The sequence below is a fragment of the Mesocricetus auratus genome, unplaced genomic scaffold, assembly GCF_017639785.1.
Source record: "Mesocricetus auratus isolate SY011 unplaced genomic scaffold, BCM_Maur_2.0 Super-Scaffold_100031, whole genome shotgun sequence".
NCBI lineage: Eukaryota > Metazoa > Chordata > Mammalia > Rodentia > Cricetidae > Mesocricetus > Mesocricetus auratus.
The window spans coordinates 11,519,284-11,591,372 of record NW_024429212.1 but is presented as its reverse complement, the minus strand read 5'-3'; the positions used below and the strand labels follow the sequence as shown (position 1 = coordinate 11,591,372).

Here is a 72,089-nt window from a genome sequence, read left to right as displayed (position 1 = left end):
AAACCAAAACCCAAAGATGAGAACAGAATGTGGAAGCGGGATTCACATGCATAAAACGTTAACAAGGGTAGAAAATGTAAATACTTGGAATGCATTTTACCAAAGGATGAGAAATGTCTAAGAACAAATTAAACACCCTTTAAAACTCCCTAGAGAATGAAAATAAAGCCATAAATATAAAATAATGTATTGACAAGTTTTGGTAGAGGCTGAAAAAACATTTGCAAGTCATGTACCTGATCAAAGATTTATGTATTAAATGAGTCAAAAATATGAGAGGCATCTCCCTAAAGGAGATTAAGCAGATGAAAAAGTTCTCTGCAGAGTTCGTCTTCAAGAAATTGTCAGCTACAATCATAATAGATCTTACACTTGTTTAAGTAACAAGAATCCCAAGGCATCAGCAATAATGCATGTTTATGAGGAGGAATAGGCTGTCTTTGACAAATTTAAGCATGGTTTCCCATGCACTCTCGCAATTGGGTTCTGAGATAGTTCTTTTTAAATTTTTTTAAAATACAAATTATTCCACATACAATTTTCAGGTAAATGTTTATAATTGCTTTATTTCAAATTTCCCAGTATAGCCAAGAGGCTTTTTAATAGATTAATACATGGAAAATAATTGTAAAACTGGCACAATGTTTTATCTGTGAGAAAAGTATGCTACCCATCATGAAATTCATACAGATGATATTGCCTTTGCTGAGTCAAATAGGCCAACATAAAAAATTCACAATCCACCTAGCAGTGGTAGCACATACCTTTAATGCCAGTTCTGGGGAGGCAGAGACAGATGAATCGCTGTGAGTTTGAGGCCAGCCTGATCTATTGAACAACTTCCAAGACAGCCTCCAAAGCTACAGAGAAACCTTGTCTCAAAAAAACAAAAACAAAAAAAAAATAAAAAATAAACTTGTAATCCATGTATACAATATTCAAGAAATGACAAAATTATAGGAATAGCACAATAATTTATTCTACTTGGAGGACATTGCATATTAAGTATAGCACAGAACATTTCCCAGGCAATAAATCTATTCTATGTATTACTATGATGATACATATACAACAATACAAATTTATAAAAAAACAATAACTCAGAGCACAAATATTGGAACAGTATATGCAAATTTGTACCCAAATGAAATGGTTTAAGAGGTCAAAGGCTCACATGAGGAAGCTGAGTTGGGGAAACAGTTATTAGAGATGTACAAAAGAGGTCTGTCTAGCCTGCTTTTAGTTTCCTAATGAAATCTGACCATGGCGTCAGAGAAAACCCCCTGACATGATTAAGATATGCGTGCAATTGTATCAAAATCAAGGGAACTCTTAGGGTTCTGAGAAGTATAATAAATGTTTAAACTATTAAAGTTAATTTATAAACATTAAATTCTAATATGATATCTCAGACATACGACATGTTTGTAACGATTTTGGACCAAGTTTTAGAAAATTTATTATACAATAAACTGTCATATGGAAAATTGTAACTGCTATATTCCGTGAGGAAGTACCTGGGGCACCAGCATAGGATAAAATGCAACATTTACTCTTCAGCTACAATGTCAATCTAACTTAGTTTCCTGAACATAACTTGTCTCACCAGCATAGTTTCATTGGAAGGTTATCATATACTTTTTTTAATACGGAGTTATATATTAAAAGACTATTGGATTTTTTATGTTCAACTATATGCTCTATTATTATTGTTTTCTTAACTTTCTTATTATATTCTAAAATGAAGGAATACAATCAAGGAAAGATTTAAATACTAGTATGTGCAGCAATCACACTGAAAACTATCTGAGACATTAAAGGTATTTACCATCTCTATGTCTTTTGCAAATAATTTTACAGTGTATCTCTAATATGAAGAGAGTCCTCTGGCATGGCTTGGGGCTTTCTTCACAAGCATTTTCTTTGCATGGATTTGGAGCTGGGCTTTCACATGTGTCTTAGATGTGATAAAGAAGTAGTTTTAACCCCAGATTCAGACGCTTGAGTTATTTACAGGAGTCCTTGCTGATTTTGTCTGCTCTGCTCTACAGTGCAGATTGTTTAATTGTCACACTGTCACTGAAATATAAAATAACTTTAAGTCATTTAGCTTTTCTTATCTCCAGATTCAGATATTGTAAATCTCCAATACATCACTAACAGCACCATTTCCTGTATTTATATTTTTTAAAAGAGCTGAGGACCTATAAAAATGTCTCAGATTCCAGGGTAAGATTTTCCTCTCAAGAAATTTTATCTTTTTATAAAGTGTGCTTTGTGCTTTGTCAAAAGCTTGAATTTTGATGTGTGTAAAGACGTCTATGTTTACAGATAACAATGAATGGCAGATCAGCTTCAGTTTCTCTCTCATTGACCCAAGGAAACAAGATCTAAAATGGAGAGCTGCAAAATGAAGTTGAGCCCTTATAAACCTTATCTTCTATTTACAAAGAAAACAAACAAATGAAAGTTTTAAAAACTTCTAAATCCAGGAAAAAAATGCTTTTCCCTCTTAATATCTAAGCTTTCTTTTCTTCTTTTCCTATATTAAGCTCATTAATCCACTTACACAAACACTTGAATGGTTATCCTTGGCTATAATTTTTCCATTCAATATTCAGGTCAAATTACAAAAAGTGAAATAGTTGGGGGAGAAACAGTCTATGTATTGGATTTGCAAGTAATCTGAACTTATTCAAACAATGTTCTTTTATAAGTTTCTTTCACCCCTAACCTATTTCCAGACTCTTGGTCTGGTTGTTCACTTGCCTGCTTTATTAACCTTTGGCTGGAACTGTTAAAAAAAAGTTAGCATGCGTTATTCACACAATAGGGCCCTACAGGACCCAAAACAATTTCGTGACCTCAAAGAAAATATAATCATTCAATATTCTAAAAATCAAAATTTCACTGTGTTATTTTTATTCATTTTGTCTTTAACATTTACTCAAAATATGAAGTAAGAACTGTTCAGTTTTTCATATATAATTTGACAATCATTTGGATTCATTATTTTAGTAATTTCAAGCCAAAATAACTTACTTGTATCAAAACACAAGACACAATGCTGAGTGTTAAAACATAATGCCTCTTAAACCAATTGCATCTTGAAAGTCTACAACTAATTACATTGCAGAAGAGAAATTTCCTGCTCATAGTAATTGCCCTTTAAGATTAGTGTGGCTTTTAAGAGAAAAGCAGATTAACACACTTAAGAAATATTTTCAGGAGCTAGGTCATCAAAGGCATTAAAGTATCACATATCAGGTTTCTTAAGAAACAAGAAGCAACATCTTATAAATCAAAAATCTAATTATAGAAAGAAAATTACAAAATGTACTATAGTTATAATAGTGATTTATTTGGTATTTTTACTTTGATTCTCATAAAAAAATTCTTTTGTAGTTTAGATTAAGCCTCGCAAGATTAATGACTCACTTAGGCAAGCACTTGAAACTTCTTTTAAACTGATTCTGTCTTTTAAGCTGGAGATCTGGCTTTAGACTTTACCCATAAATTGACTACAACGAATGATAGCTATATAAACATTTAATAAAGTCAGACTGAAGGACATGTCTCTCTTCTCTGAGTTTCTTTTTGCACTCTGTCTGCAAATTGCCTTGATCACCCCCCTATAGGTTTGCTGATCTGGACCCCCCCAATGTGAGTGTCAGCAAGAAGGCCTGGGCAACCTATGGGGCCCTGAGATGTGGATCAGTGTCTATCCCTGGAATACAAACAGTCATCGTGTGCCTATAGCATAAAGAGGGATGCTCTCTCAGCCTGGACTCTTAGGGGAGTGCCTGGACCCTACCAGAGTGAAATGACAGACTCTAGATATCCCCGATGTGGAAGGATTTGGCAATAGGGTGGGAGGGTGGGGGGGAAGGGGAGTGCAGGAGGAGGGGAGGGAGAGGGAACTGGGATTGACATGTAAAACAAGCTATTTATAATTAAAATAAAAAAATGATAAAAAACAAAGTACTCAACATCCTTAGCCATAAGGGAAATGCAAATCAAAACAACTCTGAGATTCAATCTTACTCCTGTCAGAATGGCTAAAATCATAAACATCAATGACATTTATTGCTGCAGAGGACAGAGAGAAAGGGGAACTCTCCTCCATTGCTGGTGGGATTGCAAACTCGTACACCCACTTTGGAAAACAGTATGGCGGTTCCTCAGAAAAATGGGAATTAATCAGCAAGATTAATTACAACAAGATCCAGCAATCCCCCCTCTTAAGCATATACCCAAAAGGTGCACATTGATACACAAGATTAAAAGTTATAAAACTTAACAAACTGTAAAAAGACTTATAAAAACAGCAGGAAACCTACAATTTGGGTCCACCATATTCTTTCTGATTGTAATATGGAGGAGAATGTAATAGTTTCTCATTTTCAAAGTAGATTAATGAAGTCAAAATGAGCAGGGATGACTTGAGCAGTAATCTTCTCATGAATGACAGAGGTCTAAATATCTCAGCCTCATAGATATTATACTAAATTGCATGAAGGTGTTCAGAGATAGAGGTAATTCAACATAATGATTGCTGGAGTGGTGTAGATAAGGGATCATCTGTCATAACCACCTCTAGTTAGTTCTGATAATAAGAAATATCTTAAGAATACCAGAGACAAATTGATGACCTCGTTCTTAGGGGTGATGTCTAAGATCTACTTCAAATGTCTGAGTTTAGGCTTAGAGGAACCATGCCGCTATTGTGTTATCTGAAAGCTGTAAGAGTTAACCAGAAATGTGAATACAATAATAATAAAAACTGTAGGAAAATATCATTGCAGAAATAAATACTTTTAACACATATGAGTCTGGCAAACTCTATTAAATTTTTCATTTAAACTTTCATATTACCTTCCAGTGTTGTTTTAGTGTCAAGGTGTTTGGGATACCTGTTGAAACTCGGCAGATCTAAGGTTTGTGCAGAATAGTGTAAAATGAGTATTTATAATCTCATATTTGTTGTCACTGAGATGTAGACAGATGGAGGGATCCCATAAGATGCTTCTAAGCCCTTTAACCATCTTCTTGGGAAATGCACTAGTTTTGTGAAAACTAGGGGGAAAATCTCACTGGAGGAAATATGTCAGTCTCCATGGAAACAACACGACTGAGTGTGTGAGATTTAATACTGAATCATACTTCACAGTGGCATAGGGGGGATGAAGGTAATAGCAGCTTTTAATACAAAAATATTAATCCATGGTAGCTTCTTAAGAATACCTAGGACCTTGAGAAGTATTGATAACAGACTTCCACTCATGGAGTGAACTTTAAATTCAATCAGATGTTGGTTACTCTCACAAAATTTTTACCATTCTTGTGCAAGGACATCTTATAGGCATGTAATCATTTTTAAACTGGAGTGTCTGCAGGAGGATTGGTGTTTAACTTTTTCCTTTGGTAGCATGCAGAGCCCCTGCCAGTACCAGGAACACTAGTCCGTAGGGGTAAAAGCTCTAAAATAGACACCTGCTTGACTTCACTGTGTTCAATGAGTAGTGTCAGTGTTGTCTTCAGGAATAGGCTCTTGGAATCGATTTATGGAGAGCTACCAATAACCTTGACTATAGCCTGGATGGTTTGGGGGTTCCCTTTTGACAACAACTTGATTAAATGTAACCCATTCCTGGCAGTGGACGCTTCATTTGATGATGAGAGATGTCCATTTGAGACTCTGTCTCCCCTGGTATTTACCATTTCATTTAGATGGCCTTCATGTATGTATATATTTTAGGATCCATCTAGTCTATTTAGGTTCTCATATGACCCCTCAAATGATACTTGGCTTTAGCTGTGCCTCTCTGTTTTCCCTCTACATTTCCCCTCTTCTCTGCCTCTCCATGTTTGTTCCTACCTTTCTATTCTTCACCCTTGTCCATTCATAATTATCTATTATATTCCTCCTTCCTACAGAGAACCACCATTCCTCCATTGTTCCTTTCTCTGTATCTAATCTCTGTGGTTATCTGGGTCATATTTGGCCTGCCAAAGATTTAGCAGCTAACATCCACATGTGAATAAATAAAAACTGTGTTCGTCTGTCTAGGTCTAGGTTACCTCACTCAGAAAATTTTTTCCAGTTCCATCCACTAATGTGAGAATTACATTATTTCATTTTCTTAAACATCTAAGTAATATTCCATTATGTATATGTACCACATCTTTTTCATTCATTCATGCAACACTGCTCAGCCAGCCAAAAAACCAGAGACAAGATAGGGCAGAGATCCAGGGGAAAACAAAACATTGCTGTTGTGTTAAATGAATGCATTCATAAAATGACTCCTAAAGACATTCTGTTATACTCATAAGATGAGTGCCTTGCTCAACTGTCATTAGAGAAGCTTTGGCCTGTAACTGATGCGAACAAATATAAATGCCTATATACAGCTGGAAAACATATGGAGAGACTTTGGAATACTCAGTCACAAATAAGATGCCTGACTCAAACTTACCATCAGGATTCAGGAAACACTGCAGAAGAGGTGGCAGAAAGATTGTGACAGCCAGGGTGGATGGAGGACACCAAGGAAACAGGGCCTTCTGAGGAGCAGAAGCCTTTTCAAGATGAACTCGAAACACTGTGACCTCATGGAAAGGGTCCAGCGTGGATCTGAGGCAGATGGAGTACTAGTGCTGAGAGAGGAAGTAGACATGGTCCTAACCCAGAGCTGTTTCCAGTTGATAACTACTCACAAATGACACATTACTCTTCTCCCTTGGAGTCTTGCTGAGTGCACAAACCACTCCTCAGGGCAGGATCAATAGCAAGTACTAGATGGCCAACACAAAGAGAACTAACTCAATGGCATCTCTGGAGATTCTTTGTCTCACAGTTTTGCACATTTTTTTCAATAGGACATTCATTGGATTTTCATTTGTATTTTTTAATTTTTTTCGCTTCTTCAAATGCCCTTTGCACATATATTATGGCTTCCAGTTTTGTGTCCTTATGGGATTTTTGTGTGTGAATGTGTGTGTGTGTGTGTGTGTGTGTGTGTGTGTGTGTCTATGTCTGTCTATGCTTCTTATGTTTTTTCTTTGACTTTTTTGGTGTTATTCTACTTAGATTCATTGGGTTTTGTTTTTAGCTTCTTTTATTTCCTTTACTATTATTTTTAGATACCCTTTTGCTTTCTAAAGAGAAACATAAATGTATTATGGTAGAAGCAAAGGTGTGGAGGTTTTGGGGGGAGTGATTATATCGTATCAAAATCCATTTTCAATAAAATAGCAAAAAATTATAAAAATCAAAAAACAATATCTGGCATCCTGATAGTTCAGATATTATGACAAAATTCTATTTAATGTGACCACAATACTTCGGTACAACAAAGAGCAGAATCATTCTAACTAAGAAGCAGCCTACAGAATGTGAAAATTATTTATTAGTTATACATCTGACACAGGGTTAATATCACAAATATGTAAAGAACCCAAAAGTAACTGAACATCAAGAAAACAGATTCCCAGTTTAGAATGCTGTATAAAATAGAGATTTCTCAAATGCTGAAACAGAAATGGTTGTGAAACACTTGAGAGTGTCCAAAGTCCTTAACCATCAGAGATATGAAAATTAAAACTTCCTGGAGATAATACCTTACTTTAGTCAGAATGGTCCAGATTAATAACACAAATGACATCACATTTTGGTGACGATCACAGAAAAAGACAACCCTTGTTGATTGCTGGTTGGAACACAAATGGGTACAGGCAACGCTGCAATCAGTATTGTAGATATTCGAAAATTGAAACTTGTTCTGCATAAATCTAGCTAAGCCACTCAGGTATATACCCTAAGGACTCTACATATTTGTATAGGGATACTTGCTTGCCCGTGTACATGATGCTATATTCAAAATACTTAGAAATTAGAAACAGCAGAATTGTCTATAAGTTGATTAATTGATAATGAAAACATGGAACATTTACATGAGGGGATATTATTCAGGTGTTGAAAAATACGAGTCCATGAAATCTGTATGGTCATGAATGGAATTAGAAACAACCATCTTTAGTTGGGGTAACTGAGGCACAGAAAGATAAACCCTGCATATTTTTATGCGATTATGTTGTTTTCTACATTTGAGATATCTGAGCTTTATTTCAGCGATCTACAGAGGTTAACTGGCCAGTAAGGGATCAGGAGAGAAGAGGGGATATTTTTCAAGGAAGGGGAAATAGAATATATTGTTATCTGGGGGAAAATAGGAAATTAAAGTGTGAGGATGAAAAAAGAAACAGGATGTGATGGCAGAAGGGGGGGATAAGGGTAAGGACATGCCCTATGGAAACCTATTAAAGAAACTAACCCAAATAAATGCCATTGGACATGGAGAAATAGACCTGGAACTCAACTAGAAAGATGCTTTGCCCCTTATGTCTAACTTTCATAGCATTCCCAGTTACTATACATACTAGAGGAGAAGAAAAAATTAAATAATTCAACCAATAATATATTTTATAGGTTATTACATGCTTAACTTATACTTAATATCAAAACAAAGACAACCATTATCTACCGGATGAAGCCATACAAAGTTGAAAATAAACAAAACCATAAATAACATTACAAAATAAAAATAAAATGCCAATTATTAGAATAACAAAATTGGGCAGAAGAATGTGATATACATTACTCACATTAACAAGAAGAGAATGTTTCTCAGTGATGCACATCCCTTCCTCCAGGATAATATTGTTCTTCTTAATGTTACAGAAAATATTAATCGTATAACAACCATGGGACCATGTCACCCTAAGGTTCGTGTCAAATGTGCTACACATGATTAAACTTCATCTGCATTTGTGCTACTGCATAGAGGTGATGTGTAACAATGTCCAGCTTCTGTAGTGGACACATCATCACAAACTGCCGTTTACTTGGGCTCCATTTAACCTGCACAGGACCAGCTGTGTAAATGCCATTTCCATCCATCCATACGACACTCTTCATGCAAATTCAACGTTTGTCGATAGAGGATCACAGCACTCCAGTTCATGGTGAGCAGTGAAGATGAATAGTCTCGTGGTTGCAAATGTCACAGGATAGGGTACTCAGTTTGGGGCCTGTTTTTGACATGAATATGACTGTAATGGTGCTGTAATGCCTTCCCGGATTTTTCAAAGACTCCACAGAAACTGCCTTAGCTCACAATGACATTTTAGTTAAGGAAAGTGTCTAGAATTATTGTAGTCATAGGTGGTATAATCATTTCTTCTAATAATCGCCGCAGAAAGATTGAGTCAATATCTCAATATAACCTACTGAATATGAATTTCTTTATGTTACATAGTGAAGATACCCAGATATATCTCTGTGTATTCTTGAATTCCACTCATACCATTCTATTTCCTAAGTTGTCAGGCCCTTGAGTTTTAATGCGACTTATATTCTCCTTTTACATGTTCTCACCAAGATTCTGCATCCTAATGATATCTTTCAATTATCTCGATGTCATCAGTGAATGAGAGCATGGTGTTTGCTTTTGAGGTAATTGAGGTCACTAACAGATAAGTATTGTAAAAGACAGGGGAGCTGATATTCTTTACAGCTAAGGAACCTTAGTTCCACTACTATCCAATCTTATTTCATGAATGATCTGGTTATCTTTATTGAAGAAGACAGAGGAAAACTCTTGGCAGAAATGAATTCCTTGAAGGTTTAAATCTGCTCTGACTGCATAGGAGTTAAGGATGGACAACACATGTTCCATTAGAATCTGGAGAAATGTAGCCATGTACTTCCTCTATTGGACATTCGGGTGATGCTGCAATCCTTCTGCCACATAGTAGGTAGTCATTTACAAATTCCATGTGTGAGAATTACTCAATCGAGTACAAAAGAAAAAGTGAAAAACAAATCACAAGAATAGTCCAAAGTAAGTTTTGATGATAGAATTATTAGAAATGGATGTATAACGTATAGCACACTTGTCCACAAGTAATTTAAAATCTGTATGATTTGTGCTGAAGAATTTATGTAGAATGAATGTCAACAAGTGGCAATCTCTCTTTTACAACTCTTGGCTCTATACAGAAAGAATTCCTGTCTGCCACCTAGAAGTAAAACTCTCTCATAATTAATAATAATACCTGCTGACAGTGACAATCTCAGGATGTTTCAATGTGTTCACAATATTTTTGAGCATGGACAAATTTCTATAGGAAGGCCAAAATCCATCATTAGAAAAAGAAATTTCTGTAGTAAACTGTTGACCATGCCCCTTCAAATGTTCACACACAAAATGTCTTCACTGGAAAATTATCATCTTCAAAATGAAGATTTTTTAAATATCAAGCAACCCTTAAATAAAAAACAGTTCCACAATGATGACCCACTACCAAGTACAGGCTTAAACTCAAGAATGCCAACACTATTTTTTGTAAGCCAGGGATCAACTTTCCAAATGTGACTGCATTAGTAGAAATACTCTGCCTCTTTTCTTACCCTGATGTATCAGGACCTGTGGACTAGCAGAAGTGTTAATATCCTCAGATAGAAAGCTCCCAGAAAGAAGGCACAGGCTTCTTCAGGATGTTTTGGTCATTTGAATTTCTAGAGGAAAAGCAAAATCCTTTATCTATAAAGGAAACTTCCATACCAAACTATTAACTCTAACTTATCAAAGAGCATCACAAAATTTATTTCTGCTTTTCAAAAGATTGCTCAGAACTACAGAATATTAACCCAGCAGGAACTGAATTTCCTTAGTCAATTTCATTTCCCTCATGACACCAACAGGGACAAGTATGAGTTGAACTGTACCTCTACCACAACATGTAAGAACTGAGACGAGGGTGCAGCTGTCTTCCTGCTGGGATTTTACTACAAAGAGATGACCTCCAATACACTTGAACTCCTAAGATTAGATTGAGGAGCTCCTGTTACTCCATCCAGATGGCTAACCTTGCTCTTCCCTGTCAATGTAGCTATTTTGGGTTCTACAAAGGTGCAGGAGGTCTCAGCTCTATTGGTTTCATTTCTGAGGTCAGGGCACTCAATAATTTATTGTTTGACAACTGTGTGCAGATTCTGGCCTCTCTCCCCTAAGGGACTTCCCCCTGCTCTCACATCCTTATGACCAAAAGGAGATAGCCACCTTAGTCTCATTTTACACTGTGCAAGGGCAGTGTTGAAAAAATGTGTGATCTGCTCAGCTTCATTAGAAATAAACAAGAAGTTTATGTAATAGAAAGAAAAAGGGAAACTTAGTTGGACACCCTATGCACCAAACTCAAGTATTCTCTGGGAATACCTGATTAAGACAGGAAAATGTAAGCCTAGCTTCAGGGTATTGAATATCCCTGGAAAATGCATCTTCATATATGTTTATTTTAGAGGGCAATTAAGTCCAACAACTGCTGTTGTTCACATGTTGTGTTGAAGAGAAAGACTTCCAGATATGTTACTTGATAGATCATCTTCAAAAAATTCTTTCCCATAATTTAACATAATGTTCTTTGTAAATATGATTTCGAAACTAACCCATTTGTTTAGGTTGATTTCTCCAGTCATGTTCAGTAGGCAACTGTATGTAGCTCATTTTAGGTGAAGGAAAGCAAGAAAATCTTACAGAAACAACATCTTGAGCTAGCAATTAGTAAGAAAACAGCAGGGATAATATTGGAAGTAGTAGCAAGGAACAGCTGCATTAAGCACGGCTGTGTATTGAAATTACATAACTAAGAGGCCACATATAGTCTGTTTACATTTCCAAGGGCTAAAAAATAATTCACAATGCTTCTACTCTGCTATTTCATGCAGCAACAAATTACACTCAGGGTTGTTTCCCACATCATAATCATTTTGATAACTTATTGCTGGCATTTCTTTCTCTTACTGTTAAATCTCTTGTGCATGTAGATGTCATATACATGAAAAACGATGGAAGGTAAAACATAGGAAACATAAAAATTGTTAGCTTTCAAGGTTTTAAAGAAGAAAAAGATTAATTGAATGTTGATCTTATCACAAAGTAAATGTTAACTATCTTTGCTTTAAAAAATGTATACACTGGGAAATGAAATAAATTACAAGGACAAATGCACTTTATTAAAATGTTTTTTTAAACAAATGACCTCTACAAATCCTGACTTTCTCATTTATCTCAAAAACCATCTCGAGGAGAATCCATTTCTCTACCAATATTGCGCAGTTTTTCTAAAAATATCATACTAGGATGGACAGTCTCCCTTCTGAAACTTATAATCAAGAATATGTAAGGAGACTTCCGTCATGGAATAGAAAAATATTAATTTCAGCAGAAATAAATTCATGAGGTTGATTCAAGTAATATGTCTTAACTCTTAAACCACAGTCAATTCCTTAAACAGTGTCAGCAAGCATTGGGAAAATGTCTTTATTTGAAAATATGTATTCTAGTACATTATATTATTGAAGGTAAAGCTCTATTATTCATTCACCCTACAGAATTAGAGCAAAAAGCACCATTAATTTTTATGATTCATTTGTCATGTTTTAGTGTGAGTTTATAAGCAAGTTGTTTTAACTCTGTTTCTTTTCTCTGTTTAATGTGTTATGATTAGTGAGCTCTTCCCTAGCCAGGAGTGGTGTCTTTAGGAGTAAACAACAATGTTTATCCAACAAACAAATGAAGCTTACAATGAGGGAAAAAAATTTCAAGAAAATGTCTGGATTATCTGAAATGCTATCTATATGTAAAGAGTCAAATAAATCATTGACAGAAAGCCAGATTCTGTCTGGGGACTCATCAGATAGTACAATGACATTATATGAAAATAATAATCACCAAGTTAGGGCTGTAAGTGTAGCACAAGCAATACCACCAAACAGGAAAAATGGATGCAAATGACAGATAGGAGCATATATTTCCTAAAATTCAATGACCTTTGTTTAATGGTATCATTTGAATTTTGTGTTCAGTACAAACCATTGCAATGTTTTAAAAAGGAGAAGTTACCTGGACTTAAGTGCTTAGGGGCATACATGCTTCTTCCCACTGTATATCACCTTCAATTAAGGACACATGCAAACAAAAGAAACATGCCAGTTTGATTGTTTGCTTGATGGCGTCAAATTATCAGTTATTCAGAGACAGCGTTACATAAAAAAGAAAAAACCATATGCTATTATTAAAAATATATAATGTACATGAGCCCTTAGTCATCCTGGGCTGAGAAGAGAATTTCCTTATATCACCAATTTGAAACATAAAAGCAATTATAATTACAATAGCACTAATAATTGAATCCTTGCACTTACTCTGCTACACAAATTTGATTTAAAAGTAAATTCTATTTGCTCATCTAACAGGAAAATGCTGGTAAGATAATTCTTATTAACCAGACAAAAGATACTTTTCCTAATTTGTAGGTGTGACATCCAGTAACAGGAAGATGTCATTTCCATATGTTCTTTTTTGTCTTCTATAGGCTACTAAAGCACTGTAACCTTTTATTTAGGCTAGCTTCATCAAATATGCATGCTTTTAGCAATCTGATTCCAAATGTGGACCACAGGCATTGCACTAACAGTTTTGTTCCCTCTAATGGGCCTGTAACAGTGATGCTTTCCAAGGAGAGGGCAGGGAAGATGCAAAGGCTGCTTAAAATAGCAGCGCACCAGACTCTGTGAAGCAATAGCCCAACAATTTATATGTGGGAAAGCTACTAGCAGTCTGGAGTGTGACACTAAGATTATGCAAGCAAGAGAAATATTGAAATTCATCTTCATTTCGAACAACAAAAAGGCACCAAGGCAAAGTGCAACAGAGCCAACAACTTGGTCACCGTGATGTCCTTGTCAGTGCAGCCGACTTTGATGATAGATTTTTCATATGTGTGTGTGTGTGTGTGTGTGTAAAACAGCATAGACTCTGAACATGCTTGTCTTGTATTTGATGAACCTTGTTGACAAGAGTGATTGTATGTCACCTACTGTTTTGGGAAAAGTAGGTCAGGATAACAACTGCAGTTTCAAGGGGGTGGGACACCTACATTTTTCCTTGTCTTTGTGCAAGAATCATTGAACTATTCAGATGCTCTCTGAGCTGTCAGCCACTGCCATCCTATCAAGAATGACCTTGACATCTTTCCCACATCATCCCTAGTGGCAATGTTTATATGCACATTGGGACCTATACAGCTAGAAAACAAAATTATGACATAATAAGACACATTTGCCTCTTATTATGGGGTCATACTAAACCACTGTTTATAAAGTCACATAGCAGGGTCAATAGAGATCAGTCAGACACACATATTGTGTACTGTGATCACTATGTTTAAGTATCAACTTAACATAACTTAGAAACGCCTGGAAATGGACCTTAAATGAAGGACTTCCATTAGGTTGTCCTGTCTATGAGGGATTGTTGCCTGTGTTTTGCTTTGGTTTGATTTTGAGTATTATTTTTATATTGTTTTTGCTTCTTTCTTTGTTTGGTTTGGTTTCCCATGGGTTTCTTTTAACTTTTATATAATACCTATATTGTATTGATTGCATCAGTTGAAGTGGGAGGGTTGTCCAGCACAATTTCTCAACATCAGCCCGACCTATGTAAGTGTGAAGAAAAAGTAGGCACGTGTGCATTTGTTCAGTCTCTCTGCTTTTGGGTATGGATGTGATGTGGCTAGCTATTTGAGTTTCCACCCTGACTTCTCCTTAGTGACTGACTGTAAACGGTATGGTGAACCCAATACACCAATTCTCTACTAGATTGTTCCGTTGTCAGGAAGTTTTTGGCACACTACAGAAGTGAAACGTAGACATGTATAAAGTACATGTTTGCTTGACATTCCAAAGAGCTTCATACCCCCGATAGATTGGAGAACGGGTATATTTGGAAACAGCATTGTTTTCAAGTTCTTTCTCAACTCTGTCCTCTGCATTGGAGACTCACACTGTAGAAATTACAAGTGCTTCAGCCATTTCCTTTTTGATTCCTAAATCATAAAATATAAAAGTGAGAACAAGATCCTGAAACAAGTTCTTCTGCCTGAAAGACATAGCAATTAAAAGGACACAAAATATTCAGGAATGTAGATTCTCATGTAACTAATAAAAACCGCAAAATTGATTTTTAATGTATTTTTGTTAAACTGCATAATAACTTTGGTAAGATGGTTTGCATGAATCCTCTTATCAATTAGAATTATCCAAAAGAAGGCTGGTAGCATGCATTATCCTCCCTTTCTAGGCCCTGTGTGTGTGTGTGTGTGTGTGTGTGTGTGTGTGTGTGTGTGTGTGTTTTATATTTAGCTCAGATGGGGATAAGGATAAACAAATAAGACAAACTCTTTGCAAATGTATATTTCTAATTCTCAATATTTACAAGTACCTTTAAGCATCTGTTACAGTACCAGGATGTATAAAAGCCATTCTATGGCATTACATTTACCTATATATGTAAATATTCATTCATACACACACACACACACACATATATATATATATTTGTGAGTAGATAGATAGATAGATAGCAAAAGAAATGTAAATTTTTCTTAAAACCTACATCTAACTAGGCAGAAAATATGTGCTTCTTCAGTAGGAAAACCATGCTAATTAAAAGTGCTAATAACATAAAATGCTAAGAAGATATGTATCATATACCTATGTGATTCACTTATTACAGTATCTTAGAAAAATGGAGAGTTATACTGTCTTTGATTACTTTGAAGACTTCTTTTTTGTTGTTTTTGTCACTTGTAAAGAGCATTCTTGCTGCCAGCCTGGTCCCAGAGCCGCATCAATCCCAAATAACACACAGATACTTTATTAGTGACAATGCTGCTGGTCAATGTCCAGGGCTTCTCATTGGCTAGTTCTGTCTTAAGTATTAACCCGTAACTCCTAATATATATATATGGTCATATCTTACAGAGGTTGCAGCCTCATGTGTCCTTTCTTCCTGGGATCACAAGGAGACTCTCTACTCTTGCCTATATTTTCCAGAGTCCTTCTCAACTCCTAGTCCCACCTATCTTGGTTCCCTATTGGCCAACAGTGCTTTATTTATCAACCAATCAGACAAACATATACACAGAAGGACATCCCCCGTCAGTCACTGCTTATGCATTTAAACTTGCTGGTCAGTCAAGGGGCGACAAACTTAGATAATATAAGATAAACTTCAGATAACTCATTAATCAAAGTACAATGATATAAGAAAACTAACTACTTATACAGAATGAGATTAAGTTATTAGTAACAAAGATTTTTTGTTTGGAAATATGATTAAATAACCTTGCAGTAACACAGAAGGTCTAGCTGGAAAATTACTTCACATTCTAATTATTACAGATGCTATTTTTAATGTGTGTTTTTTATTGAAAGAAAAATAAAAAATGGGTGAAATGATTTGCATAAATTATGGACTTAGTTAATTACAGCATCAAGAGATCAGATCTTTTTTTCTCATCAAATAAAATAAGGTGTCCACTGTTTATTATTTTTATTTCTTTTTCAACATCTTTGTTAAAGGAATTAATAATAGTCTTACTCATAAAACCATATTAGGAAAAGTTACTAATAAGTCCACCATTCAGTGTGCTCTTTTTATTTTTTCCTATAATGAAATAAACCTGCAAATCCCTAGGGAGTTCAACACCACACTGATTTAGAACATGATGTGACAATTACTGTATTTTAACAATTGACGTTTGGATCTTCAAATAATGACAGCCTGCATTCACAAATTCAGACAATGAGATACAATACTATTTTGTAGGAAAAAGTAGGTCAGAAGGCATAGGAAAGAAACATGTGGATCCAATAAGACATCTCTTGGATTTCTACTGCCTGAGCATTTCTTCACTTAAAAAGCTGAAAGTCATTTTCAAACAGGAAGATTCTGCTGTGTGTTCCACTGGGATCATTTATGAACCTTGAATAACACCATTTTGGCAACAGTCCCCACACTGCCATACTGTTTGTGTTTTTGAACAGATGAAATTGCATTTGCTCCTGCTTGTAATTTAAATTCATAAGCCTACCCTATGGTAAAACTGACAACTCATTAAAAAAAAAAGACAAAAATATCCTGTTAATCGGGGGATTGGGTTAATGCCTGAAAAGGTTTATGCTTTGATTGAGAATGTTCTTGTTCTTTTTATTCTTCTTGAAGAACATGCAACTTGCTAGGAGAATTAAACAATGAAGTGAAGAACAAGGAACACAGAAACAATTAAGCTTCCTCAATAGGATTACGCTGATAAGCATTTCTCTCAGAGATGGGCTCCTCCGAACAAGGCTGAGCCAATGAACAAAACTAACAAAGCCAACTTTGAATTGGGGATTTAATTTAGATAGCTCTCATCATATGTTCACTTCTTGCCATTCAGCTACAAAGACAGGCATTGATGTGTCTATCCAATGTCTTCCATAATTCTCTATGAATAGTTTCCTCATTTCACCAGGGGCTCCTCATCCTCATCCAGTACCTCACATGTAGAAACTGTTAACCATCTAAAATCTATAGCTCTTATGCTAAGTTTTGCTACCTCTTTGTGTTTTCATATGCTGGAATAGCTACTAGGTACGGTGATGTTTCTGAATCTGTTCAAATCAAAATTATCCCCTCCATTGCATTCTGAGAACTATTCCTACACACAAAAGTTTCTTGGGATGTTCTGGCCTCTAAACTGTTTTGTGTTTCTTTTGCAGCCACACACACACACACACACACACACACACACACAAACAAACAAACAAACAAACACACACACACACCCCTCTGATCTGTATCTAATTTCTCTGACATCCCACCTATGTTCATCTCTGGCTGGTGGTTTTTGATCCACTACCCGTCTTGCCAGGAAGAAATGGTAAATGAACTTATTGTGAAACTTCCATGTTTTTCCTTGAGTCATTATTCTGACCTTGGAGGCGTGTCTATCATGAAGTACCCTTCCTTTTGATTTAAGCCTTTCTAAGACCCAAAAACATCTCAGAGAAGGGCAAGTTCTATGAACACCATCCATGCAAAACCTCCATCCCTTCAGTTTTGCTCAGACTTGAACCTCTTTGCTCAAAAGAGAATGCAGAATAAAGCCACTCCATAAATGCTGATTTTTAAAATATAGTCAATTAAGTACCAATGCATTTAGAGACACCAAACAGTATATGTTAATTCGGGAATTAACTAAATAGGCAGAGCTGTCCGTTGACATCTGTGTTAACGTATGTACTCCAAATAGTCACTTTTTATGCAAGAGAAAGTGACTCCTATTTTCTTTGGATCATTTTATAGTTTCATGTGGTTGTTCAATAATTTTTCAAACATTATACCATCAATAAAACTTAGGAGAATAAGTTTTTTTAATACTGTCCAGCAAGCTTCAGGAGCCATGAATTTCAAGAGTGAATGGATATTACAAAGTTTGTTTCTACCCTGCAGTCTCATTGGTAGAAATGGAACAATGGAGGACAAGTGTCCTTCCATCTACTCACGCGGAGTCTGCACTGTGTGTTTTAAAGTGACTGAGTGGAAAGGTACGGTTGCAGTTCTGTCTCCTTCAGTGGTCCCATTCATAAAAATGGTGAGCAAAGTGAACACACCATGGAAGTAGGGAGCACCAGCTGGTCCCCTAGTTTTGAATATAGATTGGCATCTTTTCCTGAAGAGTAATTCTGCTGCACATGCAGGGATATTACTCAGGTTTTTATTTGTTTGTAAACTAATAAACTAAATGGTTAATTAACCCCTAATAAGAAACACCAGTGAGAAACAAGTTTCATGTCTCTAGAATCAGGAGAGAAAAAATATCAAAAGTCACAGCAAAGCTGGAGAACAAAAGGAGAAGATGCAGTTGTGGAGAGTAGGCATCCAGTCTAAATGGAGGGTTTGGAGAACCTTGAGTGTCGCTTAGCAGAAATGGAAATCTTTGAACCTTTTGAACAGGGAAAGCTGTTGTGATTATTTCATTAGACAGAACCTCTGTGGAAAGCTAGTCTTATACTGACTTGACAGATAACAGTGGTGTTAAGGATGTCTTACATGACTAATGACAGAGACAGGTGCCAACAGAACCCAAGTTGGCTGGAAATGAGAGTCCGTGTTCAGGAAGTAAAGGGCACTGAAGAGGGAGAGGACAGATGGAAGGAAGCATCATCTCCAAGACGAATTCATTGAGTGCTCTTGGACATCAGGATTCCCGTAGCCAAAGGCAGTAGATGAAAGAACTGGCAGATTATTGTGAGAGGACGAAAGTACAGCGCCAAAGCACAACAAGGTATTTAAATTATTGCAAAAGGAGAATGCAAAGCAGCATGCCAATGGAAGATGTTTACTGTAGTTTATAGATGATTCTTCCCTTGTAAATTTATCAACTTCTTCTTGTGAATTACTGTGTTTTATTCTCATCATTTCTTGAGATATAAAGAAGAAATATGAAAGCTTATAAAGAATGGGTAACTTGTTCATTGTTATACAGTGAACACATGATGATGTTGGTTAGGGATCTTTTTTCTTTTTTCATCCCAAAATCGCAAACAGCAGGGCATTCTTAGGGGCTGATAAACAGTCAAAAGCACTTTTAACTTCCTGGAATCAAATATGCTACTCACAATTCCAAAACTAAATAGAACGAGTTATCAATCTATTGAAGTGCAGCAAGAGGCTTAGATAAGCTTAAGACATAAATTCTAGCAAAGCAAAGGTATAAATTCTTTACCAAAGTAAAGGTGAATTATCCCATATTTTTTAAAAAATAAAAATGAAGAAGCAAGATGAACTGCTATCCATATGAGGCTGTAGAGGTATTCTAGACCTTGGGGACCACCTAATATCATAAGCGCATTGTGGCAGGGCAGGCTTAATTGTAGTCTTTAAGTCTATTCCCAATTTAAATAAAATTTTCTGACTCCAAATGTAGCAGACAAATGAACACTAAAGCATGGAAAGGGCTCTTGACCATTAATTATTATATGAAATGGATATTATGTTTCTCTCAGGCTGCAAAATCTTGTACCTACCTTTTGCCTTGTTTTTAAAATTTGACAACTCATAAAACCATTAGGGACAGTCCTATGATGATACATCTCAACTAGGTTGTACACAGAAACACAAGGATGTATTAGCTCAATCCTGCTGTTGAAATAGTTTGTGCTTAGGGCCATGAACACCCCTTTCTAAGAAGAAGGTGGTTTCTGGGAATCTCTTTAGACCTTAATTTCATCATGGAAGCTGGAAGTTCATTTAAAAGAACAAAAACATGGCAAGATTTCCATTTGGTAATAATTATTAACTGTTGTTCTGGGTCAAGAAAGAAACAAACAAAAAAAAAAGAAATTAAAGCCTTCCTAGAATTCAGTGAGAATGAAGACACAGCAAACCCAAGAATTAACAGCACAACTAAAAGCTCTAGAACAAAAAGAAGCAAGCTCACCCAGGAGGAGTAGATGCCAGGAAATAATCAACTTGAGGGCTGAAATCAATAAAGTAGAAACAAAGAAAACAATACAAATAATCAATGAAACAAAGAGTTAGTTCTTGGAGAAAATCAACAAGATAGGATTTTCAAAGACTAGAAATTCTATTATTTTATGTGCTCTGTCTGTTACAGCTTAATTTTTTTCTTGTTAACAAATATCCTTACCAAAATTGATTTTTGGAAACAAAACTTTTATTTGGCTTAAAATTCTAGCTTGTAATTCACCAATGAGGGAAGTAAAAACAGGTGAACAAATGACCTGCCAAGGCAGCCCTTCTTGTTATTTCTTGACCAAAACACCTGCTTCACAGACAGATAAGGTTGCCACGAGCTACAGAAAATGCTGCTTTCTGGTTCACAGGCAGGATTTAGCTTTCCTATATAGTCTAGGACCACCTCCCTAGGGTTTGATTCCTCCCACAGTGGGCTGGGTCCTCCTACACCAATTAGCAAATGAGGGTTTCCCAGATATATGCCCACTGGCCATGGTAATCCAGATAATCCCTCATTTGAGAATCTCTCCTGGTTATTGTAGTCAAGTAGAAGCTAAAGCTCATCAGGCCATTATCTCAGTAAACTCTGCTGGTTCCTGGTGATCACGATTTATGAGTCTAGTAAGGAACTTTGTGCATTGATGGGAATTTTACATTTTCTCAGCTTTCTGATATGGTACCCACAGGTATTATATTTCTCCTATGTAGTGTAATATGAATAAAGACATCCTGCAATGATTTCTAATTTAAAAATCAAATGCATTTCAATAGTGTCATTTTATAAGACTTCTCTTAATAGAATCTCACCTAATCACTATAAATAGAAAGCTCAAAATCCCATTCTGTGCTTTGATTTTTTTACAATCCCTTCTGGATGAATGTGCATATTGTTTTTTTAACTATCTTAACAATTTGATGCTTATACATTTTATATTCAGCAAGCACTTTAATACAATTTACATTTAAAAATATATCTTTGTCCTAATTGTGAAATAGTATACTGAAGTCCCCACCATCAACAACCAATGTAATCCAAGTGTTGTCCATGCAGATTATATTTACTAAAACTTATGCAAATAATACAAAATCCAAACCAATTCCCACACTTAACAGGCAAGCTAGAATTTGACACATTATATATATATATATATATGTATATATATATATATATATATATCTTTTGCTCCTGTTTGGTTACTTGTCTGTTATTTCTCTCCTGGATTTTGGTCACTTCCAATGGTTAAGAACAATTATGAATACTACACACTTTTCTACTGTAGCATTTATTTTAATACTAAGAGCTACTTATGAAATGAATGTTGGCATTGTATGTTACACACTTCAAAGCACTTGCCAGTAGTGATACTTCCTGTACCAGAAAACCCATATAATGCAGCCAGTTGAGCATTCATTCCTTGCAGCCTTTCTCTTCCCTTTCTTGGGCCAGCAGACTATATCCATCCACAGTTCACGTCAGTAACTCTTGGTTCCCGTTCTTGACATCTGAATGTTTAATTCATCTGGGTTTTATTAGTCTGCTTGCTGTGAGGTAGGGATTTAGTTTGTCTTCCTTTTCCACGTGGATAGCCAATTGGCCCGGTTCTGTATGTTAAATAATTCATCCTTGTTCCCCATGATAAAAAAATGTCATCTTTATCCAGCTGACTTCAAACGTATGCACAATATATATTTGGCCTGTCCATACACTTCCTTCCCTGTGCCATTTTTTTTGGTCTGTGTCATCCTACAAACATGCCTGACATCTTAACCACGGGGTAACTTGGAAGATGGATGGAGTGGGGGAGTGGGTGAAGCAGAAGGCTGGAAGCTGGTGACATGACAGGATTCAGCACAGGGAAGGACAGAAATCAAAATCTACTGACATGAAAGTCCCCTTTCCTGGGAGGACTTGAAACAAGAAAACTCTACGGGGAAATGGTAACAAGAATTAGAAACAAAGTCTTCAAGGTTTGCTCTTCATTTGTTTATCACCAATAATCTAGAGTGGTGGTTAGACCAGCACACAATAGGAAGCCAATCAAGGTGGCCACGCTCTCTGGAGAAACAAGAGTGTAGAAAGTTTGATGCAGAGTTAGGAAAGAGTGCTTGTTTGTCAGTTTCAAGAGCAGACTGTTTGCAGTAAGACAACTCTGTTTCTTTAGTTGTCCAGAGAACAAGGTTAAAGACTTTCTTAATTACGCATCTCAGTGGCAAATATGGGGCACTATTTTTGAATGGATAGGTCACAAACTCACATGAGCTTCTAATTTTAAATTTAATATAAATTTCTGCTAAAACTGTTTGATGAAATATGAAATGTTGGTGAGTTAAAGAATTATGAGAGTACTTTATTTTTGTGCAATAAATATTCTCATTTGAACCTTAAATTACTTTACAGTGCACATAAAAATGATTACCTTTATGGCTGTGCTAGCCAGCACAAATGTTTCACATGGGCTTAAATATGACATGTTCCCAGGCATACCATCTATTCTACACATCAGGAGACTAGCAAGATATGGTTACCCACAAAGCCAAGGTCTGTGTAGCTCCTGATACGCATTCCTTAAATACTTGCTCTATGAAAATATCTTCCTGCCAGAGTTATATGGAAAGAATGGAGTCAGACAAGAACAGAACTCCAGTGTAAGGAAAATAAAGGGAACGCAAATGATATACATTTTTACAATATCATAATGAGTGTTGGTGTGTCTTAGCACCATCTGTTTAGGTAATTAAGCACAAATATTGAAATGCCAGGCTACCTCTCAGCAAGAAACGAAGTTGAATCCGTAGAGGATTCATGAAAATGTGTTAAGACCTCACTCAAACTCCCCAAAGTATATTCACAAGTAAAGACTATTTGCTTCTTTCTTTTTTTTTCTTCTTTAATTGTTTGCTTATCACAAGGATTACAAAAAACTTCCTGGCTTTTTGCCAAAGTCTCCATGAACTTACCCAGAGAGGAAGGAGAAACTGAGCAACAGGGAGTAGCTGGTGTTGCTGGTAAGGTGGGAAAATCATCACGAGGTTGTGCAGGGCAGGTAAGGTTCTTAAAAGACTGCATATGGGGTCTGCATAAGACCAAACTAGACTCCGTTAATGTAGGTGACAATGGTGTGATTGGGGCAATATATGAGGCCACTGGCAGTGGGTCCAAGACCTAACTCTAATGCCCAAACTGACTTTGTAGGGAAAGGGGGCCAGTCAAAGAAACACACCCTGAGCAGAGCCAAAGAAACACACTTTGGCCCTGCAACCAGAACCAAAGAACCTGAAACCAGTGCCAAAGGAACACACTTTGTCCCTGGAATCAGAGTCAGTGAAAGAAATGTACCCTGGCCCTAAAATTGTAGCCAAAAGGCTAAAAAGGACCAGAGAAAGAAACACACTTTGGCCCTGAAACCAGAGCCAAATATGATCCTAATCCTATACAGAGAACTAACCAATCCTTGAGCAGAGCTCTAGCCAATCTGAGCTCAGCACTGAAATCGGACCAATCCCTACAATGGAAAAACTTCCCTGCCCCCAAGAATCCCTATATAAACCCTGTGTATGTTCAGCTTGGCTGGTCCAATAAACCCCTTCAATGAGCTTTGGGTGAAGATCTTCTTTTGCGGAGACGGCGGAGCAGAGGCAACCCTGGGCAGAGCATAGCAGAGCAAGCAGGTCTGTAACACTTTAGCAGGGGAAACCTTCCCTTGGCAGAGCTGACTTATTACACACAGATCCCTGCTCTCTGCTCTCCAGGAGCAGAGCTGAACTGTAGCAACTTCGCCCGAGAAACCTCCTGCCGATGTTCTCCTGGGAGAACATCCCCAGCTGGAAGACCCTGTCCTGAAGCAGAGGGGATACACTGGGGAAGCCTTTCCCTGAGGTAGGGCTGTAAGCTGCCAAGCTTACTGCAATCTGTGGTGGTCCTTGGCTCCCGAGCTCCAGGATACCTTTCCACCTGACCTGTGTAACACTGAGTATCCTGTGACTTCCATGTGCCAGAATACCTGACCCATTCCGATCCGCCTGAAACAGACTTAGTGGAGCCCATTCTATATGGAGAGATACCTTGCCCAGCCTAGAGTAGGGGTGTTAGGAGTGGGGAGATGCCTTAGTCCTGTCTCAATGAGATGATAGGACAGACTTAGTAGACTTCTTATGGGAGGCCTTACTGTCTCCATGGAGCAGATAGAAGGGGGGAGTAATGGAGTGGGAGGGAAAGAGGAAGGGGGAACTGGAACTGAAATGTAAAAGCAAATTAATAATTAAAAAAAGGAAAAAATAAGGCTCCATGTGGGGATGAGCTCATTCTCCTGGAGTAACTTCCTGGTGTGGACCTACAGGTCTCCTGCTGTCATCTTACAGTGGGCTGCAATACTCAGCAACCACAGAGAGTCAATGTCAATTTACCCTCAGTCCACTGTTTCTCCCTTGCTTTCGGTTGTTTAGATATGTTTGCTTTCTCCTTTAGAAACCTTTCCTTTCTCTGCTCAAAACCATTGCCTTGCTCTTCCTAATAGTCTTTAAACAAGGAGGTAACAAGTTGCCCATTCTAGCTTAAATGATTAAAAATATCATCACACTTTCACTTGTTACTCAATACCTGTTTGATTCTCAGCATATTTGATCTATCCCACAGTAGGTAAGGCATCTTAAATCACAATGTTTCGGTGAGTGAAAATGACTACCAAGTCTCTGAACTCTCCCCACATATGATGAACACGTTTCTCAAACTTTATTTTGTTTCGTCCTATGAGGGGAACAGACACACAAGGATAAAAGTCTCTCCTTACAATTTAGATCTGACACACCAAACTCTAGGCTCAAAGGCTCATGTTGCTTATCTGCTGCTTTATGCCCCCAGGGCTTCAGGAAGCAACCATTATCTTTGCATGGCAACGAACACACAAGAAGCAGCACTTTATGTTTCCTCTGTGACTGTCTGCTAATAAGGAGATGCAGATGATCCGAGATCTCTCTGTTTCAAGTGTTAACAGGAAGTATCCACAACACCAACACTCATGGAGAGGGGAGCTCTGGGTACCAGTCAGACCCAGCAGGAAGATATCTGTGGTCTATTTCAACCTTGATTTAAAACCTCTTTGATGGAGTCCTAGATATGACCCTCACCCAATTGTAACCTACATTCCTTGGAAGAAATGTTTCCCATGAAGCTTCAATATTCTGTCGATTTTTCTAGAAAAAAACTAATAGGTTTCAAAAGTACAGAGACTGAGAAAAGGGGGGAAGGAGGGAGGCAGAGGGGAAGGGTGAGGGCAAGAGTAACAGGGTGTCAGGTGTAAGATAAGCCAATAGTCAAAAGATCACATGAAATGAGAGGGAGGGAGGGAGGGAGGGAGGGAGGGAGGGAGGGAGGGAGGGAGGGAGGGAGAGAGGGAGGGAGAGACAGAGAGAGAGACAGACAGAGAGAGAGAGAGAGAGAGACAGAGACAGAGACAGAGACAGAGACAGAGACAGAGACAGAGACTATATCAGGATGCACGGAATAAGATGAATCCACAGTTAAAAGACTACAAGAAATATTATGACAGAGGTGACATGACCACTGAGATGAGAATATAGTAGACCCAGGAATATGGAAAGGAGCTTTTGCAATTCAATATAGGTTGCACCCCAGTGATTGAAAAATACGTTTAGTGCATTTGTAATTAATATCTGTGAACTTACTTTCTATTGCTAAACAATAGAATGTGTGGATTGTAAAAGTGCAAACAAATCAGTTTCAGAGTGTCTCAAGGATTTTAAGATTAGCTTTTGTCATATTCCAGCTGTCAGAAGAAGATAATAATCGTGAAAGTTTCTGCTCTTGGCCAAAATGCATCTTCCCACTTTATGAATATATATAATAGCAATATACATACACATACTCTGTGTGTGTGTGTGTGTGTGTGTGTGTCAATCTATTATTATCAAGAAGTTAGGATCCTGACAGTGTAGTTCAATGGTAGAACAATCTGCCTCTGTATATGAGAGCCTTGACTTAACTCTAAAAGTCAAAATTAAAGGAAAGGAAAAGTTAAAATCATGAAATACAACATACAGACATCTGGTAGAAGACAGTGGTCTTCAGTATATGAGTATTAAACCCTCAAATGGACAACACAACTTTCTCCATAGAGAATTTCCCAGGGGAGCAGTTAAAGGGGGAATGAAGGTGGACCACTGGGTTTCCAGTGTTGGAACCTGTGATATGGTTATGCAGGTGAGACAAGCTAACAGGAACAGCCCCAGAAAACAGACAGCCACAGATAAAGCTCATAAGATCCGAAAGTCTGAAAGAAGAGATCCAAGAAGCTGTGTGTCAGAAGAGGAGAGAGCCCCACATTGGGAATTGAAATGAGCGTTCCTATCACTTCAGCAACTGAAAATGACAAACATGTCCGAGGAAAATTAGTATTTTACAAAAAGACTCAGAAAAGTACTCATAGGATTACGAGTATCAAAAATTTCCAGCCAAATAAACGACACATGTATGCAAATATGAAGGCAAACTTAACCAATATCAAGGAACACAGTTACTTACTACAAAGCCAGGAAGAAACAATACAGAAGGTAGAATTAATAACAAGAGAGGAAAACATGTTTCATCATCACATTGTTCTTCTTAAAGGAACTGAAGGAACAAGGCACCATGTTAAGAGAAGAGGAAGATGAAAACACAAACACGCCTTCAAGAAAAACAACCAAGCACTAATTAATCTAAACAAGAAAACTAACATATGGACAGAAAAAATATATTCCTAATACTGAATTTTGAATAAAAGTACAATATAATTGAAGGATTAAAAATTTATGCCCAGAGAATTATATAGACTACCATAGAAATATTTGTACCCTCCATGTTTGTTATTGATTTATTCATGGTAGCAAAGAATTGAATTAATCCAGTTGTTAATCAGCATATGTATAGGTAATGGAACTTTGAATACTATTTATATTGAAAAAATATAATCACAAGCTTAGGAAGACAATAGATAAAGAATATCGAAGATTAAGTGAGATCACACAATCTTAGAGAGACTTAAACTGCATGTTCTTCCTTCTATGTGGTAATACAGGTTTATATACAAACAAATGTACATTTTGGTTGATTCTAACATGAAGAATAAAGAACAAATAAGACTATACATAATGGGGAATGAGAAGAATAGAAATATAACTCATGAAAAATGATACAAATATAGTTCTAACTGTTATGGAATTTTTGTTTGTGACATATAAGCACATAAAATATATTCCATAATGAAATGTGAAACAATGTAAGGATACAAAGATTCCAAATGGCTATTCTAATTTTACACAAGTCCACTGAAATGTATAGACTAGGTCTGGTTAATTATGCATGTTTTTTTTCAGTAAATGTAAAAATTTTATAATAGCTTATAAAATTAAAAAGTAAACAAAAAAGACAAATATAAATAAAAGAGAAAGATTAGATAGAATCTAGATGAATAGAAATGGTAGATGATAGATAGAAGATTGGCAGATTGATTTTTAGATATATAGAAACTACAGATCCAAGCCCCCTCATTAAGCTTCAAGGTTCAACACTTATGCAAAGAGAACCATAGCACAGCAGGTCAAATTATCAGGAAGAGAGTATATTTGCAGTATCCTGGTCGGCCTGGCAAAGGATAGGAAAGGGAGTGTCTTAACTACTTGTATCAGTGTTGTAGCAAAACACACAACAAAAACAACATCTGGAAGGCATTATTTTTGCCTCACCATACAATGGTGCTTTTCGTCATGACAGGGAAGTCCCAGCAGCCTAAGTGTGAGTGGACAGCTGACTGGCCACATTGCATCTGCAGTGAAGATGGGTGTGGAGATGAACCCGTGTGCTCAGTTCACCTGTTTTTTCTTTATTCAGTCCTGCATCGCAGCCCACAAATGGATGCTGCCGCCACATGCAAAGTCTCCCCACCTTCACTCATCTCGTTCAGATTATTCCTCACAAGCCTGCCTACAGGTGCCTCCCCTGTTTGAGTCTATATCCTGGCAAGATGACCATTGGCATTAATAATTATAGAAAGGAAAAGTTAGAGAAATTATTATGTCCTGCAACCAGCACGGGATAGTGTGCGTGTAACTGTAAATCATACCTTCCTTCTAGTTTCAGCCTTGGCTCTGGAAGGCAACATTTCACTGTGGTGTTGATGCTGGCTCTACCGTCCCATTATCCATGTATCCTGACAAAATGAAAATCACCAGAATCTCTAATACCTGCCTTGTTTGAAGCAGCTTTTAAACATAATTAGCATATAATTAGTTTTTATATGATTAACATCATGTTTTATAACATCATTTGCACCAAATCGTTTGTTTTAGACTGCATTGGTGTCCTGTGTTCAAGAAGAAAAAAGTTGAATATTGACGACAATTACATGAACACTAGCCAGCAGCTTCACAGACTAAGGCCAAGAGACTTAATTTTGAATATAACATTATTGCTGATAATAAATTATTGCCCTTAAAATAAGAACTCAACAAATTATCAGAATGACAATCAACCATCTAAAGTTTTGATTCTGCCTGCAGATACACATTTTCACCTATTCTATTTTTCTTCATTTTGTGCTTCCAGCTGTCAGAATCAGAATCAATCTTACCAGCTGATTCAAGGCTTAATTTTTTTCTTGATAACCTCATTTTCAAAGGCTTCATCAGAGTAAAATATTCTTAGCAAAGGTACATTTTTCTGCTTTTAGCAAAGTTTGGGAGAAAGAAAAATCAGATAAAATGTAAGAATCAAACTGATATAGAAACTCAATGTCTATTAAATGAAACTCCTGGCAGGTCTTTTACAGGAACTTGTTGAGCTCACTCTAAAATATGTAGAGATGCAAACTTTTTGTAGAGTAGATGAGATAACTGAATTTAGAAAAAGAATGTGTCGGAGAACAAAAGCAGACAAATTTGTAAACCTATTGTGAAACGATAATGATTTAGACAGTGTAGGTAGGGGTTAATGGCATAGCTACCTAATCGGTAGAAAGAAATAGACTGTTTAAATATAGATCTGCACACACATGAACGGATTCTCAACAAAGATGCAAAGTGGGGAAACGATGGATTGGGGTGGTAGTTCAGTAGGTAGAATGTGTACAGAGCATGCGTGAAGCCCTTGGTTAAGTGTGAGACCACATAAAGAAGACATTAGAGTGTATGCCTTTAATCTCAGCAGGTGATAGCAAGAAAATGAGAAATCCAACCCATCCTTGGATGCATAGGGAGTGCCAGGGCAACCTACGCTACATGGGACCCTGCCTCAAAGGTGAACACATGAATGAATGAATGAATGAATGAATGGTGCTTGAATGATTAACTGTGTGTGTTGGTAAAACAAAATAAAACAAAAAGCAACTTTCATAGTTCAAAATGGATGGTGGCTCCAAATGTAACAATAAGCCATCTCAAACACACAGCATTTGTGACCTTGGACTGGGCAAAATTTTAGGTAGAATGTCAGGAACATTGTATAATTTTTAAATGATGCATTTAAGGGCTTAAAAATTAAAACTTTAAGGAATTGGCAATAGGGTGGGAGGCTGGGGGGGAAGGGGAGTGCGGGAGGAGGAGAGGGAGAGGGAACTGGGATTGACATGTAAAACAAGCTATTTAAAATTAAAATAAAAATGATAAAAAATTAAAACTTTTCATTTCTAGTGACATCTAGTAAATAGGAGTAGAATAAATTCACAGGCTTTCCATTTAAAGAGGGTATACATGATAACTATATAGATATCAGTGTTAATTGCTTGTATCCATATAATGTTGACTGATACTTGCAAGTCATTACATATCTTGAAATAGCTCTCTGAAATATACCAATGTGGTAAATGCAAGAAAAAGAAGGAACTAACACATCTAACAAAATGGGTGGCTCCCAAAAGATTTTATGTAAGTGAAATGCATTGGGCCTCTCCTCTCTCTCTCTCTCTCTCTCTCTCCTCTCTCTCTCTCTCTCTCTCTCTCTCTTTGTCTGTCTGTCTCTCTCTCTCTCTCTCTCTCACACACACACACACACACACACACTCATGCAAAGACCACATAATCTAATTGTAGTATTGAAATTTCTAAAGTTTCAAGGTAATCTCTAGCCACCGACCAGTTCAGCATTTCATGGAAGAAGGGGCTATCTCAGGGAAAGACAGTAAGCCTGAATTTTCAACCAACAACCTAAGAAATTGCTTTGAGATTATAGAATATAGTCATTCTTTGGGCAATGATTCCAATAATTTATGTGGACAAACGTGTTTCATATTCTGCATTATCATAGTCCAGTTCATTGTTTGCTATGGCTGTCTCATTTTCCTAAAACAAAGAGAAAGTCTAAGAGTTTCTTTCTGACATCATCAGTGTCTTTTTCTTCATCTCTCCTCCATCTAGGGTGGTAGCCTTAGCTCCTGGTCAGGCTGCTGCTACATTCACTCCTTACATGTACTCCTTACATGTTAGCATGTGGAATCACCTGTGTTTACTGACACACGCTTCTGAACATTGAGTAAAACTCCTGAAGTTCACAGAGGGAATACGGTACCTATTGGGTGTGAGTGCCTGTCAATGACTGATGACTGAGTGAATAAATGGTGATGGTTGCTAAAGTGCAGATGTTGTCAGGAGACCAACTGCTCTTCCCTCCATGCTTGTGGCAGTCTGGGACTTGCTGATGTTTGCCTTTGCTGACTGAGGAGGAAAGAGCAGGGGCAAGTAGTCTCACAAATATTTAGATTCTGTGTGTAAATACCAAGGGCCAGAAGAACTCTTTAGACCAGCCAAAGGGAACTTCACTATAACACCAGGAGGTGATTAGGAAGGTAAACACTTCGACAACATGCAAAGAGATATTCCAGAAGGATCAGCTTCTAAGGTCATGAGAAGAAAACTCTGGTTTGTTTATTTTAGCTAATATGGATGCCAGTTTTCATAAGTGCTGTCTAAAGCAGAAGTCCTTATGCCTAGCAAGCAGCTCGAATAACCAACAAACTGTGTGTGAGAACGGTCGTTTTATTTGAAACAATATGATTTTCAATGCCTATGTGAGTGAATTTGGATTAGGCCTCAGTCTATGTTAAAAAGAAGTAAGCACATACATAATTTCAGTCCTTAAAATTTCTCAATAGCTCAAGATTTTGTAAGTTCTTGATGACCAAATGTTTATCTTTAAACACATTACCATATAGCATTAGTCTAATACACCTTTCGAGATTAAATGCATGGTCATAGCATGGTCAAACAACCAAGTGATATTATATCCTAAATTGTAAGTTAACACATAGATTGCATGTTTACAATATCAGTAAGGCTACACAATGATATCATTTTTAAAAGTATAAGTTAATATAATATTTCCAGGATAATTTGCTAATAATATACCATTGAATTTATTCTTTTTGAATAAAGTAGTGCCAAGAATAAAATATAAACTCTATGTGGTTTTGATTTGAGGCTTCCCTATAGTAGATAGATAGATATTGCCAAAATGCCAATAGTTTGCACTTAGCAGTTTTCACTTTGTATTCTGTACAAATTCACCTCAGTATCTGAGATGAGGGGAACTAGTGCATTATCGTGCAGGTCTACTTGACCAAGGAAAAATTATGGTTTCATCTTAGTACTCCTGAATCTGAACTGACCAGAGGTATTCTATTGTTACCCCTCTGCATTAGTGGATTGAACTAGCCGAATTGAGAAGCTGATGGGAGTAGACTTCTGGTACAAAAGTTTATTATCTGGTGGATAAATTCTGTAGCCTGGACACCTGAGCAGAAAGAGTCAGGAAGATTTCTCAGGAAACTTCTCCCCATGTGTCTACAACTCTACACTGTGTGTGTCTGTGTCTAAATTTATTCCCCTAAAAGTTCACCCTAAACACCTCTTTAAATATTCATTCTGTTAACAAATAATAGTCTTAGGTTCTGGGTATTGAAATTCATCATTGAAATATGGGGGTTCACAATTCAGTCCTAATGTTTCTAAAGATTGAGATCCAAATCTGACTTGTCAATTAGCAGTGACCTACTTTTTCCTCCATTCTGAAATTACCTGCAAGAATATGTTTTCCTTTAATCCACTGGGGCATTCATTCAGAAATCTTGACCTTTCATGATCAAGAGAAGATCAATGTTTTATTTCCTGCAGAGTCTATGATTTCAAAACCCAGGATTCACTCAAGATAAATGATCAAGATGGGACATTATAAGGGATATTAAAAAAATCGAGGAACCAATAAAATTAGTAGTGAAGCTCAAAGAAATATAAGCATACCAAAAGATCATCAGGTGTCATCACCAAACAAAACTAAAAGCAAAGGAGTGTAGCTATGGACCCCACACCGAATCTTTCCCAACCATTGTCATATAAAGCCCCACCCCACTCTAAGTCCTTAAGTTGATTATTTGAAAATTCATTTAATGTATGCTTTCCTGGAAGTGTCTCCTGAGATATTATTAGTGGACATTTTTTAGTTTAAATTCACATCAAAGTCTTATAATTCATCAAACTCTCTCTCTCTCTCTCTCTCTCTCTCTGTGTGTGTGTGTGTGTGTGTGTGTGCGTTGTAGAAAAAAACTCACTTTGACCTGTGTCTACATATCTGTCCCATGAATGCATAGCCAAAGGCTGAATGTGGGGAATATTGGAAAATGGGGGAAATAATCACTGACATTGTCTCTATAAGTTTTCAACCTCAAAAAATAAAAGAATGGAGATTTCACTTACTTTACTGAGATGAAAAAGTGTTGTAGGATAAACTTTTCTGAGAGGAAAATATGGTAAAACTATCTTAATCTGTACAATACCCTTACAAATCAGATAAAACTACTTTCCTGTCACAGGTGACTATGCATATCTCCTTTGGTGCCCTTAACACTGACTTACCAGGTCTATCATGAATGTCTTAGTGTTGTCATCAAGATTGACTGAGCTTGTTTATAGAGAACTGGGACATAAAAGTAAAACTATAAGCTGTATGTCTACAACAGAGTGAATGCTTAATAAAAAGTGTTATATCTGCAATTTGTATAATATTTTGCATGTTAAACTAAACTTCCCTACTAATCACAGTGTTTATTATTAAGTAAACTTTATGAAACAAAAAAGCTTGCACCAAAATGATTGAGGTTGCCATTCACCAAGAAAAATTATGCATAAGTTAAAATGATTACAATCTTATATGAAAAGCAAACAAAAAATTTGCAATAAAAATTTTTTTCTGAAAATCATTAAGCAAAATATGAATTAGTCACATTAAAATAAAGAATCCATAACTAAGGGACTGCTGGCCACCTTCCAGGAAAGTAGAATTACTGGGTGCTGTCAGCTGAGGCTTCAGTGTCTTAATGGTGTCAAACATGTTTGCCTCTAAATTATTCAGTGTCAGTCTAGTCTAAGTTCAGGGTACTCAGATCCTCTGCACTCTTTGTATTTGTCTGGAATTAAAGTGCTGCCTCTAAGTTCAATAACTCAGACCTCTCCTACCTAAGGGCAGAAGAAATTATGTTCCATCATCAGATGAATAACTGATGTGTCAATGTCTAGGAGGGACGAGGTTGGAAAATATGAATACCATGGATTTTTGAGAGCTACTTTGCAAATTATGGATAATGAAGCCAGTTATAGTTTTAAGTTATAATTTGAAATGCTGCTCCCTGTCCCTTAATATCCAATGTCTATGATGAGGATGGAATGAAAAGTGTGCTGTCTCTGACTACTTCATTACGATAATTTTGTTGAATTCCTCTCCGGGAACCCTTAGGTGTCCATTTCTTAAAGGTCACCATTACTGGACAGCTACTGTATTACTTTGATAGTAGCCCATCTATTTGCTTTTCCTGCATTTCCAGTGCCATCTGTACATCACAGGCAGCATCTGTCTCTTTTATCACTTTTCAAGGGAAGCCAATGGACAAGATACTCTTCTGGCAATGGATGCAAAAAGGGAAGTTGTTTTGATGTGGTAACCCATTTCTGTTTCCCCAGAGAATTCAGTGACTTGGACTCAGTGTAGCTCTAGCAACTGATGGCAGTTGTGACTATTGCTACCTGGGCTGTGGGAGTTGTAAAATGAAAGAAAACATATGTTCTGCAGCCTGATTCCAAGAAGGGAGGTTTCCTTGGGGGATCAAGCTTGACACATTGGCACACTGGATCCAGGGTCCACTGGACCCCAAGATCCAGGACAAGGATGCTTACAGTGACAATAGTATCAGTATACAGTGATATAAGAGAAATGATAAAGAATACTCAGGCCAAAAAACTTGGAGCCAAACCTTATCAAAGGGCTGGAGAGATTCCTTAGTGAACTAATCCTAAATATTCACACAAGGGCCGGGTGGTTTTGCTTATGTCTGTAATCCCAGTACTCTGATATAAAGATGGGAGACGAGGATAGAAAATGTATAGAAATTTGCAGGCCAGTTGCCTTACTGTCTGCAGCAGGGAAGAACAACCACAAAAAGCCCCTGTCTCCAACAAGACAAAGTAAGGACCGAGGACCCAGATTGTCGTCTGACATTCATAAACACACAATGCACACTCACTCACACACCTAAGTCATGCACATAGACTCACATGCTTTCCACACACATAAACCTATACAAAACAGTAAGAGACACAAATGAAGGTCACACTAGAAGAATCATGCACTGTAATCGATTGTGAATTTTTTCCCATGTGGTGCATGGATAGTTTAACCTTGGCAGATCAACAAGCAAGGTTCATTCAATCAGTGAAATGCAAGCCACATGTGATCATCCTGTAAAGTGTCTTTCTTTACCTTCAAATGTATGTTGGGTATAGATGCACATATGTGCACTCATATGGATGCCCACTGAGGCCAGTAGAACTCCTAAAGCTAGAGTAACAGGCAGTTGACATAGGTTCTGGAAGAGAACTGTAGACCTCTAGAAGAGCCTACAGCACTCTTAACTACTGATCTGTTTTTAGCCCCTTGTTACCTTAACACACCCAGAAAAACATATATAATGAATCCCAATGCTCCTTTATAATAAAAGCAATCAACCAACAAACTAAGCATACAAAGACTGTACCTCAACATAATGAAAGCTATGAATTACAAGTTACAAATAACACCATACTTAATTATAAAATGTGTCAAGCGTTTCCAAGATCAGAAGAAATGCAATGATTTCCACACTTCCCTATTTCATTATATTCGTTTTATTATGTTATGTGTGTAGATAAACGTGTAAGCAAGCATACATCAGAGGACAACATGTGAGAGTCACTTCTTTGTGTTCATCAAGCAGATCAAACTGAGGTTTTCTGGCTTGCTGGCAGACTCCATTAGCCACTAAAGCCAACTTGTCAGCTCATGATACCTGCCCTTCCTCTCCGCTTGTGTGAAGCCTTGACCAGATAAACTAGAAAAGAAGAATAAAAATATGTGCATTTAAGCTGAAAGAGAAAGCATAATTTGCCTATTTGTAGGTGACAGAAACATATACATTGAAATTCCTAAAGCTTACAATGGAAAACTGTAGAGTAATTTCAGTAAAAAAAATATCAAAATAGATGATAGACATAGAAACTTCAGCATCCTTTTGAAACATAAACTGTCTGAGAAACATAAAGAAATACATTTCACTTACAATAGCATAAAAAGAGCATAGGCCACTGAAATGTTTTGTGAAAGAAGAGAGAGATATACATAGACAAAGTAACATAAAACTTGTCTGAATTTTCTAAATAGTACAGAGCAGAGCTTCTGTGTTCACGGAGAGGAAGACTATTGTCAAACACTCATTCTACCCAAAGCAATCTAAAGACTTGGTGCAGTCACTATCAAACTAGCAATTCCTTTTTCACAGAAAAAGAAGACAAAAGAAAAGTGAAACAACAAACGTCGTTTTCACTCAAGTAAATTATGCAATAGGTAACAGAAAGCCTTACACATTCCAACTTCAAACTGCATATCAATGTTACAGAAAATAGGAAATAGACTTCCCAGGTCAGAGGGAAGATAACCTCCGGGTAAATCTCTGTGTAAGGGTGTCAGGGAAGCAAAGCTTCTGGATTATGCAGAGAAAGAAAAAGGAATTGGTAATCTGGAGAGACAAAGAGTGTAGCATGATGGATATAAAAATTAAAGAGAAATCTGGAACATAGAAGAGTAGAAGACACTCCACAGCTCCAGTGGTAGCTCTCAGAGAGTGGGGAACCCCAAGGAAGGCAGGCAAATGGTCTAGATTTCTTCATTTTTCTCCACAAGAAAGAAGATTGTTAGAACAATAAAATCAAGGGGTGGTAAAGGCTTTTTTGTTCTTTTAGAATCTTACATACTGAGTTGAATACCCAGGACACACAGAAGTGAGTCAACTCCAAGTTGTCATCTGAACTCCATACCCACTCTGTAGCATGGGAGCCCCATTCCATCAAACACAATACTTTAAACAAGCAAATACATAAATAACTGAAATAAAAATTTTAAAAACAGAAAGCCCGCTCATGAACTAAGGATAGATCCGGGTCCCACTGCCAGGGTTCCCAGAAACAGAGCAGGCTGCAAAACTGTCACCCATATGCACAGAGCCTGTTTCTGTCCCATGTGGGCTCTCCAGCTGTTGGTCTAGGGTCAATGAGCTCCTACAAGTTCTGTTCAACTGTCTCTACAGGTTTCACTGTCATGATCCAAACCCCCTCCATATAATCCCTCCTCCTTTTCTTAAATTGGGTGGGAGGTGGGGAGTAAGGTTAGGGGATCTGGGGTGGGAGTGGGGGACTTGGTCCTGTCTCAACTGAATGTTCACGTTTTGTTGAATCCCCGGGGGAGGCCTTACCCTTTCTGAGGGGTGGATTGGGGAAAGGTGGGGGAGTGGGATGAGGAGAGGGAGGGAGGACTGTGGTTTGCATGTAAAATGAATAAGAAAATACAGAGAACAACAGCAACAACAAAGTTAGAAAACAAAATGTAGCTATTTCTGTCTACAAGGAATTCATCACAATGCCAAAAGCTCTTGAAATAAAAGTCAGAGAATGGTAAACAGATATCTCAACAAGCAAAATGAAAAGGAAGCAGAGCTGGCTAGCCTCATATCTGACAAAAAAAGACAGAAAAACAAAGCTATACCTAAGATATGAAATCCTACCACAAGTAACAAAGGGAATCAATTTAAAAACATATATGTCTTCAAGTACATATCCACTTAACGTTGCTGCACCCAGCACTGAAATTAAATACTACTGAAAATAAACAGGAGGGAAGGGCCATGTACAAGTATAAATAGTGACTTCTATATCTTATATTCACTACTAGATAATCAAGATGAAAACCAACAACAAGAAGAAATGCCACACAATAAACAAATGAAAGTCTATTCAACAAATAATGATAGCAAAATTAGATATTCATCTTCACTCTGTGCAAAAATTTACTCAAGAGTAGATCGAAGACCTTAACTTAGAACCCCAAATACTGAAACTTTTTAAAGAAAATGTAAACAAGAAGACATCTTCTAAGTATTAGTATAGGCAAGAACTTTCTGAACTTCAAAAGTATGGAAACCAGCCCCAAGAAGCAACAGACAGAACCACATGAAATCACAGTTTCTGAAAATCATCAGCAAGGAGACAGAGAGCCCACAAACTAAGAAGAAAACTTTATTAACTCTACTTCAAATCAGGGGCTAATATAAAAAATATATAGAACTGTAAGTGCTAGTCAGTCAACAAATGGACTAGTGAAATGAATAGACTTATTCAAAAGAAAGCGATACAACTTCCTGATAAGTTCAACTTTCCTACTCATCAGAGAAAGCATAATTCAGTACTTTGAGGTGCCACCTCACCCCGGAAAGGAATGCTATCATCAAGAAATCTGACAACTACTGTTGGAGAGGAGGTAGGGAACATGGAACCTTATTCCATGATTTGGGAAATGTAAATTAGTATAGCGATTATGCAAATCCATATGAGAGTCCCTCAAAAAATTAAAAATACAACTATCATATGACCCAGCTATCCCATTCCTGGTCAATAGACTCTATATACTGCCAGAGAGACACTTGGTTATCAGTGTCAGTACTATTATATTCACAATAGCAAGGATATGAAATACTTGTCCTTCAGGATTTCAGGCTTGATTTTGTGAATCTCTCTTTGCTGTTGTCTCCTTCAGTTTGAATAGGAATATTTTATTATGTATCTATGCAAATTGGAAATTTATGATGTATGTTTCAAATTGTAATTGTCTTATAGTTAATGTTTGCCTGGAGTCTCAGAAAAGACTGCTTTTTGAACACTATCGTGGCTTTGAAGACAGTGGAGACTTTTGAAATAGAACCAGGTAGATTTTTTAATTATGAGACACTAATAAGTCTATGTGGGCAGGAAACAGAATTATTTTGTAGTTTGAAAGCGACATTTCTTTCAAAGGTTCACATGTTTCAACACTTGGTTTCTAGATGGAGCTACTGTTTTGGGAAGCTGTGGAAGCTTTGAATATGGAGTCTACCTCATAGATATAAATCAATAAGGATGGGTCTTGTAGCTGATAGCCAAATCCCACCCCTCTTGCTTTCTGCTTCCTGATCCTCCTAGACTAGTGGTTCTCAACCTATGCATCATGACACTTTGAGAAGTCAAATGATACTTTCACAGGAGTCACCTAAGACCATTGGAAAACACATGTATTTGCATTACAATCATAACAATCATTAGCAAAATTAGTTATGAGGTAGGAACAAAACTAACTTATGGTTGGGGGTCACCCCAACATGCATAACAGAATTAAAGAGTCACGGCATTAGGAATAGTGAGAACCTCTTTCGCAGACATTGACATGCCACATTATAAACTCTGCCTCCAAGTGGGCCTGTCCAAATTCAATGTCTTTCCAGGGTTACGGACTTTGCACTCTGGAACTCAGAGCCCACATATGACCTCTATCAAGCAGCTTGTGGTAGGTGTATAGTGACAGCATGAGATATGGATTGACTATAAAATATTTTGCACCTTTTTAGAGAATTATTCCTGTAAAGTTTTACTATCTTTGTATCTTTCTAAAGAGGCTCTAGTATTAGATTTCATTAGAATGTAATGGAAAAAGTCTTAGAACAGACCCTGGCATAGTTGATTGTATGATCCCATTTAATTCTATTTTACATATATAAATTGAATAGAAAAAGTGTTTTTTAGTCATCAAAGTAAAAGTGATAAAAATAAACATAAATGGATTATACTTTTCTGTGATGCTAATCTTGATCATTTATACTAGACTTCGACTCATTAGTAATAAAAATGCTACTTTATTTCTTCAACTTAGAATACCATGATCTTTTGAAGGGTTACAATATGGTCTGTATACTCCCACACATTTATGCTTAGCAGCCTCAGTTTGAAGAGGTTGCTTTATGCTGCTCTCAGTATAACAGACATAGTGATAGATGCTGGAAAAAAATGTGTTAGTGTCGGGGAGTGCATCTAAGTGTGGAGAGACTGGAGAATGATGAATGATACACAGCAAATTCAGTAAATAGGCTGTTTATTCCAAATACTCCACTTATTACCATAAAGTAAATTAAGCAATGTGGAAATTACCTAACCTGTTCTAACACCCTGCTTATCTTAATGTATTGTCTCAATATCACTTTCAAATAAAGATGTTTGAAATAGTATCTGCAATCTACATTTTTGATCTGCCTAAATAGCTGCTGGCTTCAGCAGAACATTAATGCAAATCTAATGTACCTGCTGGTATGATTAGCTGAGTCAAATGATGGCATTTAAGTAACACCTAAATAATCTTAATTAGGATCTTCAACTCATCTTAGCACTTAGAACTCTACAGATGGATAGTCTTAATTATCAGCCTTTTGATTAGGATAACAGCTCTAATCAAGATGATGTGGGCTGAAAGACAGGGTATCAGTAAATTAATGACTGCCGTAAAGAGGAAGCATGAGCAAAAAAAAAAATAGAATAGCTTTCTATGAGACATGATGACGTGTATGCAAGGGATTTGTGATAGAAGGAAGGTGGTCTGAGCAAGGAAGCTTGAATTGGGATTAAGGATGTACTCGGGTAGATCAAACCTCTCACTGACATTGATTACATTGTAATGTTATACAAGTCTTATATTCAAATCAAAACAATTAACATACAGGTTATGTCAATAGGGTGTCTTATTTCTATATTGGTATCCTAGTAAAATGGAGTGGGTTTGCCATGTGCCAGTCAAAACATATGGGAAATACCTTCTTAACTTGTTAAGGTAGCAATGATCTGATACATGAAACTCTGGAAAATTTCATATGCATAGCTAAGTTTCGTTTTAGTAAATATAAACTTCTGGATTTTAGCTCCCTAAAAAAGCAACTATGTGGCTAATTAGGCTGATATACATGGTAGAAAGTGTTTTCTTGGAGCTGGACATGGATTCCCTGTCTTCAAAGCTCTGCTAGCATTTAATAAATGGAAAACACGGCAAGAACTGCATTGACAATTTTTTTACACAGAACTGTACACTGATGTAGAAATAAGGAGATATTCACCAACCTTCTAAATGTCCTTGATTATCCAAGATCTGCAACATGAACAACACTATATCATACCACTTTCTACATGACCTGTGTCTGTCTTTACACCATGGTTCATTCCAAAGAGAGACCTTTTCGTCTACTCAAAGAAGGGTGATACAGGGAGGAAGTGGAAAGGGAGAGGGGAAGTAAGAAAAGGGGGAAGAGGAAGAGGAGAGGGATCTGCTTTGTAGATATTCCCTGAGATACTCTCTTTTTGGTATTTCTCTTCAAGCCCCTGTACCTGTGTGAATCCTATCAAGACCAGACACTGGATAACTTTCCAAACACTCACACTTACCACTGGATCTAAGCAGTATCAGTTTCACATTTGGAAATTCCACAAATCCACTGAACATCTCGACAATGATACAAATGGAGGTTAGCTGTGTCACCCATGTCTGCATGCAAAGCACAAGGGTCTTTGCATGTTAGAAGGAGACAGACCAGTCCCTGGCTGAAAAAAAATCAAGAGGAAGACAGTTCTCCGTGCTTGTCATTATGTTCACATGGGTTGGTTGGCAATCAGGAATTCAGTATATGTTTGCACACTGTATAAATGACAAATGTTCATTAAAACATCCTCTTAATGTTGTACCTAAACATCTTGTCTTAAAAAGCAGTAACAATGGTTTTCACAGTGAACACATGTGACCACAAAGCCATCACACAGAACCCAAAATGTTTTACCATGTAAAAGGGCAAACACAGCATACAAGATGGGGCTGATAGCACCTACCACCAAATCTGACAACCTGAGTTTGATCCCTTGCACCCACAGGGGAGGAAGTTAGAAGAGAATCCCACAAATTGTTCTCTGACCTCCTCCACATATGAATACGATCACACATTTTTTTCCATGTCCCTTGGGAAAGGCAGCGATGGAAACCATCACTTGCCACTGCTGATACTCTCAGCTTCATCCTCAAAGTCTCTATCAATATTATCTCTCTGTTTAGCTAATATCTCTTCATATAAGTCACCCTGACCCAGACCGATAGCTTGGAAAGCAGCATAGGATGGAAACAGGCCCTCTTCAAGTGGGTGTCAGTTAGGAGGCCTGGGCAGTCTATGGGGCCCCTGGTAATGGAACAGCATTTATACCTTGTGTACAAATGGACATTGGGAGCCCATTCACCATGAAAGGATATTCTCAGCCTAGACACGTGGGGAATGGTCTAGGCTCTGCCACAAATGATGCAACAGACTTTGATGATCCCCCATAGAAGCCCTTGCCCTTTCTATGTAGCAGAAGAGGGATGAAACGGGAGTCAGTGGGGGGCATAGGAGAATGGGAGGGAGAGGGAGCTGGAATGTGTAAAATTAGATTGTTTCTAATTTAAATTATTAAAAAGAAAAATATTTAAAGATTTAAAAAATTACACAATGGAGAGGGGCAGAGGGGTAGATGGGAGAGGGGTGATACAGAGGAGGAAGGGGAAACTATGGTTAGTATGTAAAATAAGTGTAAAAAGTTATTTAAATGAAATAAAAAGAAAAACTTGACAAAAAATAAGTCACCCTGAAATGGCCTTGGCTACCCTATCCTGTGTTATTTGTAAATGACCTCTTTGCTTTCAGAATCTTATCCTCTTTCTACCAACAGTCCTTTTCTGTACATTGGTATCCCACTCTAACATCTCCAGGTTCTCCAAACTTTTATTTTAATATATGGCAGGTACTCTTGCAAGGTACAAGCTATGTCTTTAAATAATGCATGTGCTCTGGACTGGGAGTATGGTTTGGTAGGCAAAGTGTTTCTTCTGAAAATGGGAAAAGATGGGTTAGATCCTCCAAAGCCACATAAGATACATATGATAGAATGCAATGTTAACTTCAGCTCTGGGATGGGAGCTCAATGGCCAGCCACCATAACTGAATCAGTTAGCTGTAAGTTTAATAAAGAGAGCATGTTTGAAAAGAAATAGGGTGAGAAGTGACAGTAGGTGGTGACATCTGATGTCAACCTCTGAGCTCTGCAAGCACACACATGAACACAAGGTCCATGTGTGTGCTCATGTGTACATACACACAAACACACACACATGCATATTAATTTATATCCACTATCTTCATTTCCATAATTATGCTCCAATCAGTAAGGCTCAGAAATTTGTGACTGGGACAGTTGGCATCTCCTCACCTTCCATCTATTGTCTAGCTCTGCCTTACAAAAATCTAGGAGCAGTTTTCTCAGTTATCCCTATTTCCAACTCAACTTCATCATCCTTTTCTTCGCCGTGTTAACTTCCCTTGTTGAACTTCAGTCAGCATGCAGGGTCAACTGTTGGCTTGCTAAAGCGAACACCCCACAGACCTGAAGACTGGAGTGCTAGACAACTGTAAGCAACAAAGAAAATAAAGACGTGGATAGCATCCCTCCAGGTGTTGTCTGGCAGCACAGACCGCATTAAGTGTCTGGCTTCTGGGAAATCTTCTTTTCTGTGTTACCATTTAAACATCACCTGTCTTCCTTTCCTTATTCTTTTCCTGAAATCCATAGTCAGACACAACAATGCCTGTGTGCTTTTCTTTTCAATGTGTGCTTACTTTGCAATGTCCTCTGTGTTTTATTCAGCTTAATCCCAGTTCTAAGTTGTATTTCTGTTCCGGCTGTGCGATCAGATTTTACAAAAATGCCTGACCATCACATTGAACTGATGGGAGATGTCATTCTGTAAAAATGTCTGTCTTATTGGTTGATGAATAAAGCACTGTTGGCCAATAGGGATGCAAGATAGGTGGGACTAGGAGTCAAGAAGGATTCTGGGAAATGTAGTCTATTGTGGGGGTTGCCATGTGATCCTGGGAAGAGAGAATGCAAGTCTGTCATTCTCAGTAAGATAAGACCTTGTAAAAATATATTTATTAGTAATAATGGGTTAATAATTAAGGCAGAGCTAGCCATTAAGAAACTATAGCAAACAGCCAACAGCTTGATAATTAATATAGTGTCTCGTGTGTTATTTGGTGGCTAAAGTGGCGCCGAGACCAAGGTGGGACCCGAAACATTGAACTTTTGGATATCACTTTGCATGAGAAGGCTTGTCCTCAGAAATTTCTCACTTATGCCTTCTGCTTCAACTTAAACATCATGTGTAAGAGAAGAATACATCCATTGAATGAACTCTTACAGCAGCTCAACCATTACACCATCATAGTACAAAAAGCGAGCCATGCCTTTCCTGGAGAGCAGGGAAGAACATATTTCATGACATGACTCTCTCTGTATATGGTGGGGAATACTCTGCAGAAATTAAAATTGACAGATATCTGAGTCCTTTATTGATACAAAGGTGTTTATAAGTAACCTTTGCACACACTCCTTGAACCATAAGTCATTAGTAGATTGTTTCTAATACCTAATCATGTAAATACTAGTAACATATCATTTTATTGTGCCACTGTGAGGTATAATACAAAATTAAGTTATTAGTAAATCTAATTCCATGAAGTGTATAAACTGCCTATGATACTCTTTCTTATTAACATATGTTTTGTTTCAGATGCAAATAAAATTTTATTTAAAACCTATTATAAAGAATATATATTATAAATGCTTATATCAGAATAAAGTCCTGATTTGTACATTGTGGTGGAATTTTTTATTAATATTTTGGACTAAAATTGCATTGGCATAGAAATGTATGTTTGTTTTTTTGTTTGTTTGTTTGTTTTGTTTTGTTTTTTTTGAGACAGAGTTTCTCTGTATTGTTTTGGAGGCTGTCCTGGAACTCTTTCTGTAGACCAGGCTGGCCTAGAACTCACAGAGATCCTACTGCCTCTGCCTCCTGAGTGCTGGGATTAAAGGCGTGCACAACCAATGCCTGGCCTTATGTTTATTTTTATCAGTCATTATGTCAGCTATTGTTAAGTAACTGACTGGCAACAATAAAACGCTTGTCATTATTAGCATATTCCTCTTATTGATATGATATGTACACGTTTAATCTTAGAATACAATATATCTTATCATTTTGAAAGCATTTTTTTCAAAATTGACAACTGATATATTTAAATAAAGTATACCCAAACATCTGAACATATTGGCAAACCAATTTTAATATCTTCTTCATTGATGACTTGTGATTTTCACATATCTTTGAGACATAGAGTCATGTTTTCTGTGTGTACAAGGGCAGATGGAAGTTGACGCCAAGACTTGAAAATGTTAGACAAAGATGTATGCCTCCTTATGATTTCCTAGGGGTCTACACAGGCCTTGAAATTTGCTGCATAATTGTCATTGGTCTTAATTAACAATCTGAGGACATCAGCATTCTTATCAAAAGCCTTTTGTGATTTCCCATTAGCTAATTAATTAAACTTGAACCGAATCTGGCATTAATCACAACATTCAAGGCATATCCTGTGACACATTTCCATGCCCCCTCGTTGGTCCCTCTAATGGGGGGACTCATTTGTACTTCCCAGCATTTTCTTCTTAAATGCTAGCTGTATACCTGCCACACTTATTTCCTTGATCCTTGGCCCTTGGTCCTTTATAATACAGGCTTCATTTAGACTTCCTCTCTTCCCATGAATTGCTGTTTTTCTAGCATATTTCAGGACCTACATTAAATGTTTTTAAGTATGAATATTTGCTGACATCATAAATTTTTTGATCTTGGATTTTTGTGCCATTTGACTTGTTTATGATTCTGTCCTAGGTAATAACCAAATGAGCATTTTGACAAAAATGATCATTTGATATTTATCTGGTAACTATGGTTACTGCTCTGTATCATTTTCTTATGACAGCATTTTGATTATAGCAAAGTACTCTGTGTGTGTGTAAAACAGAACTAGAGACAGCGTTGTTTCAGTGTAGATCAGTTATTGCTTTCAATCAAGGACTTGAGTTTGATTATCAGCACTGAAATGCAATAATAATCTTGGTTGCCTGATGGAAAATACAAGATGACAAATCCTTAAAGGAAAATCCCAAACTTTAAGTGGAACTTAAGATCTTTAAACTTATCGGTTTTAATTTGGAAGGAACAATTACCAGTGATCCAAAAATGGTATTAGAAATATACAAGCCTGGAAACACTGAAGCTTTTAAATGTTGAATCATGGTTCAAAATAAATCCAGATAAATAAAAGATTCAGTCGATGAATTCATATTTAAAAAAAAACACTGGGGAGTGTCTTGGCTTACTTCCATTGATGAAATGAGACAGCATAAGGGGTTGATTTGAGTTTATGACTCTCAGGTCACACACTCCATCTCTGAAAGCAAGGACAGGAGCTGAAGCGGGGACCTGGAAGCGGGAACTGAAACAGAGAGCATGAAGGAATGCTGCTTACTGTCTTGGTCCTCATAGCTTGCTCAGTTTGTCATGCATAACCCAGTCCTAACTGCCCTGCGATGGCCCAAGTTGTGGTGTGCTCGACCCCCCCCACACACACATTAATCATTAATCGAAAGAATGCCCCTTGTTGATTCCTGAGAATTTCTCTAACACCAGTTTTTTCCCTAGCCCCTAACGTCTCCCTCTATCAAGACATCTCTTTCATTGCTCTTCCCCTTCCCCCTGTCATTCCAACTTCGTCTTCTTGATCTCTCATGCCCTGTCCCCCACCCCCTCACTTCTGGTTGGGAAACACGGGACCAAATTAGACATTCCGAGTGTGGGTGACAGTTATGAAACGTCATCTTCTTGGGAGGAGTGGCATCCTGGCAGTGACACTAGGACCTATCCAGGAGGGACTTGGTCCTCCCTCAACTTGATATACTAGACTTTATTGACTCCCCAAGGAAGGCCTTACCCCCTCTGAAGAGTAGATGGGGGAAGGTGGGAGGTGGAAGGAAAAGGGGAGGGAGAAGGAACTGGGGTTTGCATGTAAAATGTAAAACAATTTTTGAAATAAAAAGGAATACCCCATAGATTTGTTCATAGGCCAATCTTATGAAAGGTTTTTTTTTCCAAGTAAGATTCCAACTTAACAGAGCATATAAGTTTCTGTCAAATTGATACAATCAAACCAGCACAAAGAAACACAAACAGTTTAACACAGTCTACAATTTCACTAATACAAAGCAAAAATATAATTTCTATGAGTCTAAATCAAGCTGAAAATTCAACAATTTAATATTTCATAATTGAAATAAATGACACAGTAGTATATGTCTAAATACAAAGAAATTCTGGGAAAACAAGCATATGATATACAAAGTGTAGTAAAAATTATTACCATATAAAAACACTGAATTTTACAAATGATACTAACTATTCTAAAAAGCCAAATTATTTCCTACCATTTTAATCTTGATTTTGTGTTGTTTCTTATGAAAGAAATTAGCATTACTCCAAAATACTTCTTCTATTTGGGTATTTTAGCTATAACTGCATCCCTTCATTTTTCTGAAAAAAAAAAAGCTGTCCAGAACCCACACTCACAAGCACCATTCATTTCCATGCTTCCTTTCTTTTGAAAGATTCGATACACTGATAATTATAAGTAGTCTAGTGAAAACAAGGGGGTTTAAGAATTAACACTACATCAAAGGACTAATTTTGCTTGTCACTGGATCATTGGTGTTCATGAATTCAAAGAATGCATACATTCATGCACACAGCAAACATATGAATTTTTCACCTTTCAAATGAAAGCCATATATACGGGATTACTTTGCACACTCCTGCAATATTGAAAACGCCATAGTGACTTTCATATAAAGTATTTCAAAAATGAAGTCCTGCTTGCTTAATGTTGATAATGAAATGTTTGGCATGTGGCATCCTGTCCGCTGATTATTGTTTTCAGATTACTTTCTGAAAAACTATATATTTAGGGTTTTTTGTTATCCACGTGTCTAGTAATGCCTAAGAATAGTTGACATCAAAAATAAACCATTGGTCACGAACTTTATCATATAATGGACCATTATTTCAGCTGCTAAAAGAAGGGAAAAAAGACATATTGCCAAAGTTTAAGAATTTTCCACCCGTGCACAACAAAGAGGGAGTACAGATAGGACGTGGGAAATTCGGGTCCCAAGTGCACTCATGGTTGTCTCTTGTTGCTGGTTTAATAAACAGTTACAGTCAGAATTGGATTCTTAAAATTGCTGCCAGAATAAGTCCCAATTTTGCATGCAGGCAAACCGCCACATGTACAAGTGACAAGGAATCATTGAAATAAATATGCTGTCCAATAGTAATATTTTCACAATTAAAGTACAAACTATTATGAAGTATACCTGGAACATCTGTAACTTTACTTGTCCAATTTATATCACCAATGCTGGCAACTGGGGGCTATCTTTTCAGTGAGCACTCATTACATCTCTCCTGTTGTTTGTCAGTCATTATGTTGAGGGACTTAAGAGAAAACATCAAGGGGCAAACATGATAGATGTGTTTCCATCATTGCTTCTGAGCTTTATTAGGATGCCAAAACTTCATTTTCCTTTATTTTTCTTTTGTATCAGAGATTATAATGAAATCATGTCATCCTGATTCCTTCCTTCCTTCCATACACTCCCATGTACTCCTCCTTGCTCTCCTTCAAATTCGGCCTCTTTTTTTCATTAGTTATTGTAATATCCATGCATACAAACAACACACACACACTCCTAAAGGTAACTGTCTCAATCTGTATAATGTTATTTTTATGGAAAACAACTTAGGTTTCTTCAAAGAGTTATCTTTTAAACTTTTATTTTATTGTGTTATGTATATGAGTGTTTGGTTGAACTTATGTAAACTATCACATGTATGTCCAGTGCCTATAGTGAGAAGAGGGTAAGAGATTCCCTAGAAGATGGGTTACTGACATTTGTGAGCATATCTGTGGGTAATGGGAACCAAACCCGGGTCCTCTGCAAGAGCAACAAGTGTTCTTAACCACTGAATCATCTTTCCCATGCCAGAATGCCACAAATTCTTTTAAGTAGGTGGTAGACTCATATTACACATGCATTCATTAATTTTGTGATTTTTCAGACAATTTAATACATTATCCCATTTCAGACATTTTTATCAACTTACTTCATATGAACTTCAAGGTCAGAGCTGGCATAGTGGTACAGCCATGATTTGGGCACCGAAAAGAGGATGTTGCTGGGTCTGAAGAATGTATGGGATACATAGTGGAATTCTATTCATAAAAATGTAAAAATAACATGAATTAATAAGTAAATAAGAAACACATGCAAAAACTACAGGAAAAAAACACAAGGAAAGATGATAATAGAGAGTACCAACTTACAAGGTTGATCCAAGGAAAGCAAACAAGTTTTTCTTTTGAATATCAGTGTTGTCCTCAGTGAAAAATTCTGATATTTTCCTTCATATTACAACACGGATGCAAAAATAACCATAAGCAGATAGACATTAGTGAAACCAGAACCATCTGAAGTACTCCAAAGCACACATCGCAATTTTAGTCCATGTTCATCATCACTTTGATTCTCAGTGTAGTGGGAGACTAGGAACTCTGGAGGATTATCAAATAACTTTCAGGGATTCTAAAACATCAAGTCACATTTATGATAAAAACAATTCTCATTATTACCCTCTGCCAGGGTGTGGTCACTTCCATACTTCACTGCACTGGAAGTCCAAGGAGTGAATGGCTCTGCCACGGCTTGTCACAGTAGGTTCACACACCAGGGACAAAGAGAAGAGCCAGCTCTCATCACAATGAACTCACAAAATCTTTCAAGTTCCTTTCCTTAATTAAACCTGGAGCTGAGGTTACATGCGGCTAGGGTACCTGTGGATGTGTCTAATTCCAGCATCCCAGGAAGTTTCCATTATCTACAAAAAGCTCACATTCCTGAACCCTGAGTCAGGTAAACTCTCCTCATGGATCCTCAGGTGAATGTGAAGGAACGAGTCATAGACCCTAAGGTTAATCAGATTTGGGGACTGCCATGCAGTTCATTTTGTATTGATCGTAAAATAAACAATAATTTTTGACATTTATTTCATTTTATATACTGTTAATATTATAGATACAGTTTGTACGGACAAAGCTCTTTGGAGCCCTTTGGGACTTGCTTCACAATATGAAGACCTTGAAAATTAGCCATGAGGCATCAGAATTTTTCTTTTAAATGTCTGGGAGGAGGTGAATAAACACAAGGTTAAATTTACTCCCTTCCTTTCATTGTAGTGCGAAATTCCGGGAAACTTGATAGAAGCCAGACTTCCTCCCAGCACCTTCTGAATAAGGAGGAACAGGAGGCCTCTGTGTCTCCTAAAATTTTCAATTGGCTGTGTGAGCTTTCATAATCGCCCACCCCCATAACTTCTCTATGAAGTCCTTCTAAATATGAATTTTTCCTCTTTCGAATTTTCTCTGCTTCATATTTTCTATTTATTTTTACATTTTTAAAATTTATTTTGGATGCACTCTTATTTACATATCAACCTCCCAATTCCCTCGCCCTCCCATGCTACCCACTGACCCCACAGCCCACCCCCCACCCAATCCCTAGGAATAGTTAGGCCCTCCACAGGGGATCATCAAAGTCCATCACATCATGTGGAGGAGGGCCCAAGCTCTCCTTCCCATATCTGGGCTGCAATAGTATCCCTCCATAGGGAATGGGATCCCAGGTCCATTTGTGCTCTAGGGATAAACACTGGCTCTACTGTTAGAGGTCCCATAGACTTCCCTGGACTCCTAGCTGGCACCCACATTCAGAGGGCTTGGTTCAGTCCAATGTTCGTTCCCCAGCTTTATGACTAGGGTCTCTGTGCTCTCACTAGGTAAGGGCAACTGTTTCTGAGCTTTTATCCAACATGGTCTTGGCTCCTTTGCTCATCCCTCCTCCCTCTCCACAACTGGAATCCAGGAGTATGACTCAGTGTTTAGCTGTGCATGCCTATTTCTGTTTCAATCAGCTACTGGATGAAGGCACTAGTAATGGTAACCAAGGTAGTCATGAATCTCATCATAGGGGAAGGGCATCAAAGGCAGTGTCTCCACTACTGCCTAGATTCTTAGTTGAGGTCATCACTGTGAATCACCTAATATTTCCCCTGTGCCAGTCTTCTATCCAAATCTGTACTGGCTTCCTTTATCAAGGCATCTCCTTTCTTACCCTCCTCCCCTGTCTCAGTCCTCCTGTTCTCCTCCATCCCTCCCCTTCTCCCCTTCTCCTCTTCCCAGCCTCCTTCTCCCCCCATGCTCCCAATTTGCTCTGGGGTTCTTGTCCCCCTCCCCTTCTTCAGGGGACCATACTTTATTTTCATGGAGTCCTCCTTGTTTCCTAGCTTCTCTAGCAGTATGGATTGTATGCTGGTAATCCTTTGCTCTATGTCTAAAAACCATATATGAGTGAGTACATACCATGTTTGTAGTTTTGTGAATGGGTTACCTGGCTCAAGGTGATTTCTTCTAGTTCCATCCGTTTGTCTGTGAATTTCAAGATTCTATTGTTTCTTTTCTGCTGAGTAGTACTCCATTGTGTAAATGTACAACATTTTCTCCATCCATTCTTCAGTTGAGGGGCATCTAGGTTGCTTCCAGGTTATGACTATTATAAACAACACTGCTATGAACATAGTTGAACATATGTCCTTGTTGTGTGAATGTGCACTCTTTGATTATATGCCCAAGAGAGGAATTGCTGTATCTTGAGGTAGACTGATTCCTATTTTCCTGAAAAACTACCATACTGATTTCCAAAGTGGCCATAAAAGTTTTCACTCCCACCAGCAATAGAGGAGTGTTCCTCTTTCTCCACATCCTCTCCAGCATAGACTGTCATTTGTGTTTTTTATTTTAGCCATTCTGTCAGGTGTAAGATGGTTTCTGAGTTGTTTCGAGTTGCATTTCCCTGATGGCTAAGGATGTTGAACATTTTCTAAGTGTCTTTCAGCCATTTTAGATTCCTCTATTGAGAATTCTGTTTTGCCACACACAAAACTTAAGTCCAAACTGATCAAAGATCCCAACATAAATCCAGCCACACCGAACCTCTTAGAAGAGACAGTGGGAGGTTCCCTTGAATGAATTGGTACAGGAGACTGATTCCTGAACATAATACTAGTAGCACGGACACTGAGATCGACAATTAATACATGGGACCTCCTGAAACTGAAAAGCTTCTGCAAGGCAAAGGACACAGTCAACAAAACAAAACGACAACCCACAGAATGGGAAAAGATATTCACCAACCCCACATCTGACAGAGGTCCGATCTCCAAAGTATAAATGGATTCAAGAAGCTAGTCACCAAAACATCAAACAATCCAATTAAAAAGTGGGATGCAGAACTAAATAGAGAATTCTCTGCGTATTTTCTATCAGACAATTTCCACTTAACTAAAAGTGGGTTTCCATTGCTCACTATGGAACTTTAATTTCCCTTACATCTTAGTACTTTACGGTTCTTGTTTCCAAAGTTGTTCTATAATGAACTCAGTGGGGATAGATAGTGGTCTGGTCTTCTACTGGAGACACTATACCTTCAAAAATATTTTATTTAGATGGAATACTGAAGCAACATTTTATCTTTAATTGGAAGCAAGACAGTACCCATGGCAAGGTACATTACAAACGTGTGAATAAATAACCATTGGTTCTTAAAACTGCTTGATATCACCACAAATATGCACAGCACAGCTGATTCTACTCCATATGTGTGCAAACTGAATGCAGAAATTAAAACTCACTTCTTTTACATAGCAATCATGATTCTTATAACATGGCATATACACAATATTATCATTTATTTGTTTCCAAAGCTTCAGTATGTATAATGTGGGGTGCTCACATGTAGTACTCTGAGGTAACCAGCACTTGGCAGATATATATTAATATTTGAACTGTATATGTTTGTAAACTGCAGTCGGGAGACTCAGATCCCAGAACTGCTACTGAAGACTTTGGAACTAATTTTGTTTTGATAACACTCATTTGAAGTTGCATGCGATACTAAGCCGTTTACTCTGATGTAGAATTTTCCAGCACTTCAATCCAAACATTTAAAAAGGAAAAAAAAATAGTGGGGCAAGACCCATACCTATAGGATGACTGAACACAGACGACAAACTCCAAAAAAAGAAAATAATGTCGATAAAGTTGTTACAGAGACGTCACAGTGGGAATCACAGAAGCTCACACAGCCAGTTGGAAACTTCAGTGGACACAGAGATTTTCTCCTCTTTATTCAGGAGGTACTTGAAGAAATCTGGCTTCTCTCAAGTTTCCTGAAACTTAACTATCAGGAAAGTGATGATGTGGATATTTATGCTAATGAACATGGCCACACATTTACAGAGTTGTGCACCTTACCTAACAAAATTCCATAAACTATTTAGCCACATTTACCTATCAAAATTAACTTTATAGCCATACACTATTTCTATTTTATCCCAAAATTTCAAAATATTTCCCATACACATATTGTTTTGTTGAATGGCAATCAAACTGCAGTCATGTAAGTGTACATTCATAGTAGCTGTTATTCACATTATATTCTCCATATACGTTGCTGATAAGATGACAAGTCAGAAGTAGAATAAATGGGCTAAATCAGGTAAAAATTTCCAAATGTTATTGTAAAATAACACCTAATTAACTTTACATTATACTTAAGAGACAAAAAAATCTGCCATCCATAGAAAGGTAATGAATTGTTAGTTAGGTAAACATACATTTATAATCTATGAAATCAGTAATTAAATGGGAACTTAAATGTTCTTACATGTTTGCACACCATAAAATTGCAGTATTTTCGCACACACTAATTAATTCATATTTAACATACACTCCTGTATGCTTGATTAAATGTCAATTAGGTGCCTGTGTGTGAAAAACCAGCCATCACAATATTTGTGGAAACATTAAGATAAATCTCACAATTTTGTTCCTGCTAAAAATTTTATATTGGTCTAAATGTCAACTCCAGTTTTTTAACATTTTATGGCATTATCATATAGAATCCAAAACCCAGCTCATGGCATAATTCAAGACAACTGTTAACATCAAGTGCTATAATAAGGGGAAAAGCAATAGTTTTCTGACTAATAGGACTGACTTTTGGATAAATTTAGGCATTTTGCTGGTTTGTCTCCTCGTACCCATGGCTGCATTTTTAACATCATTATTTTATCCATGTCTTCCTTTTAATGAACACAAGTTTGGCCAAGGAAATTTTTTTCTTAATTACATTTAATATAAAATTTATGACCATGCAGATTAATAAGCATGGTATTTGCTGTGTACCTATCTTCAATTCTACATGTATTCTGAGAGATTATAATTTCTTCCAGATAATTCAATATTAGTGAGTCTGGATTCTAAATTTCTTTGATTTACCTCTCATTATTTATATCTCTTTGAAAAATGGCATGTATGAGCGTGTGCATGCCTATACATAATCAATAAAAGAAAAGAAAGGACACAGTTGGGGCAGGCTCAGTAAAGAGTGTTTACTGTTCTTGTAGAGGACTCACGTTCTCAGGACCCACACTGCTGGCCGTCATCTGTAACTCCATTTCTAGGACACCAAACACTATCTTTTGTCCTCCACAGAGTCTTGAATGCACGTGATGCCACCAAACACTAATGGGATCACAGATATGTAGATACCTTTAAAAATAATTCTATTAACTAATAATTAATTAAAATTACAAATATTAAAAAGGGACAGAGATATAAGCAAACCTTTACTGACCCTTTGGCTGTGAAACTGTAGCTCGTGTTCCTCATCGTTAAACTGGTCACTAGTTAAAATAGGTCCATTAAAAGCCAAATGCTAATCTGTGGTGGGAAATGGCTGTCAATAAACTATGACAATGACATTTCCATGAGAAAAAAGAACCTGTAATTGCAGACACTTAGGAATGCTGCTGTGCCTTTAAAGTGAAGACCAGAATCCACAGAGCTGTAAGAAATCACACACACACACACACACACACACACATACAGAGAGAGAGAGAGAGAGAGAGAGAGAGAGAGAGAGAGAGAGAGAGAGAGAGAGAGAGAGAGAGAGAGAGAGGTTTGGATCACACAACATTGTTTTAACAATAGTTTCATGTCTGTAGGTAATGCAGCAATAGCATTTTTTCACCATTTTCCACCTTTGAGTGCTGTATATACATCAACCATGCCATCTTTCTATGTTTCATAAGTCATATAATAACCAGTAGAGATGAGAAAAATATCTGATTTTGTATTTTCTTTCTTGAGTATTTATCTACATATGTAGAATCAGAAATGTCCTTGAGTACCTACTGATGGGTGTGTATTTAATTGGAAGTCACTTGCTGATTAAGGCATGGTTGTATTATAATAGGTTGTAATATTTCACATTTAGCACATGCAAACATCATCAGTGAGCTACTAGTATTCCCAAAACAGCAAACCATTTTGAAATAGCACTCCATGTTTTTGAGATGAATAACTATAAGGCACTTTCTTGGTTAGATTCCAAACTGAGTATGTCATACTGTATAAATTGCTAGAACCATGTTATATTTTTGGCCAGAAATCAGATCTCAACAAAATGTATTTCGATTTAACCTTTTTAATGCTTTGTGATATCAAAATGCAGTTACATAGTGTATGTACTCCCTCCCCTTTCCACTTTCCAGTGGAAGACCTCCCTAGCATCCCCTCATCCAAGTATTCATCATGGCTGTTCTCTAGAGCAGCAAGCTACATGAGAGACTGAAGCAATATGACAACCACTGACTGATGAGTGTTGCTGACCTGAAGGACATCAGGCAAGAAAGCCGTGTACCATCCAAGTTGCGCCATTCCACATTAGCACAATTACCTCTCAAAGAGCCACTCGTGTTTTCCATAATTTAATGTAAAAGCAGTCTGTCCTAGGGTAACAACAAAAACAGGAATTTATCACTGCTCCCCACTCCATTCTCTGTTCTCTTCTAGAACATCTCATGGCAGCAGAGGCTCATTAATCTTAGTTTATAAGATCATTTGGATAGCACCAAGGGAAGCTTTGCAAAGAGCCAGACATTAAAGTAATTGTATTGTGTATTCAGAAACCATATTCTAGAAGTGATATATAATACATTATGAAAATTCTGTTCCTATACTTGATTCATTTATAATCTTTTGCCAAACAATCCCCCCTCTTTCAATGTTAGTGCATACATTTGAAAGAAATTTTCTCAATATTCAGGTCCACAGTTTTGTGGAAACAAGCTGATTGAATTCCAAATTTTTTAATGAAGATGTGTCATTAACACTGCAAAGATGAAATATCCTAGTCACAAAATAAAACAATGTATGCCACTATCAAAAATTAAAACTCAAAGAATAAAAAATATTCTGGCTATGAATTCAGTGTCATACAATGGAATATTTATATACCATTAAAAAGTAGTATGAAGAAAATTATGCTTATATAGGCATAAACTTAGTATACGCTCTAAGCAACCTCAATGCATTTTTTCATTATTTTTATAAGCATTATTTTTAAATTTTTGCACATGCATAAATTGTATATTGAGCATGTTAATTATCACACGGAGTACACTAATTTATGTCTATATGAACATATATATTTTAGTTATATCAATCACTTTGCATATTCATGTGAATTATAATTTCATATTTATTCTTTTTAGGTATTATCCCCAAATACTGTCATCTTCTTCATTTTAATGATTTATGACTTAATATAAAAGCACTGGAAGAGCTGGAGATATGCCTCAAATGGACCAGAGAGATGGTAGCTCTGGCAGAGAACCTGAGTTAGATTCTCAGCAGTCATATTGGACAGCACAGAACCACCTGTAACTCCTATTTCAGCTGGACCTGGTGCCTCTGCACTCGGCACACACGCAGGCTTGCGCACAACTCACAATCACATATGCACATATGAATAATCAAGACAACTTTTAGGAAAGAAAGAGGATAAGGGAAGACAAATATAGCAAATTGTATTATATAAAAGCACAATGATATCATAATGAAGCCCATTACTTGTAAGTTAATATAGGAAATAAAAAAAGGATAATAAATTATTCACTTGAAAAAGAATCCATAGTTTTAAGTGTCCTGTTTTAAACCATTATCTTATTGATTTATGCATTTCTTAGGTATTACAGTTTTTCTGAAGCTAAGTTTATTCCATCTGTGAGGTAACATTATAATTTTATAATAGTGTAAATTGCTCAGCTTCTCTTCAAATTATTTCATTATAAAATCTCTTCATCTTCAAATGCAAGGCTATAATACCAAAAAATTAAATTAATTAATAATCATGGACAACACAAAGAATCACCCTGTAACATAAATACATTTATTGGAAAGTTATCATCAACTGATATGAAGATATACCAGAATGGAAAGAAGATCCAAAGAAAAAATGGATCCTTAAAATGCAATAAAAAATCACTCTTGCTTTATTTTATTTTATTTCAAACAGGTTTTCAGCACATGCCTCAGGGTGACCTAGTACTCACTGTGTAGTTCACTCAAACTTGTCTTAAAATAGTGATTCTCCTGCCCCAACTTTCCCAATGATAGAATTAAAACACTGCTATGAACAGCTACAATTGATCTCTTACATATTAAACATTGTTGCCATTACCAATAACAACACAGAAGATACTTCAAATGTCTTTCATATCTATTTTCTAGCTGGAATTAAAACATAAAACATTAACATAAACAAAAAGATGATAAATTCAAATATTCTTAGAAAAAATCCATTTAGAGGGTCTGGAAAGAAGCCCAGAAAGGTAAGTACCTTAAGTACTCAAGATCCTCATAACCAATGTAATTGGCTGGCTGGCCAGGCTAGCCATGTGTAAACCCAGGGTTTATAGAAGCAGAGACAGGGTTATCTCTAGAATTAAATGGGTAGCTAAATTAAACAGACCAGAGAGCTCTGGATAGAGAGAAGTTGCCTCAACACGCGGGCTAGAGATCCTCAAGGAAGATAGCTGGCATCAGCAGGATGAACCCACAAACAAGCTCATGTGAATTCGCATTCAGACTTGCAAACATGGGATCTAAACACACGAGAACATCCATGGAAGCACAAGCATGCACACACACATAAGAAAAAAGGATTGGCAACCGGAGTGCATGTAAAGGCAAAGGTGATCAAAGACGGTGTAACAGCATCTGTGACATTTCATCAGAATGGGGACATCTTCAGTAAATGCTCTCTGAAAAGCAGTTGTCCATCGACCTGTGGCCATTGACTGGATGTCCTAATATTTTCCAGTCCTTACAGGACCATGACAGTTCCTGCATACTGTACAGCTATCAGGAGGAGAGATAAATTAATTGGATATATGCATTGCTGAAATGACCACTGTATCACAAATTATAAAAGTTGTGTTTCTCCTTAGGCAAACTATTCAGTTCAAAAACACAATAGGGCAATGAAAGGTGGCCAAAGCTTTACAAGAGATAAAATATTGAAGTGACGTGTTGAAGTGTCCTCATATATTCTCATTAGATTAGAAGTTTTATTACAAAGGACTAATGAATACATTTCAGTGTTTCCCTCTGTAAATACAACTTGTCAAAAATGTCTACCTATCAAACAGCAGTATCATAGATACATACAATTAAATTGGAATACATTATTTTCCCAGGAGAAATATTTTGGGTTTACTTTTTTGGAAAATGCATAAGAAATTATTCAAGATAAAAATAAGCTAATATGAAATATGCATTTGGAAAAATGTGAATTATCTCACGATATTACACAGACTTGACAGTTGCACTAGGCAAAGTAATAACATGGTTCTCTTAAAACTCAGAACTCTGTCAAAATCTGTTTCTAGAGGAGGATAACAATTTAATACGCAAGTCATCTGCTCTTTTCCACATTTCATAGCAATTTCTAAGGTATTATATCTGAGATTTCCTTAATATCTTAATAGACACAAATTATCTTACTGAATTTCAAAAATTGCATCAGGACGAATCACATATTTTCTTTGATGTTCATTTAGAAATATTGGGAAATCTAATGTATTTCACCAATAATTTCTCTACAAAGTATATTTTTCCAATTCATTTTATTGTTGTATAGTTACATGAAAACTCCCTGCAAATGAAACAGAGTTTTGAACTGTAAGAAAGCATCAATTTTTCAATTACTCATACTGCTTTCTATAGGGAGAAAAGTCCTGAATCCAGTTCCTTTGCAAATTATGAATTAGTCACAACAGGCCAACACATTAATGTCTTAAAAATCAGCTGAGGGAATTATTAAGTCAAGGACCCTTAATGTTGCCTCCTATTAAGTTTTGAAAGTCTATCAGGATACTTAATTAATTATTTTTTACCTTGAGACTTCACATACTTAATAGCAATTATCGACATTTTTTCAGAATTTGTCACACGTTTTTATTTTTGTTTATGTTAATGTTTTATGTTTTAATTTGTTATACGTTTTTAAATGAAAAACAGAAAGATAAGTTTTCAAAGGTATTGTAGCTAGTTTTCTAATGGAAATGTATACATCACTTAATTCACATAAAATTAATATTACTCCCTCAGCATTATTTCATTACTTGTGGGCATAGCAATTTTCAGTGACACTGGAATTAAATTTTAGACCTATGAGGGACATGAGGAAATACCTAATTCCACTTCTACTGTCATTAATGAAGAGAACATAGCTTGATCCATCTGATTTGCTTGGTCCCATGCATGGGCATCTCACCAAAAATGTAAACTAAGGGGTAAACGGTTTTTTTTTTTGCAAACATTTTGAAATTCCAAATCTATTTTTATATAATTCCATGACAGATACATTAGTACCTCTCAAAAGAATGGAAAATATGGTTATAAGTGGGTTATTTGTTAGTTTCTATATGTATAGCTTTTAATTCTAATGATGTATTGAAATGTAAAATGTAACACGCAACAACTTATGAAAGAAAAGAAGCTGATAAACCTGTCATTATACCAAATTTTCAGTCATTTTGTGCATTGTCTTCGCTCCTGAGTGTGTTTGTAATGATAAAGATGCTTGGCCTTCACACGTAGATGCTCTATGAGCCTAAGATGGGCCACTGTGATCTTGAAAAACTTTTGTTCACTGAGGTCACAGAGGCCATCATCCCTCATAGCAAGTCTTGATGGTCTCTAGAAATTTCAATTCTGTCTCTAGACTCAACTACACCTTCCCTGTATATTATAGACTCAGGGTTTCCTATACTTGCAAGTGCTGCTGGATTTTCAATAGATGCCATTTTGAATTCAGAATGCCTACCTATAGTTCTTCATTGTAGTGTGTGTGTGTGTGTGTGTGTGTGTGTGTGTGTGTGTGTGTGTGTGTATGTACTGTGGAGCATTTACCTAAGAGTTATTTAGAATTCATCAAGAAATGCTACCCTCGCCAGGTGGTGGTGATGCACACCTTTAATCCCAGCACTCGGGAGGCAGAGGCAGGCAGATCTCTGTGAGTTTGAGGCCAGGCTGGACCGACAACCTCCAAAACAATACAGAGAAACCCTGTCTCATAAAAACCAAAAAAAAAAAGCAAAAAACAAACAAACAAAAAAGAAATGCTACCCTCAGCAACTCTTCCCAGTTCTGCCTACCTCCGTACTCACTATACTTTGTGTCCTCTCCCTTTATAAATGACAACCCACTAAATCTAATTTCTACTCATCACTTGGATATGACCTTTCAGGGGTCACACCCTTCAAGAAAATTGACTTTTCCCTTCTCAGCAACTATCAATTGCCAGGTGCACCTTGACTCAGGGAGGGACTTTGTGCTCCCCTCCATTCTCCATGCTGTGATTTCTATCTCCTTTGAGCTCATACAGGTCTTGCATACACTGTCAGCAGCAGCTGTGATTTCATACACGTAACTGTCTTTTTGTATCTGGACGACATTTTTTTCCTCCTAATCATCCACCATCTCTGGCTCTGAGAAACCTTCCTGATCCCTCCCCTTTCCTCAGTGATGCTTGAGATATCATAGGGCTGAATGAAGTCTCTCATTCTCAGCATCTTGTTCAGTTGAGAGCTTATGTGTTAATAAAAACAAGCAGGAAGCAATCATTGCGTGGAAAGCAAGCTTAGCCTAGACAGGCAAATGTAAAGTGTTTTCTCTTTTGTGGATATTAGCTTTGAATATATAAATACACACACACACACACATGTATATCAATTGGAATGACATTAGAGATCATGGAAATAGTAAGCGAGCCATTTTTGGGAGGGTTTCAAGAGAGGAACTATAGAATAAAGTGATGTAAAGGCAAAAGGGAAGTGATGGGAGGAAAGGGGTTAAATGGGATGTGGATTGTGAGGCCACGGTAGAAGAAAGAACACAGAGAGGGACAACTAACACTAAGAATCTTCTGAAAAAGCCACATGGAAGCCTACTGCAGAAGCATCCTAAAATACACACCTCCTGTGATGGTTAGAATGAGGATGAACCCATTTGCTCATATATGTGAATGTCTGCTCCCCAAGTGGTAGAACTATTTGTAAAGACTTAGGAGGTGTGGCCTTGTTGAAGGATCTGTGTCACTGGGAATTGTCTTTGAGATTTCAAAAGCCCATGGATTCCCAGCTTCTCCTCCTCTCCCCCTCTCTTCCCTGTTGGCAGCTAAGGATATAAGGTTTCGGGTACGGCCCCAGCACCATGTTTGCCTTCCTGTTGCCATACTCGCCATATTTTCCACCATAATGTTAATAGACTCACTCCCTAAGTTGTAAATCACAATAAACTCTTCTATAAGTTTCCTTGGTCATAGTGTCCTTTCACAGCAGAAGAAAACTAATTGCCACACATAAAATCATATAAAAAGATTTTAGATAGAGTTACCTTAGAAGAGGGTATTGATGTCCCTAAACATTAAAGGCTGCTGTAATGCCCTTGATTACCATACCCTAGAACTAGACAGTTGTGATATAATATTATTTAAAGGTTTGTGGCTTTTGTTTATACCACATTTGTTTAAGTCCGTGAAGCTGTGATTCTTTGCTTGTCTAAAACACCCAATGGCCTAATAAGAGCTGAATGGCCAATAGTGAGGCGAGAGCAAGGACAGGCAGGACTGTCAGGCAGAGAAAATAAATAGAAAGAGAAACAAGGAAGAGAAGGAGCAATGAGAGAACAAAGAGAGGAGGACATCAGGGGTCAGCAACACAGCCATCCAGCCAGTAAGCCAGCCACAGAGAAAGAAGGAAAGTAAGACATGTAGAAGTAACAAAAATAAAAGCCCAGAGGAAAAAGGTAAACGGGTTGATTTATAATAAGAAAAGCTGGCTACAAGCAAGCCAAGCTAAGGCTGGTCATTCTTAAGTACTAATAAGCCTCCATACATATGTGTGATTTATTTGGGACTTGGGTGGTGAGCCCCTCAAAAAGCCAAAAAGAGTAAAGCATAAAAACAAACACAACAGATAACACGACCCTATTGTTAAGGACTCCACTTAGTTGAGCCATAGATTATGAATAAATCAAGTTAGCACTTACTTGGAACCTTCATTGCTACAGGCCAAATTTAGTCACACTGCTAGAGGTAAAATTCAGTCAGTAAGCTTGGAACCTTGTAAGTTGTGGGTCAACAATAATGGACTGATAAGATAGGCTCGCAAGTTCAATGATGGTACAAATACCATGGAGCAACCATCCACTTTTTTCTGCTTGAATTTAAGTCTGAATCTGTAAGAATAAATCCACACCAAACACCATTATAAATGACTAAGAACCTGTGACTTGGTAGGTCATAGGCTGTAAAGGAAACCTACTGTTTTTATTCTTCTAAGCTAATATGACCATAGTGATTCACACAAGTTATATAGCTTTAAAATATTTACAATTGCTTAATCACTGTTAATGAACTATACTTACTTGCCTGATTATTATCTTACCTATTGTTTTCTTTTCTATCTGCATTCTTTTGATTGGTGTTTTAAAGCAATAAGATTAAGCCAGATGTTTTAATTAATGCAATTGCTGAATCACTTACATTTCTATGGCTTTATTCTTATTTATAAAATATGTATATTGTCAAAGTAGCATTTCTGGTTGGGATTGAGATATCTACTAATGCATAGGTACTACCTCCACCAAAGCTGAAATGGAGATCTGTGACTAGAAACTAAATCTCTCATGAGACCCTTTGTTTCTTCCTTACATACCTCTCTAGTGCTGGGATGAAAGGCATGAGTTCTGTTACTCTTTTAGACTGACTTACTCCCATTTATCCCTGGGTGGCCTTGAATTCACAGAGATCTATATGCCTCTGTCTCCTGAGTCCTGTGACTAAAGGACTTGCCACCACTGCCCAGCTTCTTCAGTTGTCTTTACTATATCATAAACAATTTATCATCACAAGTGATGGGAAATGTTCTTCTGTATACATGTTTTTCTTATTGTTTAATGAATAAAACACTGATTGGCTGATTAGTCAGACAGGAAGTGACATAGCTGGGCAGAATCCGGATATAATCATCAACAAACAGGAAAACGCTCTCTTCTCTGCAGAGACACTGAGCAGTCATCATGTGGCTGGCACGGGAGTTGCAGGTCCGGCATTCCCCTGTAAGCCAAGACCACGTGGAAATACATGGATTAACAGAAATGAGATAATAATTAAGGCAGAGCTAGACTATAAGAAGCCCAAGTCAATGGCCAACAGTTTCATTATTAATAAAGCATCTGTGTGCTTCTTTGGGGCTGAGAAGGGTGGCGGGACCTAGCTGGGCCCAGAAACATTCACACTATAAGAATCAGCATGCAGTCTTTGCTCAAGGTCTCTGGGCACTTTTGTAATGTATTTGACTTCCCTAGTGTGAACTTGACTTTTCCTGAAGCGTAAAACTTGACCCAAAATAGACTTCTTTCCCCTTAAGTTGCTTCTGTGAGGGCATCTCATCTTAGGAATCAGAAAGAAATATTAGAAGGGATGATGCAGGTTTTTTTCTAATGGGTACAAAAACCCTTCTGGAGTGAATCCTTATTAAATAATTCAGTGAATTCACATTATTTTACTGAATTTTTTTTATTTTGTGGAATTAATTTGTTCTATAATTAGATTAAAATATGACTAACATATTTCTATATGCTTAGTAAAATATTCTTTCTAACAGTACATTTTAAAAATGGAGACCACTGTGCTATGAGGAACACAAGGTCCTGTAATTTATAAAAGATGTTGTTTCATCTTTTATGTGCTGTAAGGAATTGAACCAAAAATCTGCATGAACTTTGCATTCTCCCCCATACTAATTTTAAGCTAATATTGCAGAACTAATGACAGGCTTGAGCAGCCCTATTATCAATTCCAGCTGTCTCCTGCCTCAAGATCGCCTGAATTATGGCAACATTTTAAGAAATGAAGCTCTGAATGAAATCCATTACAGATGAGTTCTTGTTTTAATATTTTTGCCAACTGCTTCATAATCATGACTGTCTTTTTTCTTCACCGGAAAAAGTTTAGGACAACTTGAGTAATTTTGCTTCATCTCTTTTGAAAAAAAATTATGTCCTAGATTCATTTATAACAAATCGCTAGCCTCACCAAACAGTTTATCCTTAATCTCATGATTTGAGCTGTCTCCAATTTGATACATGTGTATTTGTTAATGTCTTGGAATTAACCATTCCAGTGAAGCCTGTCAATGGTCTCTCATCCCTTCTTGAGTTCTACTTTCCTTACTGAGAAATTATTTCTGTCCATATTTGTCTAATCTATTTAGAATTATAATAAAATCTTACATCACCAAAGTTGCCACCACTCCATAGATTCCTTGGTTGAAAATATAAACCTCTCATCATACATGTGAGGTAGCACTCCCTCCCTACTAACGTGTGTACACGCTCAACATTTGTAAGACATTATTAAATTCATGAAGGCCCACACTCGAGTTTAAGTAGACTTTCAAACACATGGTTTTACATTTATTTTACTGGAGTGACAGTATTTTCACAATCTTCATTAATGAGCTATTTGGTTTCAAAGTTTCGCCTGCGAATATAATGGGAGTATACATTATGAGTGTATTTTTAGCATCCACGGTGCTGTGAAGATCACAGGCGTTGAAATAATGAAAAAAGCAGGGAGGACAAATATGTGTAGGTGCATATTTATCTAAAATATGGGGCTACTATACCGAAGAATAAGTTTAACCTCGACAGTGAAAGAAGCTGTGTTAAGGACATGAGAATTTTCAACTGGAATTAACATAATTAAGTAGTGAAGATTATAAGCACAGGCATTACATTGCTGAGGATGGAGCATCATCAAAAAGAACCTGTGTGACATGAATATATGCAAGTAGTCCCTCAAACTGATAGCTCAAGAGATGAAAACAAAAACAAGCATGTGATGAGGAAAAAAAAACAGCTGTAAAAGGAAGAGGATCTGTGATAGTATGCCACAAAGACAGAAAGCTGTTGGAGACAATTTTTTTTGTAAAAAAGTGGCAGAAAATGAAATCTAATTTTGGGGTTGACATTCAGTATGCATTGCTTTGTATTAATTAAGTACAAGAGAGGTTAAGTCTAGAAAATCTCAGGCAGAAATGGATCAGTAATTAAAGCACTAGACATTCAAACCTAAGCAATAGCACCCATTCAGCTTTCAGGGGGGAGAAGAGAGCCCCTGACATCTCAGCAATGGGGAGGCAGAGACAGGAGATTCTAGTAACTAAATGGCTAACTGTACTTCTCGAATCCAGAGTGCTCTGGGTTCAAACAAGGGCTCTTACCACAAAATACAATGTGCAGAGTGATCAAAGAATACACTTGACATCAACCTCTTGGTCTTCCATCCCATGTGCACACACTTCCATGACACCACCACACACATGGAAACACCACACACACACACACACACACACACACACACACACATACACACACACACATACACACACACACCACACACACACACGATCAAACATCAACGTGTACAACTCATAAAGACCATGCAAACACAATAAATAAAAATAATAAAAATATTCTAAACCCTTTAATAACATGAATCAAGAACAGATAGATGACTCAGAACTTTCTGCCTGATATGAGAACTTAATTTTGGTCACCGGCTTCCACACGGTAGAAGGAGAGAGCAGGTTCCTCCAGGTTGTTGTCTGTCCCGCACAGATTCTCAATGGCATGTGTGCAAGTGAAGATCACTTACACACACGTGTGTGCACGAATACACTCACAGACACACACATGTGTACATGAACACACACCGAGACTCACACACATGTGTGCATGAACACACACACACACACACACACACACACACACACAGTCCCTGATCTGTGTTCCGCTTCTGTGAATTCACAAAAAGAATGAACATGAGATAAAAAAAAACCCAGCTCAAATTCTCACTTAAATTCTACCCAACCATTTCCACTAGAACAGATATACTACTTCCATTTAATTGAGTTTTTCCTACTTAGCCAAGTTTAATTGAATCTCTCTTAATCCTTCTTTCTTTCAAGATTTCAGTGAGTTCTGCATTTCCCCATAGACCACAATTCTTCTTGGCCTTGAGTGCAGCTGTGTTTAATAAATCTTGTTTACTGACCTATTAGCAGCTCATGAATTAAAAAAAAATACTCCTTAGGTGGTTCTTTTCCACAGACGTCCACACTTGCTGGACACAGGGAGAATGTTCCAGAAAGACCCGCAGAGCCACACTGCACTTGTCCCTCTTCCTCACAGAGTGCATTGAAGGAGTTAGGGACTCTTGGGAGCCTGAGGTTTTTGGTGAGGCGGTGAAAGGACTGAAAGGAAGTGAAACCCCTCCAATGGCTTCAGGAGACGTCAGCCATTGTCTCCACTGAGGGAAAGCAGGAGAAGGAATCTGGAACTGGACAGTGTGTGAGGGAGCAGAAACTCAGCGGATGAACTATCACACACACTTCACACGCCAAGAATGCTGAGAAGGAGCCAGATGTTCCTCATCTTCTAGGACAGCGTCAGGGGCTCATCTGCTTTTCCTCTTCCATTCACGACAGCATACTGTCCCCCACATTCCTTCTGGCTTCCTTAGGCCCGAGTTATATCTTTCCCTATCCCTTAACCGTTAAGTCCTTTTGATGAACCAGTGTGAAGAGGAGGGTTGAGAGAAGGGAGTGTAAAAGGAGAAAGAGAGGGGGGAGGGAATGAAATAAAAAAAAGAACAACAAAAGTAAAGACAAGGTCAGGGCTTATTTTTTACTATTCTGTCTTCAGTGGAACCACTAACAGTACTTTTTCCTTAGTACCTAGGCTTCAGAACACTGTAACTATTTTTTTTTGAGGATGCTCACTTTTCAATAATCTTCTAATTTAAAGTCTTAAGATCAGCTTCCATTATCTGTTGCAACATCTTTTATTTTCTATTTCCTCTTCCCTCTATCTTTACAAGAGCAAATTTTAGTCACCATTAAATACTATTCCTAAGTACTGAATAGCAGCAGCGTTATGTGAAGAACAGAGTTGAAGTTCTAACACTTCCTAATGTCAAGGCTTCCTATGAACAGTATGGTTCTGTGGGAGAAATATACAAATCAGTGCAGTGGAAGAGAGAGCCTGGAAATATACACAGATGACAGAGGAACAAAACAAGACAGGGGAAGAAAGGTGGAGGACAATAAATGTTGCTGAAATGACCAGATAGCCCTAAGGAAAACACCCCACACATCCATATATATGTACTTCACTCCCTTTCTTTAATAAAAAAATTAGCCTGCCAAATGAAGAATATAGAGTTAGAGTTCCTGCTGATAACATTACACAGATAAGATATGCATCATTACATTTGTGAGTTCTCAATTAAAATCAAATGTTAAGTCCCAGAAAAGAAATAATTAAAAAGCAAGACTTTATTAAAATACATATTTGGTTCTATGAAAACAATGTCAAGAGATGATATAGCAAGGTAAAGATTATGACAAATCATTTTCCAGAACTATTTCTCATACAAATATGTTGGCCAAGATATACAAAGAATTGTTGAAAACAAGAAGACAACAACCAATATGGCAAGCTCATACCAGTAAAGATATATACTGGGTGCACTGTGTCCTATATCCTGATGAATGTGAATTAATGCAATGCCTTAGATAATACCCTCATTAGAATCCTCCATATCCACAAGCTAACACGACCAATAACTAATGAGGATGTGCTGGATGAGTAGTTCGAGGTCAATTGTGGTGGGAATGAAGAACAGCATGGCCAGTCTTAGGAAGAGTTTGCCAGATTTTCCAAAACTTAAATGCTCTTTCTAAGTTGTTCAGTGACTGAACCTCTAAGTGACCCTCAAGGCATCTGGGAATTTATGCTCACACAATAACCCAGGCATCAATTTTTTAGTAGTTTAAGTTATTGTTGTTAAAACTTGAAAGCAGTCATGATGTCTATGGGCCATTGATCCTCATGATCAACTTGATTGGATTTCAAATCAGTGATCCTGGGTCACATCTCAGTGTCTCTGTGACTATGTTCCAAGAGAGGGTAAAAGGAGGAACGCCCACCCTGAATGTGGGAGACAGTATCCTGTGGGATGGGAAGGAGAAAGAACACAACCAACTTCTATCCTGTACTGACATACGCTGAGCTTGGTTTCCATGGCTTACTTAACACAAGAGTTTGAAATATTTAATACCATGAGCCAAAAACAATTCTTTTCTTCTATAGGCTATCTACGCCAGTTAATTTGGTCACAGCAATGGAAATGCAACTCATATAACGCTCTTCAATAGTCAAAGCTAATAAACTGATGCATGCAGATAATAGAATACTACAAAATTGGAAGTAAATATTAAACCTTGAAAAGTACTGGGGTTCCTTAAATCCCTGTTACCAATGAAATTTATCAATTTTGAAGGAATTCACTGTGAACATCGTGACCTTGAGGAATAGTTTTCAGTTAGCACCTGTTTGAATGCTCACTCTAGTGTGTGGTAATAATGGAGGAGGTTTGCCTGTGTCGGAGAGGCTGTGAAAGGGTAGTGCTTTGTATCGTCTGCTTAGTGTGGCTGTGCATATGACATTGATTTAAAACAAAACAAAGCTTTAAAAACACAAATACATATAACATCACTTAATATGCACCAGGTCCTCCCTCAGAGTCTATGCCTCTCTTGTCTGTCCTCTCATTATGTGTGTATATCACTATGCACATGAACAATTCTCATAAAAATGAATGTGCGATGGGTAAGCTATTCTAGTAACATAGATGGTATGTTTGCACCTTTCTACAGTGTCAGGAATTATTGAATATCCATGATGTGCCAATGTTACTAACTTCAAGTCACAGAACATTCTTGATTTCACTTGCCATTTGTGACCACTGTCAGGAAAGGATTCTTTTATTTTATTTTTTTAATAATCACTTTCAAATGCATCTACTTCTGTGTGTGGGTGTTTTGTATACATATATGTTTGCATATCACATGCATGTCTGATGACCACAGAGGCCAACGTGAGTTTTCAGGTCTCTTGGAACTGCAGTTATAGCCAGTTATAAAATGTCATTTGGGTGTTTTCAATGTGAATCGGGTCCTCTAGAAGAGTACCCAATGCTCTTAACAGATGTACCAGCACTCCAGCCCCCTACTATATAGTTTACGAATAGTGGCTATAATACACATACACGATATAATTTGCATAGTAAGTACACACCAGACTATCTAGGAAAGGGTTAAAGAGCCCAAAATGTTGACTCACAGCATGGGTACAGTGATACCAGAAGCAAAGACATGAAAAGAACAGGCTGTCATCACAGAACAGAATGTTCTAACACATGGGTCTTAGATGCACCTGGTCCAATGAAAGCCTTGGTAATTTGAGTCTTGTGACCATTGGGAAGTACGTACTTATTATTTCATAGCACATATGCCAAGGAGTCTGAGGGCACATCAGCAGGTTCTGCTGTGCGCAGTGTCTGGAACCCCTGGTTTCTTTTCATCCAGATAAGGGACTGCATCATTCTTCAATAGTGACCTGTTGACCTCTAGGGCCTTGCTTATCTGGCTCTGTTTCTTGGTTCATGTATCCAGAAGCCCATGATCTAATTTGTTATGTCGTTGGTGATTTTTTTTTTAATCAGCGTTAACCCAAGTTATATGGATATGTCCTGTGTGGTAATGAATGCTCTTTCCTGGACTACAGGCTCCCTGAGGGTAAGGGAGGCCTTAAGTCAGTGTGTATTATGTCCCCCCACCCCACGCCGACTTAACTTTGTACCAGAGATGAGGCAGGGGCGGTGAACCCCCTGTATAGATGACTGTAAGGTACAATGGTAAAAACAAACAAACACCCCCCAAAACAACAACAACAATAAAAATACAAAGACAAACATTTCACAGCAAGATCTTTGTTTTTCTGAATTGCTAAATATAGAGTGGCATTTTCTCCTAATCAGACTTTAGGATGAAAGTCACCTTGTGTTTAATGTCTCACAAAGTACCCCTTACTTTAGGGCATTTTTATGTTTTTACTTTGAACTACTAAGTGATATTGGAGAAGATGTGTGGCCTGGACCAACACCAACAAATTCAAGCTCAGAAAACTTGTAGGAGCTATGTCATCTCAGCTCAAGCCAGTGGAAGAGAAACGAAGAAATTGACTGTAGGACAATAATCTTTACCCTTGCATCCCCTGCAAATGGCCTCACAGCTTCCAGCGTAATGTGTCAGAATAAATGTATGCTATTCTAATGCCTAAAATGCAGTGGTAAATATTTTACCTATAGTATGGGTGAGATGGACATACATTCATAGGCCAAAGAAAGTTGACAATTGCCTTCTTAACTTGTGGCCCAAGATAGAAATTCTAGTAATAATTTTGTGTTTGGATTTCAGCATTGCATATAATGTGGATAGAATCTTTACAGTGTGGAAGAATGTGGATTAAAAAAGTCACACTGAGTAAGTGTACAGACTGATTTCCAGGATTCTAGTGCAGTATGTGAATTGAATTTTCCTGTTTAATCTGGTGTCATGACAGTAACGTAGCTCTGAATTTTGGCTTTTATATTAAGTGAAATTTGATTTTGGATAAGCACATGCTAATTTATATACTATCTATTATTTAAGTATATGTTACAGTTAATATTCTATACACACATATTTAGAGCTTGTATGTAAATTATGTACATATATAGTTTAAATATATAATTAACAATGATTGTATGCATTGTATACTGAGTTTTACATGAGATGGACCACAGGTGTCTCTTTGATAGTATAGAATTAAATACAGTAAATGCTCATTTATCTAGACAGGCTGAATATTCTACTATTTATTTCAGTGGAGAAACAGCATTTTGCATAACTTTTATGTAATGTTAATGATATACTCATAGAATACATTAAAGGATGATCTCAACAAAGACTATGTAAGATCTGTTGTGTGGGTACATTCTAGAGGTTCTACCACTAATTGGAACAAATAAGAATATTCTAATTTCCTGCAAAGATAATTTATATAGACAAATTTCTTTGTGTTTAGCTTTGAACAATGAAAATATATCTTGAAATAGCTAAGAGTAATCATGTTTTATTGTGCATAAAAATCACAAATTGAATTTTTTTTTTTGGTTTTTCGAGATAGGGTTTCTCTGTATTGTTTTGGAGGATGTCCTGGAACTAGCTCTGTAAACCAAACTGGCCTTGAACTCACAGAGACCTTCCTGCCTCTGCCTCCCAAGTGCTGGGATTGAAGGCGTGTGCCACCAACGCCCAGCTTGAGTGTGATTTTATCCAAGAAAGTAGTCTTAGGAAACTGGCATGTGCTATGTGGTTGTATGTTTTCATATTTTATGAATACTTCAGTCTGTTTCCTTGGAAATAGTGAGCATCAAAAAGAATGTATGAATTTAACCTGTTACAGATTTGAAGACATTTACTTCTCACTGGCCAGTAAATACTGCTTGCTCAGGATAAAGGCAGAGGGAGACAGTCCCACTCCTTTGAATAGCCATCAAACATTCTCTCTAAAACCGCCTATCATATTCTGTTTAGATTTCTGTTCAACTAATTTCTGAGGGTTTCTTTCTGTATTTGAAGACTGGTTTCTAAAGAAGTGGCTCAGACCCCCTCCTCCCAACCTGGGTGAGAGATCAGCACAGAGCTATGCTTCCTGACTTAGTCCCTTATCTCGCTCACTTGCCAGCTATCCTGCTGGGTAAATTCTGTAAAGTCCTGTCTCAGATTGTGCAGATATG

The 72,089-nt window shown here is 37.2% G+C and overlaps 1 long non-coding RNA gene across 3 annotated transcripts; it reads right to left on the bottom strand.

Moving 5' to 3' along the window:
* Positions 1-14,828: 14,828 nt before the first annotated feature.
* Positions 14,829-49,416, bottom strand: LOC121135090. Of its 3 annotated transcripts, XR_005872279.1 has the most exons (5): positions 49,199-49,416; positions 48,979-49,087; positions 46,143-46,258; positions 20,395-20,433; positions 14,829-14,952 (listed from the first exon to the last, which is right to left on the bottom strand). It is a non-coding gene; the product is annotated as an uncharacterized LOC121135090 (long non-coding RNA). The 3 variants fall into 3 exon arrangements; XR_005872281.1 differs by lacking the exon at positions 20,395-20,433; XR_005872280.1 differs by lacking the exons at positions 14,829-14,952; positions 20,395-20,433 and adding an exon at positions 35,629-35,830.
* Between the last annotated feature and the right edge of the window lie 22,673 nt (positions 49,417-72,089).